The sequence below is a fragment of the Grammomys surdaster genome, unplaced genomic scaffold (assembly GCF_004785775.1).
Source record: "Grammomys surdaster isolate TR1022 unplaced genomic scaffold, NIH_TR_1.0 843, whole genome shotgun sequence".
In the NCBI taxonomy this organism is placed as follows: Eukaryota; Metazoa; Chordata; class Mammalia; order Rodentia; family Muridae; genus Grammomys; species Grammomys surdaster.
The window spans coordinates 4,759,467-4,830,135 of NW_021605262.1; the positions used below are offsets into that span (position 1 = coordinate 4,759,467).

Below are 70,669 nucleotides of genomic sequence, written 5' to 3' on the forward strand. Positions count from 1 at the left end.
CTTTATAGAGGTAGATAAGATATATCTCCACAGTGAACCCACTGAGTGGGTTGCCTTTTGGGAAAGATATTTTGATGGTGGAGCTGCTGCAGCTCATTAAGATCCCCTCTCTTCCAGGGTGGTATCTATGTCTTCACACTGCTGGACCACTTTGCAGCTGGCACATCTATCCTCTTTGGCGTGCTCATTGAAGCCATTGGGGTGGCCTGGTTCTATGGTAAGTCTTGGTGGTCAGACCCAGCACTGTGGCATCAGTGTGATAGCTTGGCTAGTGTCTTCTGGCTTGCTCTCTGGCAAAACCACTTTGAAAAGAGGCATTTGGAATCCAGAGGTTTAAGTTATGTCTTTCATGGCATCACAGGGTGGGTGACCAGGACCTGTCTACTGGGTGGAGAAGATCAGTCAAGTGACTGCCTGGGAAGCCAGGTTGTGGTCAGAGAGGCTGTGTTGGCAGGAGAACAAGGCTGATTGGGGTGCTAGACCCTTTACAGCCACTGGCAAAAGGTAACTGCCCCATCCAGCTAGCCAAGCACAGAATACATTCAGCTCTATCTGGACAGAGGACTGCCTACCTCTCATTTATAGGGACCTTAATCAGATAATTCAATTGGTCTGTGAGAGGGATGTCAAAGCATGACTGCTCCCCACAGGTGTTCCTCACATGTACCTTCTGGACAAGACCAGCCAAGCTGCTTGTGCATAAGTTAGAACCATAGGTCCTTCTGTGTGAATAGCCCATTAGCCATTTATGTGTCCCTGGGGGCATCTGAAGCTGATCACAGGCTTCCTAGGAGCTAACTGGAAGTGGGAGCTGAGCTACAGGGTCCTAGGGACCTCATGAGTTTGGCTGAGGTATGGAGCTCTAACCAGGAGACCACAATTGGAGCTCTAGTCAGAGACTTTTTCTGATGAGCCCACAAGCCAGAGACCAGGTCAGAAATGGGTGAAGGTATTGCTGAAAGAAAAAATTGCTAAGAAAAATTCCAGTTATTAAGTATCTAAAAATAGCTTTAAATTAAAATCTTTATCCCCTCTCTCCCTCTCCCTCTCCTTCTCTCTCTCCTTCTCCCTCTCCCCTCCCCTTCCCCCTCTCCCTCTCTCTCTCTCTCTCTCTCTCTCTCTCACACACACACACACACACACACACACACACAGAGAGAGAGAGAGAGAGAGAGAGAGAGAGAGAGAGAGAGAGAGAGAGAGAGAGAGAGGGGAATATTCAGCCTTTAAAAATGAAGAGATTTTTGAAACATGCTCCAAACATGGATGCATGTACTAACTGAAGCAAGCAAGTCCCCAGAGGACATATACTGTGATATCACCTATGTATGATCCCTCAAGGGTCCAAGTGCCAAGAGACAGAGAGTGGAATGCTAAGGGTTGGGTTTGGAACTGGAGTTGAATGGACAGAGTCTCAGTTGCTGAAGAGGAGAAAACCCTGGAGATGGAAGGTAGTGATGCAGCCCCCGGGATGACCCGCAAAATAGCAAGCTTTGTGTTAGATGTGCTTGACACAGTGTTTCACAGGTTGGAAATTACTGCTTGCAGAAGAAGGTAGGGGGGTGTGGGACCCAGAGAAGGAGTTGAAGCAGGGTAGGGTTGAAGATTGTTGGGCCCTCAACTCACCCAGCAGACCGCCAGCCTCTCTAAAGCATCATCAGAGCCAATCAGTGCATGGCTAAGTAGAACAGCGTTGTGGGCTCTCAGGGATGAGGGATGGGTCAAGAAGGGCTTACACATCCAGTTATATGACTGGTCCCACAGCCACCTCTCCCACTCCCCCAGGTGTCCAGCAATTCAGTGATGATATCAAGCAGATGACGGGGCAGCGACCGAACCTGTACTGGCGGCTATGCTGGAAGCTAGTCAGCCCCTGCTTCCTTCTGGTAAGGATTGTGGAGCCTAAAACCTTCTGACCCTGCCTGCCCTTGAATCTCTCCCAATGTCTTGTGACCACTGAGAAGGATTCCAGAGAGTTCGCCTGGCTCCATGCATTAGACATCAGTGACTTAGATCCAACTGGTGTGTGTAGCTACACAAGCCAGCCTACAGACCTCTGCATCCTGAGGGAAGCTCTTGCACTCGGTGATCATATGTAGAATACAGCCAGTATCAGTGGCCAGGGGGACCTACCTGGGAAACCATACAGCACTGGCCTCTCATCTCTGAATAAAACAGTTGATCCTTTTTTTTTTTTTAAGCTATCCATCTCTGACTTCTCCCTGTTGACAAGCTCGCTCCCCAACATGAAAGAGCTGACCTTGATCTTACGAGACTTTTGAACTTCATTATACATTTGCTTTGCAAAGTATTAGGTAAAACCTTGAAATTATGCTACCCAGTTCATTCCACCAACTTTACGGAAGCATGATTTATGCAATTTTAAGCCTAATTTTTAAACCCATCCCATAGGTAGCTAAAACCTTAGCAGAAAAGAAAAAGATGTTACTTCATGTTTCTCTGGGTCACCATCTGGCCACAGCAGACAAGTGAACACTGCAGGCATGTGATTATGTGACTTCTCCAGCAGATAACACTCCCAAACAAATTGACCAGATCGAAATCAATTTACATGTAAGAGTGCAGCTTTGGCAGGCACAGTGCTTTCTAAGAAATGTGTCATCTATTGAAACCAAAAACAAGTATGAGACAAGTATGTGTGTCCAAGAGTATTTTCCAAGATAATATATTTGGACAGTAAACTTTGCTGACCCTGAAAAATATATGCAACAGGTGAGGATTTACACCCGAAAATACATCCTAACCCACATCCACTAGACTTCCTACATTTAGGAAGGGCTGTCATGCTCAGATACAGAGAACATGTTTCATGCCAATCATGTGCAAAGTACACATAGTATGAAGCACATGTTTAGGTACACTGTACACATGCAAACATAGAGTGTAAATACATACTGCATGTATTGGTGTGCAGTACATGTAAGTACACTTCTGTGTAGGTATGAAACACATGTGTAGTTATACAACATGTGTGTAGATGTGCCATTGGTGCCTCAGAAAGATACTGTACTGCTCAGGCCAGGCCCAGGTGGTCTGGCTTGGGTTGGCACTTGTGTGGTTAGGAGACATTCTGTAAAAAAGCTTGCTGATTTTCTGGTCTGCCTTCATACGTACCAGAAAAAAAACTGTCTGACCTCTGTGCCTGTTTATTTCAGTATGTGGTCGTGGTCAGCATTGTGACCTTCAGGCCCCCACACTATGGAGCCTACATCTTCCCAGACTGGGCCAATGCCCTGGGCTGGATCATTGCCACATCCTCCATGGCCATGGTGCCCATTTATGCCACCTATAAGTTCTGCAGCCTGCCAGGGTCCTTCCGAGAGGTGGGTATTTCAAGGGGCTCATGATTCTAATGGTTCAGGTGGTATCTCCATCCCTGGACCACATCAGCCAGCAGGAGGCTGGAGCTGGGATCATGAGGGGATGATGGGATGATTCAATGGAAAGATGGGTTGCATATGTGTATGCCATGTTTGTGTTTTGTATGCTGGTGTGACCACACATGTCTGTGTGTATGTGTGTACATCACATCTGTGGCTATGAATGCCCATTTGTCTCTGTGTGCTCAGGCATGCCATTATCTGTATGAATTACCTCTCTGCATCTATGTGTCTGTGTGATGCCAGTCTATACTCAGATGTCCTGTTTGACCCCCTGGCTACACTTCCTGAAAGAGATAGGAACTTCTGTGAATGTGATTGTGAGTAGACCGATTCCCAGATGCAATCCCATACCCGAGTCCCAGGGGCTCCATTAAGCAGTTTTATTGGATTGTGCAGCAAATCCCATTGTACCTGTGGAGCCCAAGGACTCCACCTTGGAGCCACAGTGTCCCTTGGTGTTGGAGACTGCAGCAGGTTTCTCATCTCACGGGCTGTCACTCAGAGAACAGCTATATTCTGTTCCTCTGTCGGTCAGGCCAGACTGGGTCTAGAACAGACATCAGAGTGTGTGGCCAGGGCACAGCCCCTCTGCTGCCAAGCTCTTAGAAGGAATGGGGCTGCCATCATGTCCAAATGGGGATCAAAGACAACCCTGGAACCTGAAGTCTATTCTGGAGGCCAGGGTAACATCTGGGCTCCAAGAACAGATTAGTAGGAGGGAGCAACATTTCCTACAGGGGCCAAATGACAGGCCCTGAGGGGGCCTGCATGCAGCCACTGAGGGATAGAGACCTCAGCTAGCACTGCACACTGTACATCAGAGCATCACTGGTTTGCTCTCAGGTAAGAACCTGAGGCTATGGCTCCTGAGCCTGACTCCTCCTGGAGAGTTTTGTGTGTGTGTGTGTGTGTGTGTGTGTGTGTGTGTGTGTGTGCACGCGCATGCACGTGTGTGTGTGTGTGTATAATCATGGCTGATGGCTGGTTTGTGCAAACCCAAGCCCCATGCTATACCAACAACCCTGTTCTCTCTTAGAAACTAGCCTATGCCATCACACCTGAGAAAGACCACCAGCTAGTGGACAGAGGGGAGGTGCGCCAATTCACGGTGAGTCTGACATCCTGTGTAACCCTTCAGGAGGGGATTCAGAAGGGTTTGAATAGTATCCTCACCCTACAGCTGCTCTAACAGTCCCCAGAAGACCAAGAAGCTGTGTGCATAAAAGCATTCGTCACACAAGTAGATCATTGGTGCTGGCCCAAGCCACCCAGAAGCCCTAGATTGTGAGCAGGGCAGCCAGCAAGTAGAAAAGATCCATGGAGATGAACAGCCAAGGTGACATTGGCAGGGATGCCTGCATGAGGGAAAGAGCCCTGTTGGGGCAAATGTGAGAGTCCCTAGGATCAAAGCTCTCTATGACTGGAGAAAAGAAAAGTTTCATGAGGCAGAAGGACTGGTGAAGCTTCAGGAACATCCAGGTGGGCTGTGGTTCATAGGGGAAAGGCTTATGAAAGAAAGTTTGGAGCTGGTCAGATGTCCATCAGGGTCCCTGAGGGCGGAGAGACCCAGCTGAGTGAGTGTAGTCTAGCCTGGTCAGATGTCTATGGTGGAAGCAGTCAGGCTGAGGAGGCTCCAATGAGAATAGGGTCCCTCAGGCCCCCGGTCTCACTCTTTTCCTCTCTCCTTTGAGAGCCAGGTGAGTTCCTTTGTCACACAGGCAGGTGACAAGTGTGTGACACCTGTTGAAAGCCTTCTCCCCTCCCCCGACAATGCTTTTTTTTAGTCTGAGGATCCCCTTTGATGGTGAATGTAGCTACATCTGGTGTCTGTAGCTTGTGTGAAACCATCCCTTTCACCTTCTTAGTGGCCCTAAGACCTCAGAAGTATTTTTCACAGAAGTAGAAGATATATATATATAATCTCTTTCATGTTGCCTGTGTCTCTGAAAGCTCTCAGACACCTAGTCCTAAGGGCCCTTCACAGCTTTTAAAAATTAAAACACGGAATTTAAAAATTCTCCTCTGCAGTGGGCAGTGGTGGCACATACCTTTAATCCCAGCACTCAGGAGGCAGAAGCAAACAGATCTCTGTGAGTTCAAAGCCAACCCTGTCTACAGAGCTAGTTCTAGTAGGATGGCCAAGTCTACACAAAGAAACCTTTTCTCAAAACAAACAAAAACAAGTACAACTGGTCCTTTGCTCTACTGAATTGCCTCTGGGCTCTGGAGTATATGTCTGGGTCCTGTGGCACTCTTATCTACATTTAGAAATTTTTAAAATTTGGACTTGAGGGACACCACTGCACAGTGGCTCTGGTCCCTGTCTGTACACTACCTGCTCCCTCCCTGCATTCTTGCTATATATCTTTTGGCTGCTTTCTGATGCATCTCCCAGCCCATGCTTCTGTGCTTACTGAATCGATGGGAACTTCCTTTGCCTTTATTGATTCAGCCATTCGTGTTTAAAGTCAATCAATGTTTTTCTGTGAGCCTGTACGGAGAGTATTTACCACTTTTGCCTGTCACGGTTTCTTCTTCTAAGGTCCATTTTTAGTCTTTTTGTATCTTCTATGTCTTCTCTTAACTCTTTGAACAAACACAGTGAATTCATCTGAGAACCTTTCTGTCAGTTGGAAGTCAATATCAGGTGACCGGATTTGCTCACAGGGGCTTTGTTTTTAAATCTTGCCTTTTGTGTCTGATAAAGCCTAATCATAGCCAAAGCACATGGCTTTTTTTCCCTTATTGCATCCTGGATATTTTTTAACATCTGCAGGTGCATGTTGGAGTGTGAGGCAGTGCATGCCTGTATGTGTGCATGCCGGTGTGCATGCATATGTGCCTGTGTGTGTTTGTATGTGTGTGTGTGCACACGCGCGCGTGTGTGTGCCTGTGCCTGAGGAGGCTGGAAGAACACCCTAGGGTATTTTGAGTGTCATCCTCAGTAGTAGTTTTCACAGAAGTAGAATGCCATCTACTTCATTTGAGACAGGGTCTCTCATTAACCTGAAGCTCACCAAGTAGGCTAGGCTTGCTAATGCAAACCCTAGGGATCCATCTGGTTCTCCATCCCTAACATTAAGATTATATGCACAAGCCACCATGATTTCCACACAAATTTCCTGGTGTTGAACTCAGGTGTTCATGTTAGCAAAGCAACTACTTTACCAACCAGGCCCTCTCCTAGCCCCTATATATTGGATTTTTAAAATTGTTTTTATTTTAGACAGGGTTTCACTGTGTAACTCTGGCTGGTCTGGAACTTACTATGCAGACCAGGCTAGCCTCTAACTCACAGACACACCTGCTACAGCCTTCAGAGTGTTGGTATTTAAGGAATGTGTCACCACACCCGGCTGGATTTTTTTCAGTACCTTTAAATATTCTTGGAGCTCCTTGGATCTTTTTAGATCTGTTGGGTGGGTCCCAAGAGGCATCGCTTTAGATCTGCCTCTCTGTTGCAGTTTGAGTAAGGTGGGTTTCCAACAGGGCCAGGCACTGTCCCAGCCCACAGGCCCCTCGGTGCCACTTCCCATACCCTGTCTCTCACAAAGCTCTTCTGGGTATCACACATGGTGCTCAAGACTCAGCCCAACTCTTCGGCTGGTCTCTTCTGCTCCGGTCCTGCAAGCTAGAGCCACATGGGTCCTTGAATTCCAGGGAGTTCTCTGGGCCCTCAAAGCAGCAGGCCGTGTGGCTGCCTCATTCACTCTCCTTGGAGTATCACTGAACCATGACCACCTGATGTCCAGTGTCTTGCAAACGCCGTGGACACACATGGTGCTTAACTGGGGCTGTTTCAGATGGTAGAGTAAATTCAGCCTTGTTATTTCCCTTTGATCAGAAATATGAGTGTGGCTCTAGTCCATCCATTTTGCCTGCTCAGTAATAGTATATTATGTGAACAGCCCATAATTTACCCGTCTCCCTCACCATATCCACTCGTCTAATAGCTACATTTCGAGTCTCATCATGTCCACTGAAACATACATCTTTAGACCCACACTGTCACTTTTTCTAGCACCCCACACATATCTGTGTTATACTCTGCCAATTGCAATATCTCTGGTCCTGGACTCTGAACTCTAGGCTCTGGGTTCTAGGTTCCAGTTCTTGACAATCCTTGCTCAGAGCTCTGTGTTCCCAGTTTTTGAAATATAAGTTACCCTGCAGCCTTCTTTCTCTTGAAAGTATCACCTAATCATCAGTGTCTATTAGTGACAAGGACAGAACAGGTAGGGTTGTCCTCATAGCTGCTGTAATTGGATAGAATTCTAGGTTCTGTACCTTCTCTGTATACCTTCAACCAGAATTCTGCTTCTTCCCTGGGCCCCATGTCACACTTGGCCAGTGCCTGTGGCAGCCTTACGTACAGACTGACTGCCTTAGGCTATGCCCACCCTAAGCCCTGCTGTGGCATGTCTTAAAAAGCTTTTTCATATAAAGCCCCAAAGAGCCACTTGAGAGGAAACAAAGAGGGTCACGTGGAGGCAATGGCCATGGCCTCTCTTCTATCTCTGGTTCAGTGTTTGAACCAGACAATGGTATTGTGAGTATTGTTTTGAAAACGTTCAGCAGCACAGATCTCACCAGTCGGTGTCAACAAATGCCTCATGCTCAGAAATAAGCAAGCAAGCAGCAGAACAGCAGGCTGCTGCTTTCTATCCCTGAGCCACCCAGGTGCTGCTCCCTACTTGTTCCCGGATCACACCTGGGAATACAGGCTTCAGAGTCCAGCATTCCTGGGGAGGGACCCAAGAGAGTTTCAGCATACAGAACAGAAGGATGCTTCTGGACCACTCACAAATCAGTAGGAGGATAATATGGAGCCAGCCCTGGATCTAAAGATGTTCTGCATATCTCACCTCACCTACCGATCACAGATATGCTGGCCAGAAAGAACTCTGGCCTTCTAAGCAACTGGGCTCCACAAGGCTTGGCCTCAAACCCGTAGCAATCCTCCTGCTAGCCTCCTGAGCACTGTGATTACAGACATTAGTCACTCCAGCTAGTTTCCAGGTCCCTTCTTCATCAAGTAATTCAAGTACTTAAAAGTTTCCATTGGGTCATTAGCCCTTGGTGCCCCTCAAGAGTGGTATCTATCATTGGTAAGCTCCTTCATGGGCGAGGGGTACCACCTACTGAGTCGATCCTGATTTCATCATAGAATCAGTGGCCCATAAGCCAGGATTCTAAGTCTGCTTCTCACTTGTAAACAAATGATGATTTCTTTCCAGCTGCGCCACTGGCTGTTGGTGTAAAGTGGAAGGAGACAGCCCCCAGCTGGGCCACCTCACAACAGCAAGGACAGGGAGTTCACAAAAGGAAACCCACGCATCAAGAAAGAAAGGAGGGCCACTTCCACGCTTCCCCTTTGCCGTATGGAAAAATAATCGAAGCATGGTCTCTCTGACTGTTCACACCCAATCCAAGCCACAAAGAAGCCTCTGTCTGTGTGGCTGTAAAAACACACACCTCCACAGTGAGGTCAACCATGTCCCTGTCCCTTCTGAATGGGAAACCACTAGCTGGTATCCTGTCCCTGTAAGGCTGACTCCCCCATCTGTGGTCACCCTAGGAGAACAGGTCATACTGTTTCCTGCATTTTAGGAGAGGGACCTTGGTACCTGTATATATACACTGTGCCAGAATATATACTGTGCTTACGGTAGTTGCCTGGATATTTCTTTTGCTTAAATTTACAATGTATTTTGCTGTTGGTTAGAAAAGACAGTTAATTCATGCCATGTCCTTTCCTGGTGCTTGGCTCTGAGCAGACACCATGACCTTAGCATCTTGTTCACACATGACACATACCCAGGGTCTGTTCTGAGCCACGGAGGACAAGGGACTTAGTGCAGGTGACCAGAGATTATGCATTTTCCTTTATAGCTGAGATAAATAAAATTCGTGAAATAACGTTGGGAGACAAGCCCTACTCCTGGCCCCTGGAAGGCCTGGTCAGCTTACAGGCACTTTAGTATGGACTTGTAGGCCACAGACAAAGTGTACTCCTCATAGTCAGTGTGTCCTCACCTCCTGGACACCTGCTGAGCACAGTCTCAAGACAACCTGAAGATCATATTCTTGGCCTGGAACCCTGCCTGGTCTTTGGGGAAAGACACCCACTCTTGGGTTTGATTTCCCACTGGCTCCTGTCACATCCATGGACATTATCCATGTTATAAATGGCTTTTAAAAGCTATATTTATGTGTGAATCAAAATTATTCTCAAAATGCAAGGTTAGTTTGTTCAAATCCATTTGCTGAAGAGTAATTAGCATAAGAAGAAGATAGGCCAAGAATCACCTCCCCTTCCCCTCCCCCAGAGCTGGCTTTAGCCCCTGGAGAGAAAAGGGGATGTCATGATTTTCCTAGAGCTAATGAATAAGAACTTTGGCCTAGCCTGTGTCCCATAGAAATGGCACTATGTGTCTGTCTGAGAGAGACAACCTTAGTTATTCTCTGCAAGTAGACATTGGCACGAGGGTCTGGAATGAGCTACCAGGATGGAAATGCAGGCCTGTTGGCTTTGAGACTGTACTGTGGCTGAGAAGGATCAGGTTTACCACTCAGAGGAGTGTCTCCATGTAGAAATCCAGGTGTTGTCAGCATCTGTTTTTTTGTGTCTATAGCCAGTACCTTGTATGGGTCCTTACAAACAATAAAAGAAATATATGTTGGAATCAGGCTCATCCATGCTACCCTGTGTTTCTCGGCTCTGTTATCACGTACAACATCCAACTCACCAGCCCATACATACATGGGGAAAGGGGTGGGCCCAGCTCCCCTAGAGAGAACGCTTTCTTTCATCCCAGTACCTCTCAGCCTGTCCCCTACCTCACTCTACATCCCCCCATGCATCTCCACACCTGCTTCTCCTAGATGAAGTTCATTCTTAGAACTCCCTCACCAGTGTGCTAGATGCAGTACTGACCCTGCTCCAGGTCCATATGCCTGTGATGTGTATAGTACTCACTTTGTATTGCACTTTCTCATTTAAGTAGGGCCCAGTGCTCATCTTTCTCCAGCCATCCTCTTCCCAACAGCATCCTATATGCTCCCTCTGCATCCAGACTCAGACTCTCAGCCCAACCACCACCATAGCTGGCTAAGATCCTCTTCCAGAGACACACCCCACTTCTGAGTGGGACTCTAGGTTCTCTATTTTAATCTGTGACTGGGGGACATTTGGGATACCAAACCACACTTAAAGGAAATCTCCATGGATCTACTTATGCTTGGTTTAGTGCAGTGGTTCTCAACTTCCTAATGCTGAAACCCTTTAATACAGTTCCTCATGTTGTGGTAACCCCCAACCATAAAATTATTTCATTGCTACTTGTTATTGTTATGAATCATGATGTAAATATCTGATATTCAGCATATCTGATTTGCAACTTGTGAGAGGGTTGCCTGACCCGCAACATGGTTATGAGCCACAGATTGAGAACTACTGGTTTAGTGCAACATCCTTAGTGTCACCTGTGATAAGACATGTAGTCATCAACACCATAACAATACAACAGTGTCCCTATAATTCATGATAGAATGGGGACCGCCATCCACACGATGGCCACTGCCAGGTCTCAACAACCTCACTTTCCTCAGGTCTTGGCCCTCTGGAAAATGATTGGAGAATACACCTTGACCCCAAATCCACACAATGAGCAAAAGCCTCACTGCCAGAACCCACTGCCTGTGAGTTCCAGGATGCTGGCCATTGGAGCACTGTGCAGTGATATCCCTATGCATGGTGTGTACCATGTCCCTCATTCAGTATCCCAGCTGATTACAGCTACTGTCTAGTGCAAACCACTCTGCAGTTATACATACAGCTGTGCTTGCTCAGGGGTTTGGGAGGGGGGTGAACTAGCTAAAGGCTGTGGTTTGGGACATACACAAGGCTGGAGCTACCTGCCATTCCACCCTTCCCAGCCTCTAGCTTTTGACTGTTCACACTATGCCTTACACAGCACAATAGGAGGTGAAGGCATGAGGGCTAAATGGTAGTCAAAGCTCTCAAACTGAGTGCTATGGACAAGTACCTTGAGAAAACACAAGGAACCCAAAGTAGATGATGCCTCAGGTGAGATAACCACCACTCCTTGTCCCTAGAACCATTAGCTGCTCTCCCAAACTTTACAGGCATCCAAACCTAGGAAGAGCTATGCAGAACATCAGTGGCTGGAGACTTGCCTAGCGTTCACTACATGTGATTCAGAAAATGCCCTGGGGTGCAAGGGCATGGGAGGTGTAGTCCCTGAACATGTAAAGAGCTCTCTCAAGTCAATAAAATGATGGTTCTTTGACAAAAATCATGGATGGGTACTAAGTTATTCATCTTTTCTTACTGTAACACATACCTGAGAGACCCATAAAGAGAAAGGGTTATTTTTACTTGTGGCTTTGAAGATTCCAGTCCATGACTTGGTCCTCTTGGCTTGGGGCAGAGCAGCTTCAACCATCATGACAACAATGAGTAGCAAAATGGATCCTTCATGGGAAGGGGCATGAAAGAGAGGAAGAATAAGAGGTTATAGTACTACAGTCTCCTTCAAGAGCATTCCCCCACTGCATAACCACTAGGCTCTGCTTCCTAAAAAAAATCAACTACCTCCTAACAGTGCCAAACTAGAGACCAAGCTTTTAGCACAGAGGTACATTTGGGTATATTCCAGACCTGAAGTTTAGCAAATTTACTCCAAAGGAGCATGGCTAACTGGTCATAGTCTAGGGAAAGGGGCCTGGATTCATTCATTATCAAAGAACTATAAGGAAACTCTAAAAGTCTGACAGCATGTCTAGGTAGAACAAGAATAATGGTGTATTGTGAGTAAAAGCACAGACATCAGTATGGTGGCTCTGGAAGGGTGTGACATTCTAGTTGTAGGTGCTGTTGGAGCCTTTCCCCTTGTGTAGGATTTCTGTCACCATCAGCTCTGGGAGTCCCACCTACTGTGGCAATGCTACACTAGCCTACACTGTGAACTGTCCCCAGGGCCTGCTCCAGCCCATCACCAAACCAACATGACCTGACATCCCTTTGTGACCAGGATGAGTTGGACTTCACTTGAAACTGTGCTTACTCCCAACTCCTTCCCTTCCTTATCCTGTTTGCTTAACACCTTCTAATTTTCTCACAAGAGCTCCACCATAGAGTGAGGGCACAAGAATCCTGCCCAGGAATTCTCAGGAGTTCCAACCTCGCATGTGTGTCCATCCAAGCCTGCAGTCTACCTCAGTGTGTCCACCAAGAGTCACATGTCAAACCCAAGCCCCAAAGTCTCTCATTTTGTACCCAACAGAGATCATGTGCCCAACCTGAGCATATCTACAATGTACCAGAGTCCACACTAACACAAGAGACAGAGAGACAGAGACACAGAGAGACACAGAGACAAAGACAGAGAGACAGAGAGAGAGAAGGAGGGGGGAGGGGGAGGGGGAAGGAAGAAGGAAGAAGGAGGAAGAAGAAGGGAGAAGAAGAAGAAGAGGAAGAGGAAGAGGAAGAGGAAGAGGAAGAAGAAGAAGAAGAAGAAGAAGAAGAAGAAGAAGAAGAAGAAGAAGAAGAAGAAGAGGAAGAAGAAGAAGAGAGGAATATTCATAAAAGTCCAAATTGGGTACAGCTGATGCTGATATTAAGTAACACATTCCACATTGCTGCTTGGCTTAAGGAAGAATCCTTAGTTGGTGATACTGATCTATGGAGTAGAGCTATAGGATGAACTATAGGTTGAATGGCTCCAACATATCTGAAGACATCCTACTCCCTACTACCTATGAAGATGATTTTAAAAACTTTTTATAAATTTATTGTCTATGTGCCCATGTATTCAAAATAAACACACAAAACCATGCATGTTGATGTCAGAGAACAACCTGAAGGAAATTATTCTTTCCTTCTACCATAAGAGTCTGAAGGACAGAATTCAGACCATCAGGATTGGTGCCTCCACCTGCTTAGCCATCTTCCTGACCCCAAAGTGATTTAAGCAGAAGATAGATTTACCACAGACGTTGTTGTGGATGGTTCTAAAGCCAATGTGACTGGAGTCCTTATGAGGAAGGAGAAAGACTCCATGATAGAAACATATAAGGAAAGTATGTCATGGGACAAGACATGGAGGCAGAGATATGTGCATTGATATTTTATGTGCATTGGTGTTTTGCCTATATGTGTCTGTGTGAGGGTGTCAAATTCCCTGGAACTGGAGTTGCATACAGTTGAGAGCTGCCATGTGGATGCTAAGACTTGAACTCTGGTCCTCTGGAAGAGCAGCCAGTGCTCTTAACTGCTGAGCCATGTCTCCAGCCCCATGTTTCATGACTTTTAACTATTATATTTTTATTAATATCCTTTGAGATTCTCATATACACATATAATGTGTACAGATCGTATTCAACTCACACTCTTCTCAGATCAAACCCCAGTCCTCCATCCCTCTCAACTTCTTCTGTGTGTGTGTGTTGCCCATAAATTCATGTTTGTGGGGCCATCCACTGAAGTGTGGTGAACCTAACAGGGGCCATACCCTTAAAGAAAACTGACTTTTCCTCCCTCAAGAGATCAACTGCCAGTAGCTTCTCAGCTAGGAGTGGGATTTATGACCTCTTCACACACCCATGCTGGAATACTGACTTGATCTTGTGCAGGTAACTACACTGCTGTGGATGTATGAATGCAGTGGTCCTGGCAAGTGTAAAACATACTGTTGTGCTCTGATGTTTCCCAATCTCTGGCTGCTTTTCCATGCTAGTCCCTGGGCCTTAGTAGGGGGCATAAAGTAGATGTCACATTCATGGCTGAACATCCTGCAGATACTTATTCTCTGCATTTTGAAAAATTCTGAGTTTCTACATTAACAGCTATAAACTGCACAAATGAACCATTCTAATGTTTAAAGGCTATAGTTCTTTGTTTAGAGGTGAAACTCCACAAAATTACCCCCTTGCATGTTAGAATGTCCATTTGATAATGCTGCTGTTCCAGCCTTGTTTATGCAGCCATTTCTATGAGAGATTTTTTTCCCAGAAGACTTTCTTGAATTCTGGCTTTTGGAGTCTTTCTGCCCCATCTTCCCTGTTCCCTGAGCCACAGCCAACTGCGATGTAGATGTATCCATTGGGGCTCCCCACCACCTGTTGATCTCTGCATTGTGTTCAGTTGTCGTTTTCTGTCATGGCCTCCACTTGCTGTAAAGAGAAGCTTCTTTGATGAGGGCTGGTAGCTACATTTACCTATAGTTAAAAGGATCAAATTTAGAATGTAATAAGGAATTGTGCTGGTCTAGCAAAATGGCAGTCATAGTGGATTATTTTCTAAAGTCCATGACTTCACTATCACAGGGAGGCTGGCTAGGTTTCCAGTGCTAGACATGATTTCCTTCTACTGAATAGACCTAATATCCAATTAGACAGCTGTTGGCTGCCACCAACATGTGAGTGCCACCTCTTTTTTGTAACTGTTTTATTTATTCTTTTACATCATAATATGATTACATCATTTCCCTTCTCCCTTCCAGTCTTCCTATGCATTCCTCTTTGCTCTCAAGAGTGACGCTTCTTGTACCTTTATTCCTATCTTGCTATGTCATGGTTCATAGGTGTTACAGGTAGAGCTGTTTAATTGTTTGTTTCCCTCCTAGGCATCTTGTATAGTCTTTTCTGGAACCATGAAAGCTAAAACTGCAGGAAAGAACTTTTTCCAGTCAGATCCAACTTGAGTCTTCTGAGTCACAATTCCCAAGTGTGTAATGTCTTCAGCAATAGGAGCCTCCTACCCTCAACCCCTAAGAAGCAACCAAGGGCTACATCAATATTCTATATTGTTTGGGGAGTCCATGGATTATCCTAACCAATCCTTCAAATGGAGATTTCTCATGCCTGGCACTGGGGTTTTTGTTAGTTTGTAGTTCTTGTGGGGAGCATTGTCAATCCACGTGGCTTAACTTCCTTTAGAGTGTGTGTGTGTGTGTGTGTGTGTGTGTGTGTGTGTGTGTGTGTGTGATTTTAGGTAAATATATAATAATATGATTCCTTTACTCCTCCCAGTTGGGACTCTTCCCTATTATTCCATTTCCCATGTCATATCATTTGTACTCTTCAACTCTCCTCCTAAGGCCTGCCATCTATGTTTTATGAAACTCCTGACTGCTTGGAGAAGGGACCTCTTTTTTTGGTTGTCCAATGCAGAGTGGTCAGCTGTGAAACCATATAGGCACATGAAACAAAATCAGGCTCAGTAGGGTGTGTGCGTGTGCGTGTCTGTGTCTGTGTGTCTGTGTATAACACAAATCTGACCAGTGAAAAATAGTCTATCAACTTCACAGTGCAGGTCATGGGAAGGTTACTGGGAGGGGCTGGAGAGAGTAGAGCATGGGAAATGATGCAATTCTCTTTCAATTAAAGTGTTTAAAAAGAAAAAAAAATGAGAAAGAAACTAAAAACAAGTCTAAGGGCTGCACTGTTCCATAGGCACAGAAATAGGAATTATTTAGAAGGAAATTGGATACTATGTCCATTTAGCAAAATAATATTTACTAGATTCACCCCTGGGGCCTATCAACTCTGAAAACATAGGTTGTTAGCCAGATTTAAAATATCAGGCATGCACTTCATCCTGTGGAGTGGGCCTTACATCCAGTCAGAGAGTGATTGGTTAGTACCATAACACTGTGGGGCTGCTGCATACATGCATGTCTTGTCACTCTGTATCACAGCACTGTGACACTGTTGCATTCATGGGCATCCCTTGTCACTCTGTACTACAACACTGTGACACTGTTGCATTCATGGGCATCTCTTGTTACTCTGATCAACATTGTAGCTCAGGAGGTTCACAGCTCTGTAAGACTAGTGACTTTTCTTTCCCAGCAGCCTTCATAGCACCTTCCAGTACTGTGAAACCTAATCAGTAGAAGTTCCCCGGTCAGGATCAATTTGATTTTTCCATGACTTGTGACTAGTATGCATAGTGTCTTTAGCAGTAAGGTCTTACAGGTTCTGATGGGTAGACAAGAGAGTGGCAATAGCCTGTACTGTTTTGGGGAGTTCCAGAACATTCAAACCCAAGTTGAGGGGAAGAAGACCACAGCTGGCACTGGGCTTTTGTTAGCAGCCTATCAGTATGATACCATATATCTTTTAGTAGTAAATCATTTTACACTCAATTGATGTACTCATGGTATAGTTCAATTTTTTTCTTAATTTTGTTAAATTTATTTATTTATTTATTTTATTTATTTATATCCCAAATGCTGCCCCCTCCTGGTCACCCCTTGCAGAGTTCTTCCCCCATACCCTCTCTCCTTTACCTCTGATAGAGTAGCCCTCCTGGGTATCCCCCCACCTGGGTGCATCAAGTCTCTGCAGGATTAGGCACATTCTGTCCTACTAAAGCCAGACAAGGCAGCCCTCTGCTATATATGTGCTGGAGGGCTCAGATAAGCTCATATATGCTCTTTGATTGGTGGCTCAGTCTCTGGGAGCTCCCAGGGGTCCAGGTTAGTTGACAGTCTTTCTGTAGGGTTGTCATCTTCTTGAAAGCCTTCAATACTTCCCCATAACTCTTCCCCAATCTCTGCCCAATGTTTGTCTTTGGGTATCTGCATCTGTCTCAGTCAGCTGCTGGGTAAAGCCTCTCAGAGGACAGCCATACCAAGCTCCTGTCTGCAAGCACAACACAGCATCATTAGTAGGTTGAGAGACTGGCGCCTGTCTGTGGGATGGGTCTCAAAACAGGCTGGTCACTGGTTAACCATTCCTTCATCTCTGTTCAGTCTTTGTCCCTGTATTTCTTAAACAGGGCCAATTTTGTTAATATTTCTAACATACATAATTCTTCTGGGAGCTTTTCCAAATTTTTCAAGTCTTCAAGATCTCCATGTTAAATAGACATGTATTGGTAGAAGAACCATCGCAGAAGCCCCCAGAAAGCCCCAGGGTGTGGGTTTACAAGTGCTGAAGAAATCAAGTCACCAGAGCGAGAATCTGGAGTCTGAGCCTACAAAGCTATATGGTAATTACTCAGCTTCACACTCCTTGCTTTATGCTACCCACTTGGTTCCTCCATTTGAAAAAATGTTTCTTTCAATACCACCCACCACTTTCTAACCTCTTCCTCAGCCAAGGTTCCTTTGGTTACCACTCCTAAAAGTTATACTGAGCCAGAATTCTAGGATTTGACCCATGGTCCATACTCCTTGAACCCACCATTCCCCTCAGGCTCTCTAGCAGGTGTCATTTTCCATAATGCTCGACTTTCCTCTTCCAAGTTTGGCTGGGAGCAGATGCTGACCTGTTTTCCTTCATTTACAATGGCATCTTCAATAGTCCTGTCACACAATAGATAGTGACACTGAATATGTTCATATATGTACAGGGGAATGTATAAGTGGGTGAGTGGCTAGATGGCTAGATGGATGGATGTGTGGGCAGGTAGGTAGATGGATTGGGGAATGAGATGGTCTGATGAGTAGATAGAAAATAGATAGGTGGGTGAGTAGATATGTGGATGGGTGGGTAGATTGGTGAGTGGAGGGATCATGGATAGATGAGTTGGGTTGATAGGTGGGTGGGTGTATAGATGGATGGGTGTGTAGATTGACGGGTATATGAATAGACCAGTGTATGGATGGGTGGGTTAATGAATAGGTGTTCTTATATTATACCCACAAGTCTGGTCTAATCCATTTCTCCTGTAGGACTGAACATGTGGATGCTATATTTGTCATTTGTTCTCTAAAGAGAGCCTGGACTGTTGTGTTAATTTTGAAATATATTGAGTAGAATTTTCTTCTTGCAGTAACTGGATGCTGGAGCTGAGCTCTCAGAGGGGAGGGCCACTGTACTGCTTTTTTATGCTTAGTAGCCTTACCACCCCCTCTGCTCTTTACCATTGGATTTGAGCTCTTTGCTGACTGACCTTTAGACACAAAGTCTGAGTATTCAAGCCCAGAAAAGCCACGTGATTCCTCTGAGAGAAGCATTTTAATAAAGGCTCTGCAACAGTGAAATACCTGGCTTAAAGGGTAAACAGATTCCTGTTTGGCTTTTTTCCCTGTGATCCTTCTTCAGTCTCTGTAGATTTGTCTGACTGGCCCTGCCCAAAGGTCACAGCATCTACCTACTCCCTGATTACTGACTGAAGAAAAATGGTTCCATCTTTGAAAAAATGGGTAATTATCAAGTCTTGTTTGTGTTCTTGGTCCTTTGGAGAACATAGCATACCTGACCTCAGTTGGGCCCATTTGCTTTCCCTCTTCCCAGGTCACAATCACAGCCAATCTGACACTGCAGCTATGATACCCAACTGATTCTTGGTGTTGGGGGTTTAAAGACCTCAGACTCTCCCAGAAGACCCTACACCAAGTTACCAGGGAGCCAGAAAAATAGAAATAAAATAGACCCCCTGCCTTCTGTAGCTTATTTCTTATTGGCCAGGGGTGGGTAGGGCCAAGGCCCAACCTGTAACTTCCTGCTGTGACGCAGGTCACACAGAAAACAGTTCAGAGATCATTACTCAAGATGCAAATGTCAGCTCATGTTGATGATGGGTCCTCCTGTGAACCTTTTGAGGGGCAGGGTGATGAAGAGAGAGACTGCCTAAGAAATTTACAATGCCAAAATAAGACTCAAAGCTCAGATGCCCTCACCCAGATGGAGTGACCAGCTATCTCAGTCTTCCCAGGCTTCAGGAGTCACTTGCATCCTTAGCACCAATGCTCTGAGTTCAGAAGTACTGAGGTCTCAGAGAGGGGAACTTTTATAAAAGCCATGGAGCCCTAAGTTGGCAGAGTCAGGCTGTAGATCTCCTGGGTATCCCAGCATTCAGTAAGCAGTATGAACAAAACTTTCAGAAGCTGTACCTTCCACCAAGCCTTCTGCCAGAAGAAGAATCCCCTCTTCCCAAGGCTCAGGGATTGTTGCAGAACAAGGAGCAGAAACAGTTTAAGAGTCAGAGGCAGTGCATGACTACACAGAAGACACAGCAAGACACCTGCACATATGAAGCCACAGTGGTTGTGATAGTGTATGTAGGACCTGAGCAAGCCCAAGCCAGAACAAATCCAGGTATTAAAAGGGGATATGGGCATGCCATCCTTGTAAGGCACTAGCCTAGGTGATCCTCAATGTGTTACTAACATCTGGAGCTATTGACAATTGTTAGCTGCTGAGAGAAGAAGAGAGAGTTTTCTTTAAGAGTGTTCTACTCCTGATAGGTTGACCACACTCCAGAGGAAAGATATGTATCCAAGAATATTTGGGAAGCACGAGTTGGTCTTGATGGTTATTTTGAAACAAACACAAATTTGGGTGGATGAAAAGAGTTGGGGTAGGGCTGAATATGATCAAAACACATTGTATGAAATCTCCAAAAAACTAATAAATAAAAAACAAAGACACAGCATATATATCCCACAGAATCTCATATCAAGTTCAGGCCCACCTCCATGTCTGACTGAAGCAGAAAGCATGCTTCTGCTCTTTCTTCTCTGGCCTCAAAGAGTTAAAATAATAGGGGATAAATTACCATGTTCTGAGAAAGTATACTCCAAGCACCTGGGTGGGCACAGCATGTCCTGGAAAGGCCATCCCTTAGGCTAGCCCTGGAGGTCCCCCAACACTGGTGTCAGACACCAGTGGAGAAATGGTATGCAAGAAAAGAATCTCCAAACTGCACTTGCTTAAAAGTGCTATTCTCCTGAGTGAATGCAAAAAAAATTCCACTCATAACTAAACTTCATACACAGAATCAATGTTGAATGTATCAAACGCCAAGGGTGTTTGTCTAGAATTTAAATAATTTTACTTATTCCAGGAGCTAAGCTCCCTTTTCCTTGGAGTTATTTGCCATATAGACGAAGGCTTCCATCAGACAGGACATTTTATTTGATTACATTTGGGTGATGTACATATTTACACAGCATCAGTGAGGCAGAAATGCCCTTTTAAAATCATGCTTTTGGCCTCAATGGGCCCGTCAGCTGTACACTGCATCAACCAAGTCCTGCAGGTCTACGGTTAAGCCCATGTCTGGCTCTGGGCTTGAGGTTGACATTTGGACTGTGGTCATCAGCCCCTGGGTATGCAGATATCCTGGAAGCTTTGTGGACTCAGAGAGATGAGATCTAAAATCTTTAAAAGTTCTATCATTCCAAAAGTACTCTTTAAAGCTCCGTGGACGAGGGGGGAAAATCAACCACCTGTGATCTATGACCAAGGGCAGCAAACAGCACCTTGCTCTAGACCAATCCCACTCTTTGGTTCCCCTGCACGGTTCTTCTTGGAATGTACAGGAAGGGAACAAGTAGTACTTGGGGATATACAGTTCAAGTGTTCCTTTCTCCCTAAACAAAGTTCCAAACTGCTGAGCATCCGTTCACAGGAGCCTGGGATGCAGCCTGGTTGGTTGTCGAAAGGACTGGAGGCATTAAATGGTGCAAGTGCTTACGTGGGGGCATGGAGTGTCCTGAATCCGAGTGACCCTAGACTACTGCTGGTTGTCAGTTCTCACAGACTGGCTGGTGACCCTGCAGCCTCATTGGAGGCTGGGGAAAGGCTGAGACTATCTTGACTTCTGATGTAGCACTGGTGGGAGGAGCTGCTGGAACCCATGCTTGTGTGTAAATGCCAATGCAGGCTAGGTACCAGAGGGTCAGAAAAGCCACTGCCCTTTTGTCTGGCTCTGCCCAGACACACTAGGCTCCAGAAGCCACTTCTGCTATCTTTGTTCTCAAACAGTAAGGGTAGATCAGTGTGGACGCCAAGAGAATCATCAGAAATAATACACTAGAGAAGTCAGCCTGGCCATTTGTCACCTAGAGGGACCAACCCTGGACTCAGAGGCATGTCCACACAGCAGACCAGATGCAGCAGCAAGCCTTGGGAGCCCAGAGAGTGGGACTATTAGGAGGTGTGGCCTGTTGGAGATGTGTCACTGTGGGTGTGGGCTATAAGCCCCTCATCCTTGCTGCCTGGAAGCCAGTCGTCCACTAGCAGCCTTCAGATGGAGGACTCTCAGCTCCTTCTGCACCATGCCTGCCTGGATGCTGCCATGTTCCTGCCTTGATGACAATGAACTGAACCTCTGAACCTATAAACCAACCCCAATTAAATGTTGTTCTTAAAAGAGTTGTCTTGGTCATGGTGTCTGTTCACAGCAGTAAAAGCCTGAGACAAGAGGGAATGTCTGCCTAGTCTCTTTCTGACAAGACCCTCATAAAACTCATCATACTGCATTTTCTCACATACAAACTCTTTCAGATTGGCTGCCAGGAGGCTCAGAAGTATTTCGGTTCTATAACTGAGTGGGGTTAAACCTCTGTTGTTATGCTTTGAATGAAAAATGCACACAACATGTTCCTATAATGGAGCAATTGCTCCCCAGACAGTAGCACTGTTTGGGGAGGTAGTGGAACCTTCAGGATGTAGAGGCCTTTAGGAGGAAGTGGGTCACAGGAAGACCCTGTGTGGTCACAGGCCTTGCTATGGTTCAGGCTCCATCCCCACCACCTCTGTTTCTTAGCCTCCTAAGGAAGCAGCCTCATGTTCCTGCCACCATAACTATGAGCCACTCCAACCACCATGCTTTCTCCACTGTTATGCGTACCCTCAAACCATGATCCAAAATAAATCCTTTCTAAATTGTTTCTTGTCAGGTATTTGGTCATAACAATGAAAAAGTAAATTAATGCACCTGGAAAAAAAATCTACTGTCACATTCAGGACAGGGTTGCAGGCAGAGTTGTCAGGCACTCCCACCTCGAGCTCAAATATTTTCATATTGTGCCTGCATTGCAACCCTCTTCAACCTACAGAACAGTCAAGGTCGGCTCAGCTGAGCTACTAGACTCTTACTCTGTAAGATGGAGAGGTCACAGCCATTGCATAGCATCCTACAGTGCAGGACAGAAAGCTATAGGTCTCCAGCCGCAGCAGCACTACTGCACTGTCCAGCAAGTTGCTAATGTGTGCGCAAGGCATGCATGTAAGTGTGTGTATGTGTGGGAGTGGTGTGGAGTGAATTTGTGTGTGCTTGTATATAGGGATGCATGTACATGGGTAAATCCATGTGTGCTCATATCTGAGTGTGTTTGTGCTCTGATAAAGTACTCACAGGAGCCTGGAGCACTCACCTGTGTTCTGTTTCTGTCAGCCACACATGGGTGAAAATCACAAGTTGGCCAGGGAGGGAAACATGAGAAGTACACTGCCTTTCTTGTGAAGTCTGGAGAAAAGCAGGTTCTAGAGAGGAGGTGTCTGTGTAGCCACTCAGCCAGAGAGTTTAATACTAAGAAGAAAAATCCACAGAATGAATAGAAGGAGCCACAGAAAGCTGTGGCTGAAGCTCAGCAGGAAGCAGGCCCTCAAGGGCTCCAGAGCTGCTCAGCATTCATCCCCAGACTTCCCCACAGCATCAGGACCTTGTGGCTGGCTGAGGATCAGCCCTGCCAAGACTTTCTGCACTGGCAGCATCTGGAGAGCTAGCTAAGCATTTGCGCCTTGGTCTCATTCAGCCTTTCCTGGGGCTGCAGTGTCACTGGTGTTGGTGGGGGAAAGGGTGGCCTGTCAATGGTACCTGATCCTGTTTTACCCCACCCAGGTCTCCTCAAAGTCCACCCAAACCTCTGCCTGTGAGGTTTAAAGTAGATATCATCATCACTACATCTTCTTCTTGAGACACAGATAGAGTTTGGTACCCTCTTGAGTCCCTGGACTCTCTGCCTAGACTGAGCCCCTCTTTGCCTCACCTGGGCACCTCTGGCTGGGCTGTCACCCACATAAATGCCCAGGGAATACTTAACTTGCTTGTGTGTGGCCAATCATTGGGCACCCTGCACCAAGCCAGGACCTATAGGAACCCTTACTTCTCTGCAGCCCTGCCATCTTTCTCCTCCTTTTAAGAGCATCTCCACCACTTGCAAAGGAGAGAATATCATGAGAAAGAACAAAACAGAGATCCTCTGCCTAAAGGAATAGGTGCTGGTTGCTGCAAGGGACTTGGTATTCTGTCTGGAGGGACACAGAAATGCACCAGACCCTCAAAAGAAACATGGTTTGTATTAACCAGCCCCCAAGTTGCTCTGAAGAGTCAGTGACCTTCTCTGAGTGCACTTGTGGAGGTAGAGTTCTAGCAGATGAAAGACAGGAGGAGCTGTGCACTGCCCTCATTTGTGAAGCTGATCTACACAGAGATGAGACCTAGCAATTCTGAAATCACTGTGTGTGTTCCAGAACTGAGGAGCAAACAAACATATTATGGGTAATCAGAACAAGTAACATAATTTGTGGGGACTAATGCAAAAGGTGAATTCAGAACCCTTACCCAGAATGCATTTAGAGCTCAGGAGCTAGGGGGAGGTCACGCCTTGTCACTTCGGTGCTTGAGAAGTCAGCCTTGGTAACATAGACCCTGGCTCAAAACAACTGGGCTGTGGATAGAACTCAGGGGTCGAGCACTTGTCTAGCAGGTCCTGGACAATACACACACACACACACACACACACACACACACACAAATGTCACAACAAGACCACAGCATCAATCATGTCCTCTTATCTGTGCTGAGACCTCACATAGCCAGAAACTGTCATATGGACAGCAAGGGTTGCTCTGGAAAGACCAGCTGTGTGTGAATGACCATGATTGGGACCATGATGGAGAGAAGGAGCAGGTTGAGCTGTAGAATTGTACATAAGTGACACACAGACACACAGCCAGCTGTCACATATGGATGGAACACAGCAAAGATGTTGGCACCACAACATGTATCTCACCTACATCCCCCAAAAAACTGACACAGGAATACCCAGTGCCCCTGAGTACTCCCACAGCCCAAGTCTTTTTGACACCTTTTTCCAGACAGGGACATTGTGGTGACCCTAGAGCACCAGTTCCTCACAAGTAAAGTAGGGCTCCAAAGTGATATGCCAAGAGGGCAGAGCCTACCTGAAAAGCCTGAAAGTCTAGACCCCAGAGCGATGGGAATCAGGAACGGTCATTCATGAAACAGCACAGTAATGTGGCCAGAGCCATCAAAGAACATTAAATGCTCAGAAATAAGATAAGTAGTGGCCTGTCACTTAGCACCAAGTCTCACCCCAAAGAAAGAACAAGTGGTGTCTGCACCATGGAGAGGCCTGAGCACCGCTTCACACGCTCCAGCTCAACAATACACAGTAGACAAGATGGCAGCCCAGTGTCTTCATGTCCACTGACAATCACCCATCCTGGAGCCATATCCCCTGCTAAGGTCACTGAAGGGAGGAGAAGTTGAGGTGCAGTTGAGAGGTCCTGGATTGGACACTGGGCCAGATGTGTACATGAAGTCTGCAGTTCATGGCACCATACTGGAATCAGCATCCTAACTGTGAACCCTGTACTGAGCTTATGTGAGCTGTTGGCCTTGGGGTAAGTGATATGGAATGTGCTAGAATCCTCTGAAATGTATTGAAAACTTTGGTCAAGTATTTTATAATAACTAGTTAAGAAATACTCCTTAAAGTAGATCTAGCCAAGATACCCAATGTGTGAGCGGTGTTCCAAAATCATTTGAGATCTGCCCCTGCCCCGTGGTATGATTATATTATGACCATCTGACAGACTGGGGAACTTGTGTCCCACAAATTCAAGTCCTCCAAAGACCTTAGAATGATACATGGCTTAGAAATGAGATCTTTGCAGATGTGCTAGTTAAGATGAGATGTGTCAGACTGAGATGGAACCTAAATCTAAGAACTCTCGTCTTCATAAAAAGAGATCTCAAGAGATCATGTAGAATACAGCAGGTATTGGATGATGTGCCCATGAGCCAAGGAACCCAATCTCTTTTCAGCAGCCTAAAAACCCCAGAAAGCTGGGAAAGAGTCAATTCTCAGAGATGTGGGAGCTAAAGACACTATGATCTCAGGTTTATAGCTCCCAAAGTGGAAAAGCCTTGTTCTTATTACTTTGGTCCAAGCAACCTGTTCCTATTGCGATATGCGTGGGTCTCTCACAGAGTTTGCCTTGCCTTCCAACCTTGCAATTACTCTGCTACTCTTCAGGGATCCACATCCACTCAATGCGGTAGGAATGACAAAGCAGGATTCAGGTCCTACACAATACCCTGTGTGGCCTGGCACTCACCAGCTGCACCCATAGAAAGCCAGGAGGCTGTGATCTGCATTCCTTCTGAATTTCTTTCCTTCACTGGACCAGAATAGGCATCCAGCCCTTGCCCTACTGACCCAAGAGATGTCTGCTTTTGATTTGCTTATGGTGACTTAATTTGTGTACATTTTAACATTAATTTTCTAAAAATAAACATGTTTCTGGACAAGTCTGGGTTCACAGAAAAACTGAGAAGGTAAAGACTTCCCACATTCCCCTCTCCCCTAGAGTCCGATCCTTTTCCATTACTGCCCCACACAGCAGCACATCTGTCCAGCTAGATTCTCTTTCCTTTCTTATGCCCTTGATGTTGTGTAGAAAATGCACCTGTGAAGCCTGGGTTTTTTTCCTTCATATTATCTTCCAGAAACTTTGTCATTATTCATTTTAGATTTTGGTCTCATGTGCCTGAAGTTAATTTGTGTTTTTATATGTAGCCATCTGCTGCTCCCTGCTTTTTATTAAAAGGCCCATCTTTCTTCCAGTGATCTGTCTTTCAAGTGAAAGGTAAGTTGACTATACTCACATGGTCCAAGTTTTGAATTCTCTCCACTCTGTTGATCTATCTGCCTGCTCCTTCACTGGTACCAAAGCTTCTTGCCTTCTGCAGCTGTCCAACAGGTCATGAAATGGTTCATCCTGTCAATTTAATTAAGAAGCACCTAGGATATTAGTGACACATGGCTGGATGTGAGGGGGACACATTTCCTGACACAGTTAGACCATGAGGGAACTGACCTGTTCAGCATGCTAACCCTTCAATAGGTTGGCAATGTGATGATACCACTGGGTGATAATGAAAGGTAGGTAGGGCTGTCATGGAGAAAGTGGGTCACTGAGAGGGCCCTTAGCTTGTATCTTGCTATGATTCCTTCTTTTTCCTTTTTCTGCTTCCTAACTATAGATATAAACTGCTCCCCCACCACCATGACTGACAGAAACTGTACAAAATGAACAATTCCTCCTTTTCAGGTATTCTCAGGTACTTTGGTAAAGTAAGGAATGCAGTACTGAAGTCAGTCATGTCAGCCTCCTACCTTGTTCTACTTGTCCTGGCTCTGCACTGGCCATTCTAGACCTTTAGAGGCAGTCTGTGGATATAGCTCTGTTTGCTGAGATATATTTGGGTGAACTGATTTTAAAATGGTGGAATGTCTCAGCGTTTTGTTATTCTGCTTCTATGGCTCCCTTCCCACAAGGCACATGCACTGTAATTCTCAGACAAGTCCATGTTTTCCTTTCCATGATTAGATCCTTGGCACTTTAGAGTCTTTCTGGGATTGAGCATGGGCACTGAGCAGGAAGTAATGGTTCAGATCTTTTTCTAAGGGCTTGTACACGTGCCCTAAGAAAATTACTATTCAAGAATTCGTCTTTCCCCATCTTCACTGTATTTTAAATCAGACATTATCAGAGTAATTTGGACAAGTGTAGCACTCCTGGGAGTTCTGGTATTCTGACATCACACAGAGAACCACCAGCCCTCTTGGAACACAAGCCATGAGTCCATGGCTAATGCAGATAACCCACAAGTGAGCACAGGAAACAATGACTAAATACTGGGACATTCTAAACAAACCCGAGCTGCCCTCATTGTGTTTCGTGACAAATTCCTGGAAAAGTCAACGTATAGTGGAACCATTAGAATAATGAGTCTCTGTATGCAGGCTAATACTCAGCTCAGGTTTCTCAGTGCCTGGAAAATCTTGGAAAAATGTCCTGAGACCGATCCCACATATGTCTTTTAGGCAGTCCAACATCCTATACTGGAAGGCCAGCCCATTCATCGGACAGCCTCTGAAAGCCCCTTAGAAGTTTCTAGTTTCCTCAGAAGTCCTTCAGTGGAGTCTGGCCTGGGGTGGAGCGACCTGTCAGCTGTTTTCACCACTAGACAGTAGACTCATGGCTGCCTCTATCTGTGGGTGAAGCTCATGGGTTCACAGGCTGTCTTGTGTCTGAACTGCTATTGATTTTCTTTTTATTATGAAGAGCCAGGTCAGTCACTGTGTTCATGGAAGCCTACCTGGTAAAAACCAATGTTAGCATTTGTAACTGAGATAGAAATGCAGAGAAAGTCGGGGGGGTTGGGGAAAGGATGTCTCCAACATGTCATCATCCACACCATGACGATGAGAACTGGTATATAACAAGAAGAGTGAGGTAATTCACCACAGAAACAAAGGAAACTGATTTTTTTTCTTTTGTGAATGGGAAAACCTGCAGAGTACATCTCACCTGAAATGTGTGTGTGTTTCTCACTTAAGCAATCCCCCAGGGCTCACTCTGTGGGCACTAACTGGGTATCTTACCTTTTAATCTACTTCTGACATCAAAGACTTGGTTCAGTATAGAGCCTCCAGGATCAGGGCTCAGCATCATAAAGATCCCCATGTCACCTTCCAGTCGTACGTAGATTCCAATCCCCAGGGTTCACACTTCTATCCGTATTGGCTACGACTTTCCATCTCCCAACATTGGGTTCAGTGACTTTCCAAGGTGCCTCAAAGAACTCAAGATCTTTTTCCTACATGTCCTGATTTATTATGAGGAATATACAGACAGTTGCAGATGTCCATTGGCTGAGTCAAGGTTGCAATCCCAGGGCAACTGAACATCCCCATGGTTAAGGAATATAGATCTTCTCCACTGGTTTTATTGCTGTTACTTAAATAATTGTGTCCTCTCAAATGGAAGCCAGACAATGCCTGTGGTTTAGTTATTGTTCTTGTTGTTATAAAAATACCCTGAGAAAGCAACTTAAAAGAGTTGACTCTGGCTTACAGTTAAAGGATCCAGTCCATCATAATGGGAAGTCCTGGTAACAGAAGAATACAGCAGTTGGTCAAGTTGCATTAGCAGTCAGGAAGACTGAATACCAGTCAGGGGGAGATGAATACCATGGTCAGCTTACTTTTTTCTTTTTATAAAGTCCAGGCCACAGGGCTAAAGAATAGTGTCATCCTCATTTAGGGTAGATCGTCCTAATTCAACTAACCCAATGAAGATGACCCCCTTAAAGGGATGCCTCAAATATCTAGAGGAAATACTCCTTTCTTGGCTCAGTTTCCTCTTCTATGAAATATGACTTTTTGATCCTCACTTGGGAACACTGCATGAACTGACTGAATTATGGGAACTGGTTCCAGCAAGAAGCTGTCACATAAACTTATCTTTTTTTTTTTTACCCACTTGACATTGATTCTTGATGGGTTCCACCAGTGTGTAGTGAAGTGTTCTCTCTGATGTGCCTGCATCTGCATCTATGTCTTAGGAACCCATTATCTTCTGTGTTTGTGGTAGTTTTTCCTGATTTAGGAAGGGCTCTGTGCCCTAGCACTAGGTCTTGAGGTAGTAGATCCAGAGCTGTCATTATTACACTTGTCAAGGGGGCAATTACAGGGACGATCCAGTGCTTAACAAAGGCATTAGCTTGGAGCTTGACGGCCTGATGAGACAACAGATGCAGCCTCATGTCTGCCACAGAAAGAACCATTTCCATGAGCTTGTTGGCTGTCAGAAGCTGTTTAGCTCCCCATGAGCTCCAGAGAATATAATCTATTATTTGCTCAAAACCAGATTTCTTGAGGTAACTATAAACCCCAGACTTGAATCACACTGACAGCTCTGTGGGAAGCTGGCCTGGCTCTGTGTACGATAATGACAGGGCTGTGTTTTACAGCTGACACTGGCAACCCCATTGATTTTCCTTCAGTAGAATTGGACCATCAATGAGGGTAATGACCCTAGAGGACCAGCAATGTCCACACTACATCAGTTTGCATCGGTGGAATCAAGAAATCCAAATCTTCATGTCTAGAGGCCTGTTTCTACTGCCCACCACCTTCACCCTCCCCCTCTAACTCAAGTGCCCCACAACTCCATTAAGAGGATAGAGGCTTCTGCCCTATAGCATTGGGGGTGATCAGCCCCAGGACTAGGCAGAGAACTGACGAGTCCTGAGCCCCAAACAGAAGACTATAATTAAACATGACCGAATGCACCTGGCAGCCTGGAGTCTGAAATGGAAGCCCTGAGTGAACATGAAGCAGGGGTTTCATGCCTTCGTCGCCTAAATAGCTGACATTTAGTCCCAGTCCTGAGTCAATGGAGACAAATCAGGCCATGTGCACCATGCAATGCCCAGAGCCTGCCCTACCACCTATTCTCCTGTATCTTTTCTCCCTTACCCAAGACTGAAGGGACAGTGCATCATGGGAAAGCCATATCTGCTCCTTTGTGTTCTGACCATGGCCCAGGATTTTACAAAGGGACAAAGTGTCTTGAATTTGCACTTCCCCAATCATCCTGCATTAATTATCACTGTGTCACTGCCAGAGCTCACAGTGAACACAAACAAAAAGGTTCAGGTAATTTTTTTTCTCCTGAACCTGTTTTCTGGAATGTTCTAAGGGACCTCAAATAATAGTAATGAGAAGACATTTAAAAGCTAATATATCACCTGCTAACATGGATATGACACACACTCACATACACATACGTGTGTGAGGGGAGGGAAGGAGAGAGCTATGATTGCTGAGGACTTACCTCAGATCGTCTGTAAGAACAGTACATGCTCTTATATATCCATGATATGTAGCACCTTCTCTGTGAGAATGCAAAAAAATAAATCATGTGATTTGGTTTCACGACAAAGTAAACTTAGAGGTCATCAGAGAACCATAAATAAGCAGGAGGCCTCAGCTGCCTCCTAAAGATGGCAGTTGGTATCTGCTTGTCTGGATGCTCTCTGTTCATCTGCAGGTTGAAATCTGTCAGGCAGTGTATTACATGACCGAGACCACATATCAGAAAAGGAGGAAGCTTGAGGCACAGGAAATACATTAGGTAAGGCTTTGTGTTCTGAACCGACAGAATGAGGAAATTGGAGAGGGAGCAATACTAGATACCACGTGATTGTCCCTCCATGAAGAACTCAATGAGAAATTCTGGGATAATAAAAATGTGATTGGGGGAGGGGAGCTGGAGAGATGGTAAAGAGCACTGACTGCTATTCTAGAGGTCCAGAGATCAATTCCCAGCAACCACATGATGGCTCACAACCATCTGTAATAGGATCCAATGCCCTCTTCTGGTGTATCTGAAGAGAGCAAGAGTGTACTCACATACATAAAATAAATAAGTCCTTTTTTATTTAAAAAAATGCAATTAGGAATATAAAAACTACTGCTTTGCATGAAATTGGCATGCCAGCCATTTTGTCTTGGCTGATCTCTGGCTTCTGCAAAATCAAAAATAAATCAATTTTACTACTTTGACTCACCAGTACTCCTTTTAAAATATTCCCTCTCTCCCCCCCTCTGCCCCTCCTCCCCTCCTCTCTTTCTGGGTGTGGGTGTACATGTGTGGTCAGTGTTCATGAAGCTAAAGTCAGTGCTGGAAAGGATGATTATCCCTAATGTCTAAACAGACACCACTACCTAGACTTCAATTATACCTAGTTGTCCAAGATTTCTGAGACTGGATGGACTGACTGGATGGGCTATGAGAGCAGGAATCCAGCAAAGGTAGAACACTAGTTTCTGGGATTTGAAAAAGAAGTTTCTACCCTGTGAAGAATGTTGAAAGACAAACTGTAAATCCAAGGGGCCCTGCTGGAACTGGTGCTTGACAAAGAGTGCCAACTTGGAATGTTATCACATGCTGACCTAGCTCAGAAGCCAAGTTTTAGTTGGAGCTCCCTCCTGTGCAGGACCCAAACAGGGCAGATGCGTGTGTGTGTGTGTGTGTGTGTGTGTGTGTGTGTGTGTGTTTGCGTGTGCTCGCATGCATGCATGCATGCATAGATACTTGTCCAGGTCCCAAGAGAGATCCACAATAGCAAGTCTCTCAGGAAATCTGTGCAGTTGTACAGGCTCTTTCTTAGTGAGACTCCAAATGGCAAATGCCCCACTCTTGAAGCCAGCAAGGATGACAGCAGAAATGGAGAGTGACCAAGGTGTCACCAAGCCCATTTCAGCTATAACAATGGACCTGGGACCTTGACAAAAAAATAGGCATTTGAGGAATAGTGGGAATCCCCCACGTTCCTGGGTTCTGAAACCACTTCTGAGGACTCCCTGCATCCTAGCATTGTCAAGAGCCTCACTCCATCAGTCTACTGAATATCACAGGTTCATCCACCGGGTGACAAGAATAGAAAGAGTAACCTATGAGCAAGACAATTTTCCAAAGAGCTTGAAGGCTTTGTGTGCATTAGGTTTACATCACTGAGATCAACTGGAGGGAAGGCCAGAGACATAGATAGGACTGTCAGATATCACTGCGAGGCTGACAAAATCATAGGAATAAGCGACCCTGAAGAGGAGATTCATTTGACAAAGGGGTCTCAGATGGATCCAATGATTCTGCTCCAGCCCCATAGGAGTTTGTGACCAAGTACCATCCCTGTCTTTGTAACCACAAATCCTGCTTCAACCTGTTCAGACCTAGCCAGTTTCCCTGTGATTCCTCCCAAGCCCTGTGCTAGCAGGTTTGGTGTCAGTCTGACACAAGTTAACAGTCTTTTGGGAAGAGGAAAACTCAATTGAGAAAATGTCCCCGCCAGAGTGGCCTGTGGAAAAGTCTGTGGTACATCTTCTTGATTGATGATTAATGTGGCAGTGCCACCCCTGGGCTGGTGCTTTCATAAAACAGGCTGAGCAAGCCATGGGAGTAAGCTAGTAAGCAGCATTCCTCCATGGCTTCTGCTTCGGATCCTTCCTTGATATCCTTCAGTGATGTGGAAGTATAAGCATAATAAACCCTTTCCTCTCCAAATTTCTTTCAGTCATGGTGTTCATCACAGCAATAGAAACCCTAAGATACCCTTAGGCTGAAACGGGTGCTCTGTTTCTGAATCCTTCAATTTAATAGCACCATTTTTACGAAATGCCCAATCACACTCCTGATTGTATGTGTGAGAAACATGAGAATGGCAGTAACCGAGCATGCTTATGGGAACAATGAGCTCCAAAACTTCAAGGGACAGTTTATGAGGCATAGAGTAAGGAACTGGTCACTACTGAAAAGCACCAATTGCAACAAGCTTCTGACAACAGGAGGGATAATTTTTGCTCCTTCCTTGATCTCTGCTGGCCACCGTTCTGGGCCCTGTCACAACACAGGCCATTTCACTCTAGAAATGTGTATACCATAAACCAAGAAATATTTAAGACTAAAATGAAGCTCAGAGGAACCAATCCCTGATACTATTCATGATACTCCATTATGCTGGCAGACAGGAGCCTAGCATAACAGTCCTCTTAAGAGGCTCTACCCAGCAGGTGACTGAAACAGATACAGAGACCCAGGGCCAAACATTAGACAGAGCTCAAGGAGTCTTGAGGACAAGTTGGAGCAAAGATTAAAGGACCTGGAGGGGACAGGAATCCACAAGAAGATGAACAGAGTCAACTAACCTGGGCCCTTGGGGGCTCCCAAAGACTAAACCACCAATCAAAGAGCATTCATGGGCTGGACTTACAACCCACACTCCACATCCACACATATGTAACAGATGTGCAGCTTGGTCTTCATTCAAGTTCCCCCAACAAATGGACCAGGGCCTATCCCTGTGTTGCCTACCTGTGGATCCTGTTCCTCTGAGCTGCCTTGTCTGTCCTCAGTATTGAGAGAATGTGGCCAGTCCTGCAGTTACTTGATGTGCCAGGGGTGGGTTGGTACCCAGGGGGGCTTCCCATTCACAGAGGAGAGGGGAGGGAAGGGGAGGGGAAGAGAGTGGGAGCTGGCATGGGGATCTAAAGTGAATAGATAATGGACCCGGATGGTTTTATCTGAGTGGCCTCTCCCACCCCCTTCTCAGATGAGAAGGGGAGAGGGTGTTGGCGGAGGAGATAGGAGAGTGGGGGCTGACAACGGGATGTAAATTGAATAAGTTCATGAGTCCAAATAGTTTTATCTGATGGGTAACGCGTGCAAGTCCGGGAAAAGGTCTCCTTGAGACATAACCTACCTCTGCATATGTTAGACAGGACCAAAATTTGTATTTTTATTATCCCAAAGAAACTCATTCTTCTGACAAAAGGGGCAACTGACCTGTGAAAAGTCTTTTTGACCTTTTCTGGCCATCTTGAACTGCACGTTATCAACACAGTAACCTCACACCCGAGAAACCAGTATTTGAGTTTCCTGAGTCTCCTCCGTGTTTTCCTAACTTTTGAACGCTCCCCTAGACGTTGAAGAGCTAGGAGGCCAGCATTACGGTCCCCGTCATCATCCCTGGGGCGCCACAGTCAACCCGCAGTAAAGCTGCAGGGGGCCCAGAATAAAGAGAGCAACCCACAGGAAAGAATCTTTCCAAGAACCCAGCGTAACCAAGGTCGGTGGCCCACCTGGGCTCCCCGAGGCATGCCGGGAGGACGGCGCAAGAGGCTGATGTCACGCACGCGCGCCAAGCGTGCGGTCGCGCGTGCGTGGCTGAGCGCCTGGCTCCCAGAGGGCCGCGCGCGCCCACTTCCGCCGGTGGCTCGGTTCCCGGAAGCGGCGGCCGGCAAATCCGACGAATCCCGCGGCGCCGGGTGTGGGTATCGGGAGCATGCGGGGCGGCCGGCGGCCCGCGCGAGGCGCGTTGGTTTCCCCGCGGCGGCGGCGGCGGCGCGCGGCGGCTCTCCCGTGAGCGGCGGGCGGCGGCGCTCGGCCCGCAGGTTGCGGCGCCATGTGGAGCGGCCGCAGCTCTTTTACCAGCTTGGTGGTGGGCGTGTTCGTGGTGTACGTGGTGCATACCTGCTGGGTCATGTACGGTATCGTCTATACCCGTCCGTGCTCGGGTGACGCCAACTGCATCCAGCCCTATCTGGCCCGTCGGCCCAAACTGCAGGTGAGCGTCGGGGAGCCCTAAGAAGGCGTCCCCTGGCCAGATGCTACCACTCCTACTGACACTGGTCAGAGACGGGTTTCGGGCTACCAGCGTTGCCCCTTATCACTGATGTCACTGTCCAGTGTTTTGATTAGGTGGCAGTGAGAGCTGGAGTTGGGACGTCTCTGTTCTCTGTTGCCCTCTTGTTATTCCTTGGTGCCCTGCTCTGCCCCAATTATAACTGAGATCGAGTTGCCCTACACGTGTGAACTAACGGGACCCCAGTGGAAGCTACCAGATCTCCAGCCATACCCGAATAAGGCCGCTAGCTTTGCCCTGTCATCACCTGTGCTACTTCCTGGTTCTGGTGGGAATTCAGGACAGGTCAACTCTACAGTTAGGTTTCTTGTTCACAGCAGTGTCACACAAGGCCATTTTGCCCAAGCTCACCCTCTGAGAGGTAGCCCTTAGATTGCTACCCTCTCACAATAGTTACATGTTTTCTGTCAGGACCTTTTGGCTTTTCATTCTTGCTCACTCTTTCCAGCTGAGTGTTTACACCACCACACGGTCCAGCCTTGGTGCAGAGAACAATGTGGACCTGGTCTTGAACGTGGAAGACTTTGATGTGGAGTCCAAATTTGAAAGGTGTGGATGTGGGACAGATTGCCAGAGATGGGTTCCAGGATGTCATGAATAGCATTGTGTATAGAGTGAGAACATCCTATAGAAGCACCCCTGTCTAGGGTCTGTGTAAACAGTCAAGTTCAAAGTAACAGGTGCTGAGTTTGAGGTTTCACTTAGAAAGTAGCCTTTACAGCCGTCTGATGTCAGTGTGGTTTACCACTGCTCATGTAGACTCCCAAGGAGTGATACATTGATCTACCTAGTAGGAGTAGTTCACCTGTTACTTATAAGTAAGTGACCTTTGTCATTAGAATATAGATCTCAATGCGCAACTATGTACAGTAACTTTTGAGAATTAACATGGTTTAGCGTTTGACGTATGATTTTAACTTGTAGAAGTTCAAATAAAATTTGTAAAATTACTCATCAAATCAAGGTCCTGTTCTGCCCAACAAGCATCGAGCTCACTAGTCAGCCAGTCTTAAGCTCCCACCCATTGTCCAGGCCTATTAGCCTGTGGCCCTAGGGTAGTTATTAACTGCCGATGCCTATCTTGAAATGGAACTTGGATCTCCAGGTGCCATTCACTAGTTTTATAGGGGTACATCCTGCCTCCTGTTCATTGACCCGTGCCAGGTGAGATAGTGAAACATTCATTTTGGAGCCTGGAGGAGGTTGAAGAAGCATGAGCCGGTCCTGAGCTCCACTTCTGTTCGCAAACACCACGGTGGAGCAGTGTGTAGAGCCACTTCCCTGGTGGAGACACCTCTTTTTAGAAGCTTTAGAGGAGTCCACACCCTGTGTGCTTCCATAGCAGTTCCCACTGTGCCTTTTAAAGCAAGTTGTCCCTTCTGAAGCTCTAACAGAGGTGGGAAGTGCTGTAACTTTCATACTGCTTGGGACACAGTAGTGTTCTGACGTCAGTAAAGTCACAGGCAGGTGGGTTTCATTTTTAGCAGTTCTGAACTAAAATTAGATCGTGTAAATCTAAAGAGATGATTAGCTGACGTGTGTACAAACAATGTAAGACAGTATGGTGGTGCATATCTTTAATCCCAGCTACTTGGGAAGCAGGAAGAACTTGAGTTTGAGGACTGTCTGAGCTACATAATATACGTGGAACCTAACATATGCATGTGTAAAATGACTCTTCTGTTTTAGGACAGTTAATGTTTCTGTACCAAAGAAAACAAGAAACAATGGGACGCTGTACGCATATATTTTCCTACATCATGCTGGGATTCTGCCCTGGCAAGATGGGAAACAGGTACACGTGGTCAGTACTCTGACTACCTACATGGTCCCCAAACCAGAAGAAATTAATTTGCTCACTGGGGAGTCTGCTACACAGGTAAGGTTCTTAACAGATCACTGTAGCAAGCTTGTCTGCTTGTTCACAGTTTGTGTGCATGTCTTATAATGGCAGCTTAAAGGAATTTGAATTAATTATCTTTCATTTGAATTGTATCCCATGGATTTGTAGATACAGTACATCAGGTTAGTGATGAGTGGTGATTCATAGCACTCTAGCAGACTCCCTCTCTGGCTCAAGGCCTTCTGCATCTTTGGGTGAGTGTGTATGCCTTCTTGGAAGGGCAGTTATTCTTCAGAGTTCACCTGTACTTTCAGGTGAGAGTCATCATGTATACACAGGCACATGCATGTACACACAGTGTAGGACTGCATGCCTGGGCATCTGTGCTTGTAATTCAAAATTATAGGAAGGATATAAGTACTATTTATATTTTCTTCACCTGTAAAAAACTATATGCAAAGGAAATTTTACTCACAAAAGTGGTTGTTCAGCCAAGCAAGATGGTTCACTCCTGATATCCTAGTACTTGAGGCTGAGACGGGAAGGTTGCCCTAGGTTCCAGACCAGTCTGGACTGTAGACTAAGACTGTTGGAGGCAAGGAAATCATTCATGGGCCCATGGCAGAAGGCAGATCTTCACTGTCTGGGTCCATATTGAGTAGAAGCTAAAACAAGTCACAAAATAAGAACGATGGCAGCTTTGCCAGAAGCAGCCATAGTCTAGGAGTGGGAGTGTATTTTAAAATTCTCTTCCTATTTGTGGTCCCCCACTGTCTCCTTGTGGGCAGGTGGAGAGGGCTTCATAATGGTAGTGTTGGGGGCCAGCTGGTATCTTTTTTGTGATGGGTATAAAGCTTCTGGAACCATTAAATGCAGGCTGTGGTCGTTGTTGCTGGGGATGTGAAGTGCTGTGTGAGAGCCATTGTTCAGGAGGAAGTAGGGTAGTGCTGCTTCCTAGCCAAGTCGTCCTGGTTTGAGATAAAACTGATTTACCCATCGTTTTCTCTCTGGATCTAGTTTTATCTAGATCAGATCCCTGATCCTGTCCATCTCTCTCCAAGACTGCACTGTACTCACTCACACCTGCTTTAGTGTTGTCTCTTGATAGTCTTTCCCTAGCTGACAGGGATGCAGGCCTCCTGTTAGGTCCCTAGTCGCTGATCTCTCAGTGCTGCTCCCTCATGGTCTCATAGAACCAGGTGGGAGGAAGTGCTCTAAGACTGGTAGCCCAAGGTCACTAGAACAGCCAGGTAGGCCTCCTTTCCCACTTTTGCCTGTCTAGAGAGCCAGTGGCTTCTCAGATGGAGGCCAAGACCACTCTGTTGCCACAGTCTGGTCTTAAGTAGTATAGCCTCAATTTCTACCTATAGCAGCAGATAGAAGCAGAGAAGAAGCCATCGAATGCCCTAGATGAACCCGTCTCTCACTGGCGACCGAGGCTGACCCTGAATGTGATGGTGGATGACTTTGTCTTTGATGGTTCCTCGCTGCCTGCAGATGTGCATCGGTACATGAAGATGTAAGTCTCACATGGAACCCAGGGAGGGAAGCCGCTCTTAGAACTGAACTGATGGCAGAGCAGGCTTCAGTTTGGTGAGCCCAAACAGAGTATGCCGTACCTGAGTTCTTGACCCTGCCTGTGTTGTGAGCTGCCCTGCCACAGAACCCGCTAAGCTCTTTGCTTAACCACCAGGAGGGTATGATGATCAAGGTGGCTGACAGGATTGAGAGACAGAGTGAAATTCCAGCTGGTACATCTTGCTCTTTCGTCTAGGAAAGTATCCCACCTGCACTGAAACAAAAAGCTGGCTTTGTCCTGTCCTCATGCTCCCTGGGCCATGAAATGTGGGATTCTGTCACTGGGTTCACTTAAAGATTTCCTTTCTAGGCTGTGTGACCTGAACATTGCTTGCCACCCTTAGTTATGTGTGCCTGTGACGGTGCTCACGAGGCCCAGGGCCGAGGCCAGTCGGTGTGCCCTGTCATTAGTTACATGTACGTGTGATGGTGCTCACAAAGCCCAGTGCCGAGCGAGACCCATCAGTATGCCCTCATGGTGTCACGTGGCTTCTGGGAGTGGCTAGCTGCGAGTCACTTCTATTCACAACAGATCATTTCTCTGGCACTGTCAAAAATTTCGTATTTTCTTTTTTAAGATTTAAATCTTTATGTGTATATGGTGCTAGGGAACCAAATCAGGACATTGTACCTGTTAAACAAGAACTCCCCTACCACTGAACTAAATCCTCAACCCTAAATTTTTTTTACATAAATTCTGATTTGTATACATGCTTCAAATTTTAAGCATTTGGTACAGAAAGGGCCAGCTCTGACCTGTCTCCAGCCTTCCTCTCAGGTAGCTACAGTGTATGGGTAGCTTCCTTTCGAGGCTACCCTGTGTCCTACCATTCACTTAGAAGAAGGTGTGTGGGTCTTCCTAATTGTGGCTATAACTGTTGTCATGGGATGCTACCATCTCTTGCTTCTGTTTGGAAAGTTCTGAGATTCCAGTAGCCAAGATGTAGCCAACAGTGATGCTGAGTGGGATACTCCTAATTTCTCAACGTATTTAGTGATGCCAGGGGATAAATCTGACACTGATTGTAGGCTGTTGTGTTTCAAACCCCCAGGATTCAACTCGGGAAGACAGTGCACTACCTCCCCATCCTGTTCATTGACCAGCTGAGCAACCGGGTGAAAGACCTGATGGTGAGCTGTGCTCTCGGTGCCTTGCTCTGGGTACAGCATAGAGCTTCCTTCAGAGTGGAGAGTGACGCCGCTTAGCACATGGTGGACCCACATAGAGGTCTCAGTACCTGGTTGGGCTCTAGTACTTGTGAAAGCTGCTTGTGGGGTCCCCTCCTAGTGATAGACTCATAGGGTATCCATCAGGATCTTAGGTGGTACTCCCGCAGAGCTCCAACAGAAAGGCTGCATGCCTGCTCCTAGTATGTGAGGCTTGTGATGCTTCATAGTTTCTTGCACAGATCTTGTCCTGAGGGATAGGCCTGCTGTGGAACCAAAGATTCATATCTGAACCAACCCTGGGAGGGAGCCACAACTCTTAGTATAGCCATGAGCAATGCCAATATCCTGTGGAGGTGAAATGGCTACTCTGATGCTCTTGTTATAGGCAACAAAGATGCTATTTTTCCAAAGAGAACAACAGTATTTTGAGAGTAGTAGAAATGTGGCTGAATTTTGGCTTTGCATTATAAGGAGAATAACAGTGGTTAACACTACATCAAGTACCATGCTAAATACCTCATGTTCATTGTAGTAGTTGCTGCCAGGAGCTGTGTCAGTGTTCTTTTCAGTGGAAATAAGTTGGGATAGGAAAGGAGAGCTTTGACTGGGGTCCCAGGTGAGCAAAGATTATAAGTGAGCACCTGTGTGCGTCTCCCACTGTCATTTGTTAGTGTTCCCTAACAGCCAGCCTACATCTCCTCTTGAACAGAATCAAGGCTTAGAGAGCAGGGAGGTTAATGTAGGATTCCCCTCAGAGCCTGCCTGGGCTTATTCTGGCTGTGGCTCAGTATGGCAAGCCCCCACAGTCCCTAATACAGGGTCCTCTACTTTCCTTGGGTATCACCTGCACCTGGATGACCTGTGGGTTAGGGACAGGGCAGTCTGCAGTAAGGAGGTCTGACTGACTCCTTCCCCCTTCTCTGACTTAATTTCTCCTTGTTTAAAGCTCACAACACTGGGTTCTGTGAAATGTACAAACTGTACTTTGTAAACCTGAGGCTGTCTAAACATACTGCAAGACTACATAGTACTGACTTCTTGTAAGCAATTGGGAAATTGCGTCCAGTGACTGTATTTTTGTGCCTAGGTATCCATATGTAGATAGAGGCAGAGGCTATAGGCCAACATCTGCAGATTGTGTGTTCTAGTGGTCCTTGTTGGAATCCTTACATGCTACAGTACCTGAAGCAGGCTTCTGAAGCGGGCTTCTGTGTTGGAAGAGCCCCAGCACCTAGCTACCAAGTCCTAAGCCTGGTGGCTGCTTAACCCTGACACATTTCAGATTGCTAGCTCCATTGTGAGTGACCATCATGCCTTTGACACCAACAGTGTTCGTGGCAGGAGGTTGGGGCAGGAAGATTAGATGGGTGATATGTATCAGCTTCTGACATGTGCACAATCAACATGACCATATTCACCTGCTATAGAGTGTGACTTGAAGTGCTGTCTCTTCATGGTTCACCTGAGAACATTTAGGCATCCCGTGCTTGTGCTCAGTCTCCCACTCTTTTTGGACAGGGCTATGGCACCTCAGCCAGGCATTCTTACCTTCTCTTGGCTCAGCTAGTAAGCTGTGCAGTTTCTAGCCAATGCTAGTTGTGAGCCTGTCTTCCAGTTCTCAGGGTTTGTGCAGCTTGAAAAATGCTGGAGACACAGGAACAGGGTGCTGCTTAGTTGGAAGTAATACATTGGGATGTAGCTGGTGAACCGGTGAATGCTCAGCAATGTCAGTGGGTGGTTCAGACTGGAGACAGTAGCCGGCAGGCAGAACGCCATCCTGTGGGAAAGGCTCGGTCTGAACACAAAAAAGCCTAGGAAGAAGAATGACCTTGCATCAGACCTTGAATCCCGCAAGGCCCACTGGGGTGGTAAGGAGCTGCCAAGGTTATTCAGGGACCTGTCAGGGTATCAAGGTCTACTGGGATCTGGTGCATGGCTGCAGGGTGTTGCACTGAGTCCTGGCCTTGTTTGATGGCCCTCCCTCACCTATGGATTTCTTGGTGGCAGGTGATAAACCGATCTACCACTGAGCTGCCACTCACAGTGTCCTACGACAAGATCTCACTGGGGCGGCTGCGCTTCTGGATCCACATGCAGGATGCCGTGTACTCCCTGCAGCAGTTCGGTGGGTGCCCCAGGGCCCTAGGCCAGGGTGGAATGGGGTGTTTGGTGAATCCAAGCCATGCTGTGGCTCCTTGTTCAGCAGCTGACACAGACCCACACTGCTGTACTTCCTGCTAGGGGTCACTTGTGGGGTCACCTTTGCCTGTGTGGTCAAGAAGCATGCAAGACTTCAGCTCCTTTATCCTTAGAATGTGAGTTAGGAGTTAGCTGAGACTGGCTCTGGTCAGAACCCAGTATTTAAATGCTACAGTTTCTGTTGACTTTTACTCCAGACAAGATGTACATTTTCTACAGTCGGGAGAATATTCGTGACATTATAGATAAGACTAAAATGGCTCTTCTTGAATTATAATGTGTTTTCCTTACAGGGTTTTCAGAAAAAGATGCAGATGAATTGAAGGGAATTTTCGTAGACACCAACTTATATCTCTTAGCGTTGACCTTCTTTGTTGCAGCCTTTCACGTGAGCTGTCCCCTGGGTTCTTGTCACAGGGAATAGGGACAGACATTGGGGTGGTTCATTGGGCACTGGCACATATAGTTGAGGTCAGTTGACCTAGTTCCTGGGTTCTGCACAGCCTCTGGCCCCTGTTGTTCCTTGTCTAGGTGCCAATACCTCTAGAACTGTGTTGCCCAGCTAGGAAAGTTTGTGGTCCTACCTGTGTGTATCGTGTGTCATATGTAGTGCACAGAGGAACTAGAGAGCTCTCTGACAGTGTGTTGGGTACAGTCAGGGTGCAAAGTAGGGAGGCATGGGGTATAGTGGACCTTCTGGGTACTAGTTACTCCAAAGCAAATGTAGCTTTATAAGGCCACTGTCTACAAGGGTGACTGTAAGTGGTCACAGTGAGAAACTGAACTGTTACAAGTAATGGGTGAGACCTAGGTTGGGGTACCTGGTTGTCCACAACCCAAGATATACTCTACCTGGGATTTGAGTGTATGTTTGAAAAATGTCCCACTAATGTCTCCCTCTGAGTTCTACAATTCTGGCCTCTGAAATGTGTAACGGTGGGTTCGGTAGACAGTGAACACGTCTTGCTAAACCCGAGCAAGGTTTGGGCTTAGTGTACTTGTAGATTGCCTGCTTAGTCGGTAAAAGTGCTGTAACTAGACTGCAAGCTGCTGTCCTGTCTGTTCCTTACAGCTTCTTTTTGATTTCCTGGCATTTAAAAATGACATCAGTTTCTGGAAGAAAAAGAAGAGCATGATTGGAATGTCTACCAAAGCAGGTAGGGCCCAGGGACAGTCTACCTGCCCAGGGGCTCACTGTGACACTGGCAGCTCGTGTCTGCTCCCCAACAGTCCTGGATTTGTGCTTGGCTATGAGATGCTTCTGAAGTTGAGCAGCATAGCCCCAGGTCCTGTCTCAGTAGTCTCAGCAGTCAGTGAGCATCTCTGAATCCCACTGAGGCTATAGGCCACGGGCACAGGCCTTCTGTATGAGGGTGTGGAGCTGGACTGCCTATAGAGGCTCATAGATTCCAATACAGCACCAGACCTTCTGTCAACCAGCTCCCTCCTGATTGACAGGACTCTGGCTGCTGGCTTTAGAGTCAGTCTTCAAAATAAATTACCAGTACTTGGATCAGTGTCCTCATCAATGAGACCTGAATTTGCAGAATCATTTCACTGACTAAGATCCAGTATGATGGTTTTGCTGTATAAAAGAAGGGGCAGTGGCTGCTAGGTAGAGTTGTCATGATGGTAGCAGGCTTTGAGGTAAATACAGGTGCAAGTGTAAGGGATAGAATTGAGAGGCTGCTCCAGCAAGAGCTAGATCTGACTGGCAGGATCTGACTCAGTGAGTGTAAAACACAAGGCTTTCAGGGAAGCCGTTCAATGTCTCATCAGGCACCTGTGGAGAAGCTTCCTGCTGAGTCTGGTAACTGTAGCCCTGACTCTACTGTGTCTGCAGAGCACATCCTGTGAGCAAAAGCACAGCTTTATAAAAGAAACCAACCTAGAATGGTACAAAACAAGAGAGTATAGAATATGGAAGCACTCAGCCTGGGCAGCCAGCCAGTATCTGTGCCTATTAGTGTCTTGACTGTCACTCAGATCTGGTACCCGCTTAGACCATGCCCTCTACTCTCTGCTCTACCCTGGCTTCTGGTAATTAAAGTGCTTTGAAGAGTTGCAGGGTATCCCTTTTGTCTCCCCTGGTGCTAGGCATAAAACCCAGGGACTGTATGCTCTTAGGTACAGGCTCTTCTGCTAAGCTCCACCTCTAGCACAGCTGTTTGTGGCCAACTGGAGAGAGGGGGAGGGGAGGGGAGATAGGCTTATAGGTGGTTGGAGGTGTGTGCAAGGGATAGATGCAGTTTGCCCTCACCTCCTTGTGTGTTCATGTCCCCAGTGCTCTGGCGTTGCTTCAGCACTGTGGTCATCTTCCTCTTCCTGCTGGATGAACAGACAAGCCTGCTGGTGCTGATCCCTGCAGGTGTTGGAGCTGCCATTGAGGTGAGTCCTGGGCACCATGCTTGGTCAGAAGGACTGGGATTTCTGTGAGGTCTGTGAACTTCAACACTTGCTCAGCTGCTGTGAGTGGTGAAACAGACTGTCTGAGGACCTACATACTTTGAGAAACAGGCTTAGAGGGGCAGCTGCTGCGTAAGGCGGTATCTAAGGGTACATCTTGGAGCAGCAGATCATGTTAGACCCGTATTAACAAGTTTGATAAGCTCTAAGTGAAACAGAAGAATGATATGACACTGAACCAGCTTCTGGTTTGATAGGAAGTTGGAACAGTCATGTGGATAGTAAGTAATTAATGCCACTTGACACCTTGTGACCCTGTGCTGCTGTGAGGTGCTTATAGAAAGGAGCCATCAGCTCCAGCTGTAGATGTAGTGGAGGATGGCCTTATCGGGCATCAGTGAGAGAGGAGGTCCTTGGTCCCGTGGAGGCTAGATGCCCCAGTGTGGGGGAATTCGAGGACAGGGAGGTGGGAGTGGGTGGATGGGGGCACACCCTTATAGAAGCAAGAGGAGGGGGGATGGGATGGGGGTTTCGGGGGGGGAATGGGGAAAGGGGATAACATCTGAAATGTAAATAAATAAAATATCCAATAACAGAAAGAAAGAAGGGAGAGAGGGAGGAAGGGAAGGAGGGAGGGAAGGAAGGAAGGAAGGAAAGAAGGAAGGAAGGAAGGAAGGAAGGAAGGAAGGAAGGAAGGAAGGAAGGAAGGAAGGAAGGAGCCATATGGGATCCAGTCTGGAAGGAAGGCAACAAGCAGGCCAGATCCAGAGGTCTAGTTCTCAGAGTTGGTTCTGTTGAGTACCTACTCTTGTAAATGCTTGTTAAGATATGGTTTTCACAGTAAGGTGCCTGTCACAGTGACAGCATGAAAACCCATCTCGGAGGCAGTATTCTAGACCTGACCTTAGTAAATGCTGCTGGCACCAAGTTACAGTGAGGATGTTGAGCAGGCCATGAATCCTAGTGAGTCTAGGGAAAGACTTGGGGCCCAGGATGAAAACTGGCTAGATTTAGGGTAGGTGTGAGTACTGGTTTCCTTGTGTTTTCCAGTGACTGCACATTCCACCTAGTGGATAGCCATGAGTATATGTGGTGCAGAGCCCTCCCAGTCCACAGATGGCCCTGAGAGGTGGAGGAAAGAGGAACAGTGACTAATGGCCCAGGGGTGAGAGTGCCAGTCTTCCTTATCCAGCATCTCAGAATTAAATGTACATTTCCTTGTCTCCCTTCAGCTTTGGAAAGTGAAGAAGGCATTGAAAATGACAGTAGCCTGGAGGGGCTTGAGACCTGTGTTTCAGGTGAGACCTCTAGTGACTATTCCAGATACACCTCTTCCTGAGCAGACTGGCCAGGCCGTCATTTTGTAGTCCCCTTCAAGTTAGCGCTGAACCTTCTGGACATACTTTATCCTGTCTTTGCTACCTGTTACAGAGCTTCCCAGCACACAAGCACATGCATGCAAGAGTGTCCCCACGGGACAGGGAGCGTCCTCACACAGTGGGATTTTGCAGTTCTTAGCTGTAGGACTTCACTAATAGAGCTCCCATCAGCTTTCTAATCAGTTGCTAAGTCTTTCTTCACCTGATTCATCAGAAGACTGGGCTGCCTTTGTGATGGTGGAACGGGCAGGAGTGGCCAGTGCCTAGGCCAGAGGCTGGGTACAGCCAGTATTGGCACTGGGGTAGTGCAATGGCCTACACTGTTTATGGCTTCAGTGCCAGCTTTGCTGTGGTGATAGTCTCCTGAGTCAACTGACGTTATATTAATCTTACAACAGTTTGGCACCCATAGTGAATCTGAGAGGAAGACTGAGAAGTATGATGCTCAGGTAAGCAATTGGGGACCCTGTGACACCATAAGGTACTAGGTTCTTGTAGTAATTTGGGGGAACTTGTCCTGGGAATGCAGTGGAACCAACATGAAGAGCAGTCTCAAGAGTGAGCATGTGGGTGTATCCTCTTCTCAGGGAAGGAACAAGCTCATAGGCCACTGGCTCCCAGTTTGTCACCTGGACAACTCCTGCTGCTTAGGAGATCATTTCTCCTAGCCAGCTGTCTTTTCTGTGCATCATACACAGAAAGCCCTCTAGCAACTAGACCCTAGTAGCTTCCCACTGCTGCTAGAGAGTGGGACATGTTGGGTTTAATAGGATGTCTCTGCAGGATGGTTTTGGTGTTTCAGTTCAAAGCTCAGATATTTGCATTTTAGATTTTAGTGAGATGATAACAAATACCAAACCAGAGTAAATACAGGGCCTGTGGTGCAGGTGCAGCCTGGGTCTATGACTACAGGCTTCCTTGGTTTCTCCTGCCTGAATCTGCCATTCTGATGCAGGCAGCATGTCTGATGCATCACAGTCATTGCTGCCCATGGTGTGCATTCAGTGTCTCGCTTTGGGGTCTTGGCAGAATTCCATGGCCAATAGACACAGTTGTGCTATTACCTGAAATGTTATTGGGGTCCCACCTTTTTTGTTTGCTCTTGTCGTAAGTTATATATGAAGCATCTGCTGAGGTGTTTGGTGGTTAGGGTATTTAACTGGAAGCTGCCTTTCCTCGCAGGCCATGAAGTACTTGTCTTACCTGCTCTACCCTCTCTGTGTGGGGGGCGCTGTCTACTCCCTCCTGAATATCAAGTATAAGAGGTGGGTGCTGCAGCGTTCACACCCTCAAGTCTCTCAGCTGAAAGCCTAGTTTGGTTTCTGAACACAGGGCATCTGTACCTGGTAACCCACCCCCAACCCCAACCCCCTAACCCTTGGGCTGCCAGGAACTCGGGACCTTCTCAGATAAAGGCCAGGATCTGCTATTGCTCTGAAAGTCAGTACTAGGCCTTTATCTCCTTTGGATTGTGAAGAGGACAGGAACCATGACATGCCCTTATACATCTCAAGAAATCAAAGGCTATAGGGACCACATGGTAGACAGAGGAATACACATCTTCAGTCTGGGAAGTGCAAGCTTTCCCATACTTCATCACTGACTTTTGAGTACAGAGATTAGACAGTTGAAAGAGGAAAAAGCTAACACTAAGCTGCTGTTGTGCTCATTGGTTTCAGCTGGACAAGAAGAGTCAGAAGGACTAGGAAAAGACAGGTATCCTGTGTCAGGTGGAGAGATATGGGCAGTGTGTTTCTAGGGTCAGGCTGATATTAGGATGGGTGAGCAGCATGAGCCAGATAGGATCCCAGGATTGAATACTGTACATTGGTTCATATCTCACTGAAGTACAACGCATGTACAGATTGAAATCTGTACATGAGTCTGCTTCCCTTGAGAGCTGTCTGCAGGCTGCCTTGGCATCCCAACTACCCTGGATGTCAAAATAGTTTTTCAGGGGGGTACTTTTCTTTTGTTTTAACATTCAGCAACATGCCCATGGCTTCTCTGAGGCTCACAACTCCTTTACTTCTATTTCAGTTGGTACTCCTGGCTCATCAACAGCTTTGTGAATGGTAAGTCCATGTGTTGCCTTGGTGTTAATATTTACAGTGGGTGCTGCCTTTCCTGTTCTCTCCATCACTTGTGGGACAGGTTTCTAGGATTAAAGACTAGTCAGTCCCTTACCTGTAGAACACATACAGTGCCCAGCACTGTGGTGCCTGAGCTTGAGTAAATACTCCAGTGGATAGTCTGTTTACTTTCCTAAAAACAGGCAACACTAGCCTTCAGATCCCATCTGACATTTCATCCATAGAATTTCCCAGAGTATGCTGTTACCTTTTGTGGACATGCTGGGAGGCTAGTCGATGCCCTGCTGCTCTGTGTGTCGTTCACAGCACATGGTCTCTATATACTGGATGTGTCCCATGGCTAAGTGTCACTGAGTTGTATTCCCATGCTTTGGGGTGTACTGATGAGCAGTAGGTTAGACAGCTTCACAATGAGCAGGTAGATCTGGGTGGCCATGCTTCCAGGGATGAGTCCCAGATTGAATCCTGGCACCTTCCCCAATGCACCTCTGATGACCCTGTTGCCCAGGACTTGCTTGATCCTGGGGACAACAGTCAACAGCAGTCAATAAAAAGTGTGCTGCTTTTCTGAGATGTCCTTGGCTCTTGGTGAGTTTATTAGCCAGCAAGCTGCATGTGACAAGGCCAGCAGAGATCTTTTGGAAGCTGGGTGTCCTGGTGTTCATAGCCCCAGCAGAATGTATGTTTGGTTCTTTTTCATGGATGTTTTCTGTTCCCACAGGTGTCTATGCCTTTGGCTTCCTCTTCATGTTGCCCCAGCTTTTTGTCAATTACAAGGTAAGGCCAAGGAGTCTCTGCTAAGGCAATACCCCTATCTTCTCTCTGTTGCCTCTGGCTGACCTATGGCATCTTCCTTGTTTCAGATGAAGTCAGTGGCACATCTGCCTTGGAAGGCCTTTACCTATAAGGTAAGCCACAGGTCTATACCAAGAGTGGCTGGAAGATTCTTTGCGGGGTACATTCATATGAGCTCACATATGTACACAGACACACAGTAGTTTTGGCCCTGTCTGCTTTGTTGAAAAACTAAGACATCTTTTCAGACTCTGAAGAACCACAAACCATGCAGGATGAAGGTTCTCATAGTCACGGTAAGGGAGAATTTAGAGTGAAAAGCCATGTTACTTTTGTTGGCAACATTATCAAATGCAAATGTTTTGGCTTAGTAATTGAGTGTTTGAAACAAGAGCCCTGTGTCTTCCCAGCAGTGCCCAGAGCCCTTCCTAAAGGGTTGGAGAGGCTGAGCTAGTCAGAAGCAATTTCAGTTCTCTAAGGAGCCAGCCCTAGTGCTGCTCTGTTCATCTTTCCCAGCTAACTCCTTGGCTTCAAGCACAGAAAGCTGCAGATCCTTCATGTGGGTCTGGGAACCTGCTGTCCTGCTGGTGCTGCTCTGATATCTCTGTACTAGATCTTCACTCACTTGCTGTGAGCTTTACAGTTCTAGGTCCCACCATATGCTGAGGGGCAGCTCACTGACTTGGGTTATAAAACAGAGGACCCCAGCTCTGTGGTAGTTTCACTGCTCCATCTTGCTTTGCAGGCTTTTAACACCTTCATCGATGATGTCTTTGCCTTCATCATCACCATGCCCACATCCCACCGGCTGGCCTGTTTCAGAGATGATGTGGTCTTCCTGGTCTACCTTTACCAGCGGTGGTGAGTGTGTATTTGCAGCACCTCCTCAGTGTAGAGCCCTGAACCTGTGTGTCTTTTCGGGCAGATTTGGCAGGTGGTGACTTTTCTCTGTTGCCCAAAATAGGTTCCAGTTGTGTCTTGTGATAACACGGTGCAGGATTGTTCCCTGCACAGTTGTTTTGACAGTCTAGCAAATAGTCCTCAGGCACGGGTCTCCAGTATGAGGTAGTGGTGGGGTGATGGTCTTCTCTTAGGCTGCATACCCTGCAGGTGAAGGTCAGTGGTTCCCTCTCCTGGGCCTGGATTCTACATAGCAGCAGTAGGTAGTAGCAACCAGGGTCTTAGACCAACACACAGCCAAGGAAAAGCCTCTAGGACATAGAATAAAATGCAGATGCTTACCTGCCTTCCCTTCCCCTCTGGGCTGGCATCTGGCCTTTCTATCAGCCCCTGCCTGTGGGCTGTGTCTAGGGTAGGGCCAGGTTTGGGGATTTCCTAAAACACACCTTAAAACTGATAGAGGTTCAGGCTACCCATCTCCTCTGACCTCAGAACTTGAGTCTATGTTGAGGAAATCTTTATGGAATGTTGCCGCCTCACCTTCCATCCTCCAGTAGTTGGCAGTAAAGGTTGCCCCACTCCCACCTCCTAATCTCCATATGGTGACAGCTTCTTTCTCTAACTTCCTAAGCTGTGCCCATCCAATGCAAGATGAGCCTGTCTTCCCAAAGCTACTTCAGTTGCCTGCAGATGTTCTTGGGCTAGCACTGTTTGTCATAACACAGTACCATATCCACATGCTGAATGAGGTCTGGTTCCTAGGTTTTCATATCCATACTTGGTTCCCTGACACACATGAAGGTAGCAATAAGCTTGTGGGGAACCCTGGCTTACCTGGTACAGGGATGTTCTTAGGAGTCCCATATCAAGCCAGGAGGACCCTTGAAAAGATTCCACATATTTATGCAGAGACCCAGCCCCAGGGCTTTTGGTGAAAGTGAGGTTGTTTAAAGCTGAGGTCTGGTTGTTTGTGGGCCACTGCATCTCTCCTTCCCTTGGTGTCTTCCTAGAAGCAGGGTATGTTGCTAGAGTGAGAAAGGAGGTCTCAGGATTGAAGAGTAGAGCCACTGGGGCAGAGCACTTAAAGCCTTGGAAGCGTCTAGAACTACTGTTTTTTGTGACGGTGCCTGGAACTTTTCACAGTTTTCCACATGGAGACCTCTCCAGGCCCCACCCTGCTGCAGGGCTGCTGTCCTTCTCTGCTTAGCCCAGCTTTCATTTCCTGACCCTGCAGAATGGGGCACAGGAGAGATGGGAGGCAGCTCCGGGACCTAGGAAGGTGCCAGATGTTGAGGTGGCCCAGATACTGGAGGATGTTTTCAGAGGAGCTGTGTTCTCTCGAGGACATAAGGACTTGCCTTGCTAATCGTTATCCATCCCTACCGTTGCAGGCTTTACCCTGTGGATAAGAGCAGGGTCAATGAATTTGGGGAGTCTTATGAGGAGCAGCCCAAGCGGAAGCCCCACCCAGACTGAGCATCTCAGCCCAGGCTCCCAGGCGGCCTGCACAGCACAGTTGGGCCATGAGTATTCCTGGGGGCTTGGGAGAATTCCTAGATACCACATCTTCTGCGTTGCCAAATCCCTCTGAGCATTTCTCAGTATCCCTGAGCACCCTCTCTTCCTGTGTTGGGAAGGAACCATAGCACTTAACCATACACCCACATGAACTTGAGTCTAGGTGATGGTGCTAGTGGGCAGTCATCGAGGGTAGCTCTCAGTGCATGAATGTCCCATGGCAGCCAGTGGACACACCTAAGCACGCAAGGGTAGGGAGCATGATGGATTTCCATGTCAGCTTGTCCACGTGCTCCTTATGTGGATTTCACACACATACAAGTCATTCTGTACCAACTCTGGGATCAAATGGCTCCTTTTCCCTTTTGTTTAAAATTTGATTGTTTAAAGCTTAATGTATGTATGTTTCTATTTTAAAATAAATTTCTTTGGCTGTGACATTTTTCTTAACCCCTAATAATATAGAAAATATTGGGGATGTTATACATTAAACCTGTTAAACCTCAGAGATCAATGCAAAAGATAGGTTTGTTTCTGCATTAAAAGGAGCAAATGCCCAGTGTATTTCCCTGATATGGAGCCACAAATGTCTTAGGAGCTCATGTTGTTTAATGGCTGGTCATAGATGCCAGCATTCAAGTTGGTTATATTTTTAGGAGAAATGCTGTGGAGAGGAGTAGGCTGCAAAGAAGTGCTTCCAAAGGAAAGGGATGTGGTGGGAACAGCTGAAGTATGCTTTGGTAACATGGGCCTTGGCCTCCCCGAAGGTTTGTGAGGAGTTGAAAATGGTTTCTTTTGCTCCTCTACAGCATTCTTCTTCCTCCTGGTGCCAGGCTCTTCTCTGAGAGTTAGTCACTTGGAAGGCTGCTCTAAGTGGGACACATTCATCCTTATCTGTACCTTCCTGGATGAGATAAGATTCTGGGGTAGTAAACTGAAATCCAAGTCTCAGTATCAACCTGATTCAGTGATTCAAAAGACAAATATTGGCTTCAGATAGTCCCTTTAGTATTACCAATTAAAATGCTAATGCAGATATGCAGTCTCAGATATGTATAGTGGGTGACACATCCCCAAGTATCTTTAAAGATATCCCCAATACAGTTGTGCAAGGCACATGGCATCCAGAGGTTTATTACACCTGGGTCCTGGGGTAGGAAGTAGGTTTGGAGAGTACATGTCAAAAGCAGTGGGATTTGCTTAGGGTGGGTAGCCCAGGCATGGGGGTTGGGGGGCGCAACTTCCCGCACCTGTGCCTGTGTTAGCATATCCAGTTCTGAACACTGAGGGAATCGAGGTCTCTACACACCAGTATTAGAACATTCTCCTTTCCAAAAGGAACAATGAGAGACAGCCCTGACTCCAGCACCTGCTTCAGCATGGTAACCTCTGAGAGACACAACCATGGAAGGACCTTGGGATGCTACACAAAGTCAGCTTACACTCCATGGCTTAAACAAGTGTAAGATGGGTCTCCATAGATCAACTCTGAGGACAGATCTGGGCATGGGGACACTGAGGAACTTTCTTACCTTTTTAATTTCTCAAGCTATAACTTATATTTCATGGCATATGGCCCAGTGGCCCACCCTCATCCTTCCCTCTTGCCCTTCTACTCCCCTTGATAGAAGGATCTCGTGATACTGTCTCACATCCCACACACACACACACCCATTGGCATGCACAAACCAAACTGACCCTTGAAGACAGTCTCAGAAGTTCCCACTTGGACTGTGGTGAGATAAGGAATTTCTCCACATATCTTTCATTCGTGGACTGAGGAGCCAATGAGTGCTCACCTCAGTAGTACAAGTTTTCTAAAAGGACTGTGTTTACATTTTCACAGAATGAGGGCTATGGTAAAGAGGTCTAGTTCAGACTTCACTGTGACTGACCACATGTACCTTTTGTGCCCTCTTTGGATGGTCCCTGAGATGCTTGTTTTAACTTTTTTTGTTTTTCCCATGTGTGTATTTGCAGTGCTATTATTGTTGGGTATGGCACACACCTGTAGTACCGACACTCAGGAAGTCGAGGCAGGATCACCTGGGCTCAGGAGTTCTAGGCTAGCCTATGAAACAGAGCTGAGCTTCCAGCAAAACAGTTAGAGCCAAATTGACGCTCTGAAGAAGAGAGAACGTAGACAGGGTACTGAACAAATGATGTTTGGGGAAACCTCAAACATGATGAAAATTAGAAGAGGTGTAGATCCAGAGAACTCTGAGGGAAAATAAAACAAAACTCCAAGTCACAATGGTACTCATCAGACTGCTGAGACGCACCCACAGAAAAATCTTAAAATAGCCTAAAGCGATTCGTGACACATAAAGCACAGAGAAAATGAAGCCAAGGCTGGCTTGTGGGAACAACTTGAGATGACCGAAACCACTGCAGTGAGTGCATTCTGCTAAGTTAGAATTTGCTAGCCAGTATAAATACAGTTCAGATCCTAAAGGGGTTTCACAAAGTTCACCGACACAAAACAGTAACAGGAGCGGCTGAGGGGGACACACTGATAGGAATTCAGAGAAGTGGGGAGTGCTCCTATGGGGACATTACAAAATGTACTTTCATGTTGCTTAAATCATTTTAATTGGCAACCACATCGAGCTAAATAAACAATGCTCTGAGGTTCATTACATTTGGAAATTATGTCTACACTAGCAGAGGAGGCGGCAATAGCATCCCAATTGCTAGTTTCTTACAGAGTCATGAGTCACAATGGCAGAGACAGGTTCTGAGAATGTGTCCTTATGTAAACAGTATGCTGTACAAGCTGAGTTGGCCGCAGTATCACTAGGCAGTGTCGTCCCATAAGACTACTATCACATATGTGGTCCAGTGATGACCAAAGCATCTTTTAGCATTTTGCAAATGAAGCTCAAGTCACATATGACTAAACTGACCCAGTACAAATCAAAGGTACACTGGAGTAGTTTAAAAGATACATACTGTAAACCCTAAAATTTCTAAACCAAACACATGTATTTTTCAATAAGCCATCATAGAAGAAAAAGTACTCAACCCAAGGCGTACATAACTATAATCCCAGCCTTTGAAAAGCAGGATCTGGAATTCAAGGCTAGCCTCATCTATTTGTGAGGTTAAGGCCTGTTTGGGCTACCTGAAAGCTTGTTTCAAAAAAAGCAAACAGGTGAAAACAAACACAAGAGAAGACAAATGTAAAATGAAGGAAGGGTAGATGGGTCAAGTAGAAAAGAGTAAACAAGTCAAGACATCCTGCTAGTTATATTAAATGTAAATGGTTTGCACACTTCCAATTAAAGGTAAGGATTGTCAGACTGAATTAAACCCAATTGTGTACTGGCTTTAAGAAACCTGTTTTTAATATAAAGGCAAGACTAGGTGAGAGATGGCATTCATATTCAGCAAAACAAAGCTAGGCTGAACCTACTGATATCAGGGAACATGGGTTTTAAGAGAAAAACATTACTAGGGAGTAAAGTATGTCTTCTCATCAGTTTGTCATAGGAACACGGTAGTCATGTTTATATGCCCAGCCTCAGAGCTTCAAACAAGTAATCAGAGATTGGCCTAGAAAGAGAAAGTCAAACCTATATCCATCCAATGACAGAGTCTCATAGCACTGACAGCATGAGCTTCCAGAAGGTCTGTAAGGATACAAGAGGCATGCAGAACACACTTCCCACACCACCAAGTTAACATTCACAAGGCTCTACCCCTACAGACATTAGCAAAACAGATTTCTAAAGGACACATGGGGCATTTACCAGGAAAGACCATATTCCTGGCAGTAAGACTTTGAAATAACCCATGGATCAAAAAAAAAAAAGAAAGCATGGTGACATATGCTTGTTATCACACCACTTGAGAGGCTAAGACTAGAGGATCACGATAAATTTGAGGCCATCTTGGGCTACATTAGACCCTGTCTTTTAAAAGGGGGGGAGGGGAATCTAGAAAATATTTTCACCTGAATTGAAAACAAAGTACCAAAATGTATACCTGTGTGCTAAACTGAAAGTATGGCAGTCTGGTAATAGAAAAAAATTGCTGTGTCTATTATACTTCAGAAACTGAAAATGGTTTAAATGTCCAAGGTGTGCCTCTCTTAGACTAAAAAAGGAAAAGGAAATGAATCTTGAAGTTAGTTGGATATAATAAAATCAGAGAAGAATTCAAATAAACAACAGAAAACCCACACTGAGAGCCAGGACCTCCAAAGCTGGTTCTTAAAAAACCAAAGAAACTGCTACAACACCAAGTGGGTGGGTGAAGCAGAGACACCAGGTCACCAGGTTCTACACATTTGGAAGTAACAGGAATGTATTATGGGTGGCTTTGTGCCAGTCTATCTGACAGTTTAAGCAAAATACAAATTCTTTGACCTCAGACTTGGGTACTTTTGACCATCTCTTGCCCTTTGAAACATTGGGTCTGCTGTAAAAAAACAAAAAACAAAAAAAACAAAAAAACAAAAAAAACCTCACAAGAAGAAAAGCCCAGAGATGGTTCTTACTTCAGAAGTGCCTCAATGTCAGAAATCTAATACTACTTAACTCTGAGACCTGTCCCCAGTAAATAAGCATTTCCCTCGCTCCACTCCTGAGAGCCTGGCTTTCCTGGGCACATGAAGAGGAGGGTGGCCCTCTGGCCATGGCTTTCCATGGATGTGTGTCCCTCAGTGGTCCCATCATCATGAGTCCCTGAAGTCTGGGGGAGTCACCCTTGGTGAAAAGTCTGTCTTCTCTTCCCATCAAGTTTAGGCTTTTCTTCATTGTGTAGTTCTTTTTATTTCTTTTGGTAAGTAATACATTAATAATGCATGCATGTCTATTCAACAATGGAAAAATTGTCGCCTGTTTTCCACATGTGTGCTTTCCTGGATGACCTTATCTTTTCAATGTGTGCTGTGTCTAACTTCTTCCATTTACTTCCATAAAGATAAACTTTACTTGATATTTGGTCCATTTATTAAACATTTTGTTCCTTTGACTTATATGGGGGGGAGGACTGTTTGTTTTGGGGTTTTTTGTTTTGTTTTGGGTTTTTTTGTTTGTTTGTTTGTTTTTGAGACAGGGTTTCTCTTTGTAGCCCTGGCTGTCCTGGAACTCACCACTCTGACCAGGCTAGCCTCAAACTCAGAAATCCGCCTGCTTCTGCCTCCCAAATGCTGGTATTAAAGGCGTGTGCCACCATTGCCCCGCGTTTTTTGTTTTTTTGAGATAGGGTTTCTCTATGTAACAGAGCATTGGCTGTCCTGGACTCACTTTAAAAGCCAGGCTGGCCTCAAACTCACAGAGATCTGCCTACCTCTCCCTCCTGAGTGCTGGGACTAAAGGCATGCGCCACCATGTCTGGTGCAATTTATATGTGTGTTTTATCTCTATTTGCTTCTCTAGTCTTCTGACTGGTTCTTCAGTTAGATTCTGCCTTCCAGCTTTTGCATTCTAAACATAGCTCGTGTCATGTAATGAATCAGTTTCAGTAGCTGTGGAGCTTCTACATCTAACAACACTGTGGATACATTTTTCTTGTTTCTTCCCACACTCATTCTTATACTTTCTGTTTGGACTTTTTAAATTTTGTTCTGTTTTTTTTTTTTAATTGAGATAGTCCTACTTGGTAGCTCAGAATCACTTTGAACTTGTGTCAATCCTGTTTGGGCCTCCTGAGTTCTATGTGTTTAGAGGTTTTTTGTTTTTTTTTCTTCATATTTTGTTAAACTATGAATTCTAAGACTTAAAATGTGAAATGTTTGTTGTTATAGTCTTGGGAGGACTTGAGGACTTGGCAGGAACCAGCACTGCTTCCAGAATTGTGTATGCATACACACACACTCACACACACAGAGACACACAGAGACACAGACACACATGCCCACAGACACACTCACACACATATACATACACACACAGAAACACATACACACACACACACACACACACACACACACACACCCTACTATGGTGAGGCAGAAGCCACATTGTGAGAATCAGAAACCTAAAGTAAAAGACTGGAAGATAACAAGCAGACTGTTGTGGGTATATTAAACAGGATGTTAAGTCCTCCCATACATCTTTCAAAGATCTTTCCAGCTGCTATTAAATTGTGGTATGAAAGAAAACAGTTAAAAAACCTCCTGCAGTATAAGAGAAGAGGTGGTAGTGGCTAGCTGCAGCATGCAGAAGGACTCAAGGCCATCTCACAGTAGATTAGGTAGGCCTTCCTCTGCTCTTGAGCAATGGAAGAGTTGCCTCGTTAAGGAGGGGATCAGGCACCTTCTTTAAGGACTGAAAAGCTGAACAGTCTTTTCTCAAGTCAGAAGCCAGTGACTTCATCTTACACCACCTCTCTCCCTTCCCTTGCTACTCAAGATTACAACCAGCTCACATTGGATCTGATGATTTGCCCAGTTTGGAAGAAACATCTCTTCTGAAGGGCTTCACAGATACCCCATCTTCCGAGAAAGGACCACGTAGGCTGGCCAGTCCTGTGCTTACAAAGGGAACAATTAAGAAACTTAATTCCATAAGCAAATACAACCTTTCCAAGACCCAAGTGGATGATTTTATCTTACAGTTTTCTTATACCTCATCAAATAACTTCCAAGGGCTCAAAAATCCAAAGATGTAAAAAAGGAACTGAGCTCTATTTGCCAAGCCGTGAGGATTAAATAATGACATTCAAAGAGATTTTTGTGCCCTAAGTACTTTTTATTGGTTTTCATAGATGGTTTAATGTGCAAGATGAAGCAAACAGAGATGGGAGTGGTATCAGCATGGATTAAGGTGGCAGTTGTGAGGGAGGGGTACTGAAAGAACAGGACAAGGTAACCTATCTAAGGAGAGACCAACTTGGTCAGTGCCAGAACTCCTAAGCCCAGAACTAGTATATACTCCTTAGGTGCTGTTTGGGAAGTCAGAGTCACCAGCCTTGGGACCTATAAAAGTACATGATGGCATTCACTCACATATTTCCTGAGCTGTTTGATATTGATGAAGCAGCGGGTAAGAAATTGCTGTGACAGCGACAAACTATGTAAATGAGAATTATTGTTTTCATGTTTTCCATCTTGACCACAAAGAAGTAAACAAATTGCAGTGATCTCCAAACATGGCAAGCTACAGCAGTACAACAGCATCATCCAGAACCTTGCCCTGGTTCTGGATGGGGGGAATCCAGCAAGAGTCACTTGTTGCTAGCATGTTGGGGTAGCAGATTGGAGCATGACAAGTCCCCGAGGATTTCCTACACAGACACTGCTTCCTATATGGGTAGGGATACTTGGTGTCCTCTCGTCTACCTCTTTCCCTGCAGAGTTCATAACCTCTACCACTGTCTGTCTCTGGGTTAGCTCCTGGGGTGCAGCCCCTCCTAAAAGAGTCTCTACCTGGCCTCATGTCTCTAAGAACAGCTTTCTAAAGCAGGCCTGTTGCAAGAAGTCTCTCTTTTACTGGTTTCCTCATGGACAACTTTCTGCTTCAGTTTTTTTCTAGTCTGTTTTTATTTGATTCTGACACTTGAACCCAGGACCTCATGTGTAGTCAGCAAGTGCCACCCTCTCCTCTCCTATTGTTTGTTTTTTGAGGCAGCGTCTCCCTTTGCTCAAGTGGACCTTAATCTCAGCATGTAGCTGGCCTGGTTTTGAATGCCTTCTCATCCTGCCTCTACATCCCAAGAGTCGGGATTACAAGTGTGCACCACCATGGCCAGCTATATTTTTATTTTTGAGACTGTTTTTTATGCTGGTTTCTTTGGGAAACTACACTAAGGTAGCTTCATTGTTGCATAAATTTCTCAGTTCAGGCCCATGTCTTCTAAGTAGCAGAACTAAGTAAATCTCAAACATACCCCTCGAAAAGACTGATGCCCACTAAACGGACTTCTAAAATAGCTCCTGTAATCCTGAGCATTTACAAGGCAGCAGACCTCCTATAAGGGAGTAAATACAAAAAAGCGCCTGTTCAAATGCTAGGTCGGTAGATAGAAGCAATTTCCTCAGAAAGCTGAAGGCACCAAAGGTTATATTTGTTAGCATTTCAGTATTTGCCAAATTCAGCTACTGTGGAGACTACAGATTCCCTATTTCCCAGAGATTCAAAATTCAACGGCCCCTCTCTAACTATGGTTCAGGGTCGTGTCACCACATTATGTCCCACCAACAACAACCCCCACCTCCTGGCCTCATGCGTGCAAGTACTATCACACCTGCCAGCCGAGGGAGACTGCCATCCTAAGGTTGAGGTCGCTGCTTTGGCTGTGTGCACACTCAAACGCCCTCACCCAGTGGTCCTGGCCTTGCTATGATGCGCGAGTTGTCATGATTCTCTGGACCCTGGGGGTGAAGGCCGCTGGGACAAAGAAAAGCTAACGCAGGGCTTTACCTAGCCTCTTTCCTTTGGTGGCGGGTGTTAACGGAACATATTTGGGGTCTGAGCGTACGGTAGCACCACAATAAAGCCTTAAGAACCTGTACAGTAGAATTCCGACTGTAAGCATGTAGCATGGTTGGGAAGAACTGTGATTGTCACCACCCCATCCACTCACTGTCCGTATCGACCACAGCAGGCAGCAGCGGCCAGCTCAGGAACAGGCAAAGCCATAGGTCCCTTCGCCTACCTAATCTTCAATACGTCTCGCCCCAGTTTAGACCACCTGGGGGCCTCCAGCTCGGGGTGAAAAGGGATCTCGAGAAGCATTCTGTAGAGAGTAACCCTGCATGACTGCGTCTCCCTTTGTTACTCCTACACTTCCGGCAACCACTGAACTTGGCTGGGGAACACACGTGGTCAATAGTCCCCAGATGTGGGACCATCAACGGAAAAGTGATACAGCTGCGAGCCCGCCCCTTCCGCTATAACGCCTGGTCCGCCTGGATCCCGCCTCTTCCTCCGTTCCGGGGTTTATCTTTTTCCGCCAGGGCTCTCAATGGCCGGGATCCTGGCTATTTTCTAATCACTCCCCTGCATCTTGGTTCCCGCACGTGGGAGGCCCATCCCAACCCGCGGGCACGATGACCCGCGCTCCTCGTTGCCCAGCGGTGCGCTCTCTGCTGCGCAGCCGATACCGGGAGGTGTGGCCGCTGGCGACCTTTGTGCGGCGCCTGGGCCCTGAGGGCCGGCGGCTTTTGCAACCCGGGGACCCAAAGGTCTTCCGCACGTTGGTTGCCCAATGCCTAGTGTGCGTGCCCTGGGGCTCACAGCCTCCACCTACTGACCTTTCCTTCCACCAGGTGGGCATCCGGACGGGATTCCCATGGGTCGGGGGTGGAAAGCCGGGAGGATGAGGGATAGCGTGTCTAGCTCATGTGTCAAGACCCTCTTCTCCTTACCAGGTGTCATCCCTGAAAGAGCTGGTAGCCAGGGTTGTGCAGAGACTCTGCGAGCGCAACGAAAGGAACGTGCTGGCTTTTGGCTTTGCTCTACTTAACGGGGCCAGAGGAGGGCCTCCCATGGCCTTCACTACTAGTGTGCGTAGCTACTTGCCCAACACGGTTACCGAGACCCTGCGTGTCAGTGGTGCATGGATGCTGCTGTTGAGCCGAGTGGGCGACGACCTGCTGGTCTATCTGCTGGCGCACTGTGCACTCTACCTGCTGGTGCCCCCAAGCTGTGCCTATCAGGTGTGTGGGTCACCCCTGTATCAAATTTGTGCCACCAGGGATACCTGGCCCTCTGTGTCTGCTAGTTACAGACCCACTCGAGCTGTGGGCGGGAATTTCACTAACCTTGGGTCCGCACACCAGATCAAAAATAGTAGTCACCAGGAAGCACCGAAACCCCTGGCCTCGCCATCACGAGGTAAGAAGAGGCATCTGAGTCTCACCGGTACAAGTGCGCCTTCAGCTAAGAAGGCCAGATGTGATCCTACCCTGAGAGTGGAGGAGGGACCCCTTAAGCAGGTGGTACCAACCCCATCAGGCAAAACATGGGTGCCAAATCCTGCCGAGTCCCCCAAGGTGCCTACTGCAGAGAAAAATTTGTCTTCTAAAGGAAAGGCATCTGTCCTGAGTCTCTCTGAGTCGGTGTACTGTAAACACAAGGCCAGCCCCACATCCCTACTGTCACCACCACCCCAAAATGCCTTTCAGCTCAGGCCATTTACTGAGACCAGACATTTCCTTTACTCCAGGGGAGGTGGCCAAGAGGGGCTAAACCCTTCATTCCTACTCAACAACCTCCAGCCTAGCTTGACTGGGGCCAAGAGACTGGTAGAGATCATCTTTCTGGGCTCAAGGCCTAGGACATCAGGACCACTCTGCAGGACACACCGCCTACCGAGTCGATACTGGCAGATGCGGCCCCTATTCCAACAGCTGCTTGCGAACCACTCGGAGTGCCAATATGTCAGACTCCTCAGGTCGCATTGCAGGTTTCGAACGGCAAACCAACAGGTGACAGACGCCTTGAACACTGACCCACAGCACCTCATGAATTTGCTCCGCCTACACAGCAGTCCCTGGCAGGTTTATGGTTTTCTTCGGGCCTGTCTCCGAAAGGTGGTGCCTGCTGGTCTCTGGGGTACCAGGCACAATGAGCGCCGCTTCTTTAAGAATGTAAAGAAGTTCATCTCGTTGGGGAAGTATGCCAAGCTATCGCTGCAGGAACTGATGTGGAAGATGAAAGTAGAGGATTGCCTCTGGCTCCGCAGCAGCCCAGGTGAGCATGGCTGGTCTCCAGCTGAAAGCACCATCCAGACCTTAAGCACGATGACCCGCCCAGAAAAGGGAGACAATGGGTAGCAGTATCCCAGGTCCCCAGTGCTGTGGTGGCTTTATTCAGTCAATGGCTGGACGAGTTCCATCAGATGGTCTCTGACACCAAGCTCCCTGCAGCTCACCTTTTGAAAACTAAGATTATTGTCTAAGACTTGGGCAGGTTCTCAGTGCTGGGGACATCGTGGTGAACAGATAAGCAGACAGGGAGCATAGTGGATAGGAGTTCTGGCACAGTGCACCAGAAACGTTTGGAAACTCTGTTGTTTGCCGAAGAATGATACCCTAAACTCAAATAGTGTGCAGGAGCAAGGAGCGTTTTATTCTGCAGAAATCGAGTGGGGAGGGGAGTCTCTCATTCCAAGAGAGAAACCAAATGAGCTTGCAGTCTAAATTTAAAGGGGATTCTGGGGTAGGTGACCTTTTTATCCCATCTCTAGGGGCATTCCATTACTGGGGCATGGGACCTGGAAACTGTTACTGGGGAAGTCTGGAAACTTGCTGACCCATTGTCCTTCCTTTGGGCCAGGTGGCTGGGCAGCTTCTAATGACAGGATAATTTCTGACTAGCTGTCTAAAACCTGGGGTTTTTTTCTAGTAACTTACTTGCCTGGACTTGCTCAGTTCTTAGGCCTGGTCTCCTAGACTGCCAGTTTGAAGCCTATAAGGAATCAAGCCTGTCTCACTACTACAGGTTATCCATAATCCCCCTGTGGAACGGTGCCTCACTGTTAGCAATGGCAGGCCAACACGGGAACCCGTTGTCCTTGTGGGAAGTGGGGTGCCTGAGTTTCAGAGGTTCTTCTGGTTCTCCTTGTGTGTAGATGTGTGCTTACGCTGTAATGTTGCAGCTACTTGGTCCACAGAGGGTAGGGTGAACGGACGAGAGATAAATGAAAAGACTGTTTCCTACAGTCAGGATCCCTGTCCCATCACAGGTATGAGAAGGGACTGTGGAGTGGAGCCTGGTGTGTAAAAGGAGGACTGTTTGTGTTACTTGGGGAGGCTGCAGAGCCTGGACTCCCATTCCCTCCTTGCCTGGTTTTCTGAGTTTAATGTTGGGATTGGCCCACAGTAGTTACTACTTGGCTCCTTCTCTTTCAGCCAACCCTCCTGTTACAACCTGTGCATGTATGGAAGGGACCAAACTCCTATCCTGCTCTCCCTTCTCCCAAACTCCTAGGATATTAACAACTTATGGGGGAAAGATGGTAGAGCCATGTTTACCCACCATGGATGATCTTGGAAAGCTCTGAAGTAAGCCTTTAAAAGTACATGTCTGACAGGTATGGTGGCAGACACCTTTAATCCTAGCACTCAGAGGCAGAGGCAGGTGGATCTCTGAGTTCAGGGACAGCCTGGCCTACAAAGCGAGCCCAGGACAGCCCAGGGCTCTGCTACACAGAGAAACTCTGTCTCAAAAACAAACAAACAAAAAGCATACCTGCCTTGGAGGTGACTAGACACACTTTTAATCCTAGCACTCTGGTGGCAAAGGCAAGAGAATCTCTAAAGAGTTTGGGGCTAGCCTAGTCTACAGAGTGAATTCTAAGACAACCAGGGCTACACTCAGAAACCTTATCTTGAAACAGACAGAACCTCCTGACTCTCCAGCTGTAGCACAGAGCCTGCTTGGCCAATGCAAGTCATCCCACCTGCTGAACACTGACATCTCATTCCAGAGTCTCTCTGGCTCCCTTACCCACAGCTGTCAGTATTTGTTGCTCAGGGTTACTGAGACACTCCTGGAGGAAAAAAGAGATACTTTGCAGCCCCTCAGCATCCTGTCTCCTCAGACTAGTAGCAGCTCTCCTTATTCTGGACACAGGCTCCTTCCTGCTTATACTGGACTTTGCCAGATCCGACCAGTTTACATCCTATTTTATGATTGGCTTTCTAGACTTGTTTGAACACGTCTCTTTGCTGCTCTAAGAACCCCTTTGACCTTCAGTTTATCTGTGGAAACTTAAGCATGCTCTCTGTTAGTTTTCTTTAGAACTTTATTCCTGTCTCTTCAGGTTCATTCTGGCTCCCCACCACCACCACCCCAACATCATAGGTATTTGGTTACACATTTCCTTCTGGATACTACTGCCTTAGCTACACCTAGTGCTTCTGTATGTGGCCATTCTGATATCAGTTGATATATATATATATCCATACCAAAAAACAGATAGAAGATAGACAGATAGATAGATAGATATTCTAGAAATTTTTTAATTCCAAGTGTGTGAAATATTTTGAATTTCCCTTTGAAATTGATTCTGAATTCTGTGTAGTAGTCTGTAATACCAATTATTTAAAGGTACTGGAAACTTGCACGTCTACACAGGCAGTTTTCCTAAATATTCTGCTGTATTTCTGAATCCTGAAATTTTTGTGTCCACTATGTCAAGTATATACAGGAAAAGTCCACATCCCCTCCGGTCATGAAGTAGGGAGAGGGCTACCTTCGTTTCTCACTGGACAGCCGGGCTTATTGCTTCTTACTCTGGTGATGACATGCAACGTTGTTAAGTGTGTGTACTAGTTACAAATTTTTATTTATTTTATGTTTATTTATTTGAGACAAGGTCTTACTATTCAGTCCTAACTCTCCTGTGACTTGTTTATAGACAAGGCTGACCTTGAACTCACTGAGATCTGGCTGCCCCTGCCTCCCGGAGTGCTTGGATTAAAGGTGTGAGCCACCACACCCAGCTGGAATTTTTATCTTTCTGATAGAGAGAATCTTTGATCACCAGGATACTAATTACATCTCTAGTAATTTTTTGAATGTTTTTTGGATTGTTGTTGTTTTTTGGTTTTGTTTTTTTTGGGGGGGGTGTTTATTTGTTGTTTGTTTGTTTGTTTGTTTGTTTGTTTTTGAGACAGGTTCTCACTAAATTGCTCAGACTGCCCTCAAATTTGTAACCCTCTTTACTCTCAGCTTCTGGGGAAGCTGGGATTAAAGGTGTGTAAACCTGCAAGAGCTTCCCGTCTACTCAAACTGACTGAACCAAGCTTGCTTTGCTATTTCCCTGCCATGTCTTTTTTTTTTCCTTTAAGTTTTCCTTTTAAGATTTTCACATTCTTAGAATTTAGATGTGTCTTTTCACAGCATGCAGGTGAATTTTTTTTATATATTGTCTTGCCAGTTTGACAGTTGTCACTTAGCTGAGAAGCTTAGCTTCTCTCTCTCTCTCTCTCTCTCTCACTCTCACTCTCCTTCTCCCTCTCCCTCTCCCTCCTTCCCTTCTTTTCTCCCTCCCTAAGAATGTCTGAATGCACTGCTTCTGTTATTTCCAGTTTGCTTTCTATAGTTTTAAGTGTATGTGTTTTGCTTGCCTGTATACCTGCGCACCACTTGCATGCTTGGTAGCTACAGAAGCCGGAAGAGAGCTCGGATCTCCCTGAACTGGCGTTACAGATGTTTGAGAGCCGCCGTGTGGATGCTGGGAATGGAACCCCAGTCCTCTGAGAAAAGCAGCCAGTATCTTAACAGCTGAGCCATCTCTTTAGCTGGTTTGCCTCTTTACTCTTGCTGGGCCCATGGTGCCTTGCTATCTGAGTAACTGTAAAGTGCATTTCCTTGATGCGCTTGTTTTCATTCTGTCTTTACCTTCTAGCACTAAGAACTTATGTGCGCTGTTCTCTGTCAGCCGTCAACTGACATTTGAGCCTTAACGTACTTGGAACTCTGATCAGCTTCTCCACTAGCTCCTGTTCCTCTGCTGATTTAGGTCTGCCTTTGGCCTCTCTGTTCCCAAATTAAACATCATTCTTTTTTTTTTTTTTTTAAGGTCACCGCTTGTTTAGTTTTAACTGTCCACACCATTTTTTCCATACAGTGACTTATTTTTAATGATCATTTTATGCGTATGAATGTTTTGCCTGAATGTATGTATATACACTATGACAGGCCTGGCGCTGGAGCTGACCAGACTGGGACTAGAGTTCCAGGAGGTTGTGAGCTACCACCTGGACCTCTGCAACAGCAGCCAGTGTTCTTAACCACTGAGCCAGCTCTCCAGCCCTGTTTCCTTCTTTCTTTGTTTATTCTGTCTTCTAGCTTCCTTCTGGGATTCCCCTTCTCCTTCACAAGTTTCCTTCATGTTCATCATTGCTGGTAAACCCACATTTACCTGGATAAAGAGGCCCCTGTAGTATCTGGAAATACACAGAGTATATATATACAGCTGTTATGGTGCATGGAACTCACATACCCAGCATGGCAGTAAGAGCAGCCTGTTCTCTACTTTGTCCTAGACATCTCTGAACTGAACTGCTCAGTGGCAATGGGTGTATGTGGTCAGTGACCTGGTAGTATAGCACCAGCTCCCACTGAGGTTTCCTGTGAATGTGTGTGGAGGTCTGGGATTGATACCCGGTATCTTTTTTAATCACCTGGGGCTTGCTGATTCAGCCAGAGTCCATCTGTCTTAGCCACCGTTGTATTGGAATTACAGGCACATGTCACCACTCCTGGCTTTTAAACACCAGTCCTGACAATTGAACTCGATTTTCATGCCCCTCCAGCAAGCACTTTATCAACTGAGCCATGTCTCTATCCCCTATCTGAAGTTATAATTCACTTTAGAGTTGGTAGATGCTAGGGTTTGCTAAGTCAATCTAGCTCAAAAGAATCACAAGATAGTCGCAATGGTGCTAGGTCAGATTCAGAGATTGGTAGTGAATGGCTGCTACTGGGGGATGAAGGATGCCTCAAGAACATTTCTCTGTTAGTCGGCAGCATTTCCTCTGTAGTCAGTAGGCCTGCAGGATCCCCACCACAGACATGGCTTTGTTGGGGAACTTTAGTTTATAGCACAAAGGAAGCACACACACAAAGGTTTAACGAGTTTATTAATACATTTTATTAGAGCCCAGCATGTCCAGAACAACACCCTGTGGACTCATTTTGGGACCCATGGCTTCCATGCTGGACATTGTGAGTCTGAGTTGAGTCATGGACATTGAGTATCTGCTACTTTCAGGGAAGGACTGTGTCCCTGCTGCAGAGCACCGTCTGAGGGAGAGGATCCTGGCTATGTTCCTGTTCTGGCTGATGGACACATATGTGGTACAGCTGCTTAGGTCATTCTTTTACATCACAGAGACCACATTCCAGAAGAACAGGCTCTTCTTCTACCGTAAGAGTGTGTGGAGCAAGCTGCAGGGGATTGGAGTCAGGTACCACACAGCATCTCTCAGATGTCAGTGTCTCCTGTTTGCTTACACAGAGGCTCTGATGCCCACAGTGTGTGGCACCTGCTAGCCTGTGCATGGACCTTGAGGGCATGGACTCCCTGTAGCCATCGACTGAAGACCCTGCTTTCTTGTCTATGAAATCATAAGTTGGGTCTGTCCCATCTATAGGATCCCTACAGCAGGAGAGCTTTTTATCAAACAGGAGCAGAGCTGATGAACTCCACCTCATATTTACCCCTGAAGGAAGTGTCTCCTAAGTGGGAAACCACAAGGGTCCACCCTGAGAAGTGGTAGGGCTCTGAGTAGCTGAGGTTCTGTGAGCTGGAGTTTGCTTTCTCAGCAGAAGTAACAAAAGCCAAGCTGAGGGGACAGAGGAGCGGCTGGGCAAGGCTTGCAGAGAGCAGACTACCGTGTTAACTTTCTTTTTCTGTTTGTTTGTTGTTTGGGTTTTGTTTTTCTTTCAAGACAGCATTTCTTTGTATGGTCCTAGCTTTCCTGAAACTAGTTCCATAGACCGAGCTGGCTTCAAACTCACAAAGATCCACCTGCCTCTGTCTCCAGAGTGCTGGGATTAAAGGTGTGCACTGCCACCACCAGCTCCATGTTAGCTTTCTTGAGGACCAGCCTTAGCTGTGTATCACACATCACCCACCCATTGTGCTTGCAGGAATCCTTAGCAACTAGCACAGGACTTCCTGGGGGCAGGCAGGGACACTTCTTGCTTTCATACCTGTGTCTAAGCCAGTATATCCATAAGAGTCAGCAGATTGCTTCAAAAGTATCCTGGCCTGTGGGACCCCCAAGAAGGGAACACCAAGGGCAGACTATGGAACCAGATGTCCCAGGTGCCAACACAGGCTATGTGTCATGTACCCTGTCCAGACAGTTCTATGGGGTGTCTGGTTGATGTGGGTTGCTGTGGTCCTAGATGTAACCCCATAGCATGGTCGGGTGTCAAGTACTCCAAGTTCCCAATACTCTGAAGGGATGTATCTCATGAACTTCCTGCATGCTCATGTCGTAACTCCACAGTGCTCCCTATAACAGGCAACACCTTGAGAGAGTGCAGCTACGGGAGCTGTCACAAGAGGAGGTCAGGCAGTACCAGGACACCTGGCCAGCCATGCCCATCTGCAGACTGCGCTTCATCCCCAAGCCCAACGGTCTCCGGCCCATTGTGAACATGAGCTACAGCATGGGCACCAGAACTTTTGTCAAAAAGAAGCAGGTAACTGAACTTGGCCCCTGTACTGATCTATACTCTGACTTAAGTAAGGGCTCATGAAGTTCTGAGATAGACTAAGTAACTTGTTGTTCCTTAGTCTAAAAATTTGGCATATAGAAAGGTCTTAGAGATGGTCTCAAGAGCCAGAGGGCTTGGGACACAAGCCCTGGAGATCCCTCAGGGATCCTGCCAGGTAAGGTAGGTACTATATGTCCTCTATGCTAGGGGGCAAAGTAACCAGAGGGCAGCTGCCACCCGTCCCCACGTCTGGATGTCAGTAACAGCTCTGACCCTTACCAGTGCCTGTGTAGTCATTAGTAATGCTGCAGAGGACAACATGAAGCTATTGATGCCTCAGCTCAATTGGAGGACCTCTGTGAGTGAAGGTGAACTTGACTCTATCCCAGTGGGCATGTTTCTAGAAGGCAGTGCCCCTGGGGGTGGGTGAGAACAGGTTGAGGCAGGTTGGACGAGGGTCCCAAATACAATCAATTGACTTAGTGAGATAGGTCTTCTAAGACTCTGGCTCTGAGATATAGGAGTCTATTTTGAGAAATCAGGGTGGTCAGGGAGCAGTCTGCTAGGTCCTTTTCTAATGTGTCTTCTATGGTCCTGGCTCAGGCCCAGCATTTTAGCCAGCGTCTCAAGACTCTCTTCAGCATGCTCAACTATGAACGGACAAAACATCCTGACCTTATGGGGGCTTCTGTACTGGGTATGAATGACATTTACAGGACCTGGCGGACCTTCGTGCTGCGTGTGCGTGCTCTGGACCAGACACCCAAGATGTACTTTGTTAAGGTGATCATTTGGACTCCTGTCTTTCACATTTGCTCTCATGGTCTGGGCTTTAGGGATCTCCTTGGAGTAGCCAACACTGGGTGAACCTGTTGCAGCCCTGAGCTGGTGATTGGGAGTGTTGGCCTGCTACCCTGTATGGGCCAAAAATGTTATGGCCTCCAGTTCTCTCAGGATTAGGAAGACTTCATTTTTTTAAGAGGGGAGGGGTGATAACTAGCTCCCAGGACAGTCTTGAGCCTATATGGGTTCCCTGGGCAGTACATTCCAACCTCTCTGGGCTCTGCTCTGTAGGAGATCCCTTTGGATGCTGGGTCTTATTCAGAAAAGTAGCCAAGCCTAACTACCACCAGGGCTTGGATGCTTCAGTATCTATGTTAGCCAGGGGTCCTTGTAGGCCTTGAAGTTCTTCAAGGATAATGTAGGCTTTCCTTGTCCTAGGGCCTTAATCTAGAACAATGGGATAGAGAGAGGACTATAGGCCTACTATACCCCAGGGTCCTTTGTCTGGAACAGGAAATTTGTGGGATGGGAATGTGCAGTACTATAGTAGAGAAGCATGGGGTATCCTCCTGCATCTCTCTATCTCCTGCAGGTTTGCTATGGGCATTTTGGAACCCAGGCACCAAGGACAGAGCCAGCAGGACACCTGACCCTGCTTAGTAGTACTTACATATATTCTACAGGCGGACGTGACTGGGGCATATGATACCATCCCTCAGGACAAGCTCTTGGAAGTTGTTGCCAATATGATCAGGCACTCAGAGAGCATGTACTGTAGCCGCCAGTATGCAGTGGTCCGGAGAGATAGCCAAGGCCAAGTACACAAGTCCTTTAGGAGACAGGTAAGACCATAGTGGACTCTTGTCAGCACTGTGAGCATGTTAGTGGCACAGGCCTGTTCACATCATGAATATCTAGTATCTCTCAGTGACACAGGTGTGGCTGTGATAGGTCCACATTTGTGGCATGTCCATGGTGGCACGGGTGTCCATGGTGCCAGGGATCATTTGCCTGACCCTGCCTGCCTCCATCTTTGCAAACTCCCAATGGAGCTTCCCTTTCCAGGAGATACCTGCCACTATCCTCCCTCAGTCTCTACGGCAACTTAAGATCTATGCATCCAATGGCCTCTTCAGTAAGCGGGTGGGGTCTGCAGGTTTAAAGGTGGCAGAGTTTGCACTTAGGCCTGGGAGAGGCACAAAGTGACTTTGCTTCTCCCTGAGGTAGGACATACAAGGCTCATAGGCAAACCTTATACATGTGTGACTATGTTCAGTGGCCATATGCCTTCTGTGCCGTATCCATAATCACTACACCCAGGAGATCCCTTCCCTGCTTGAACTAGAGCATCCACCATGAGCCTGTGGAGAAGCTAGAAGACAACATGGCAGGAGTTAGTTTTCTCCATCTACCATGTGGATTCTGGGAATTGAACTAAGTCATTAGGCTTGGCCATGGATGTCTTTACTTGTTGAGCCTTTGATGCTTCCAGCCCCAGGTAAACAGCTGAAGTTACATGTTTCTCTCTAAGAGCCCTCTGTAGTGCCGTGCACATTCTGGCACGTTGCCAGCTCACTATCATCCTGGTCAAAGTCTTCACTTATCTATTATAATTTATGACAACCTCTTGGTTATTTAAAAGCATGCTACTTAGTTATTTTGAAAGTGCAGGCATTTTCTGTATATCTTGCTTCTCTTTTCTAGGTTAATTCTTGTACTTTAACTACTCTGGGTGACTTGACGTCTGACACGACAGCAATGCCACACGGCACATGGGATTTTTGTTCATTTTGTGCTATCACGTGTTAATGGCACATACGTTTCATTACGATAGCTTCATAAGTGTGTATAATGCATTTTGACCATATTCACACATGCATGGGAGATTTTAAAGTTCAAGGCCAATGTGCGATCTCAACCTATGAGAGAATGAAGCAGAAGGATTATAAGTTCGAGGACAGCCAGGGCCACTTAGAGACTGCAGTGTTCACCTCCGGATGCCTCTTACCTGGCATGCTTGGGCTTGTTCCCATGAGGTATCAGTAGATGGTGCTGTATTCCTTCTGGTGATATCCTGTCTTGCAGACACACAGGTCTTGGTGACCACTTTGATAAAATGTCAGGCCTCCTAGAGAGTCTGTTGCAGGAGATGAAGGAGGCATTTCTTCCCTACCCCTGTCAGCTCTTTCTCCTGGCCACACTTTGTCTCTGTGGAGAAATCAGGGTGCTGCTTGTGTTGCCTGGTATGAGGGAAGCTGACTGTGGTGAAGGCTGCTATTTCTGTGGTGCCTCCTGGTGGGGTGCTGGAGTCTCTCTTTCCCACACAAGACTGCAATGGAGTGGTCCCACGTTGTTCTGTAGTTGGGCTGTGCCTGTCCTGGCCAGAAAACCATGTGTCCC

General features: G+C 46.6%; 3 protein-coding genes across 7 annotated transcripts in view; all 3 read left to right on the forward strand.

The window, feature by feature from the left end:
- Positions 1-8,734, forward strand: part of Slc6a3 (solute carrier family 6 member 3) — a 37,581-nt gene extending 28,847 nt beyond the window's left edge. Inside the window, exons 10-14 of the mRNA XM_028782746.1 lie at positions 118-217; positions 1,786-1,886; positions 3,177-3,344; positions 4,441-4,512; positions 8,642-8,734. Coding sequence (XP_028638579.1) covers positions 118-217; positions 1,786-1,886; positions 3,177-3,344; positions 4,441-4,512; positions 8,642-8,665 — 465 coding nt within the window. The 3' untranslated portion in view covers positions 8,666-8,734. The remainder of the gene's footprint in view (positions 1-117; positions 218-1,785; positions 1,887-3,176; positions 3,345-4,440; positions 4,513-8,641) is intronic.
- A 25,269-nt stretch (positions 8,735-34,003) lies between these two features.
- Positions 34,004-50,792, forward strand: Clptm1l (CLPTM1 like). 2 transcript variants are annotated; one of them, XM_028782738.1, is made up of 17 exons: positions 34,004-34,395; positions 34,922-35,022; positions 36,163-36,352; positions 37,687-37,835; positions 38,947-39,025; positions 41,072-41,189; positions 41,557-41,651; positions 42,336-42,420; positions 43,548-43,651; positions 44,902-44,967; positions 45,447-45,497; positions 46,231-46,313; positions 47,089-47,123; positions 47,863-47,918; positions 48,005-48,049; positions 48,682-48,797; positions 50,228-50,792. In XM_028782738.1, exons 1-17 carry the CDS (start codon positions 34,234-34,236, stop codon positions 50,310-50,312), a joined length of 1,620 nt encoding a protein of 539 aa, XP_028638571.1. In that variant the 5' UTR covers positions 34,004-34,233; the 3' UTR covers positions 50,313-50,792. The 2 variants fall into 2 exon arrangements, with proteins under 2 accessions (XP_028638571.1, XP_028638572.1); XM_028782739.1 differs by having other exon boundaries at positions 34,205-34,395; positions 37,690-37,835.
- An 8,490-nt stretch (positions 50,793-59,282) lies between these two features.
- Tert (telomerase reverse transcriptase) overlaps positions 59,283-70,669 on the forward strand; it is a 21,032-nt gene continuing 9,645 nt past the window's right edge. For 3 of the 4 annotated variants that reach the window (XR_003713280.1, XM_028782722.1, XM_028782723.1), the window contains exons 1-6: positions 59,283-59,571; positions 59,674-60,997; positions 66,030-66,225; positions 67,291-67,471; positions 68,090-68,269; positions 68,953-69,111. Coding sequence is in view for 3 of the 4 variants with exons in the window: in XM_028782722.1 (XP_028638555.1) it covers positions 59,353-59,571; positions 59,674-60,997; positions 66,030-66,225; positions 67,291-67,471; positions 68,090-68,269; positions 68,953-69,111 (2,259 nt within the window). In the remaining variant the exon portion in view is untranslated. Of the gene's footprint in view, positions 59,572-59,673; positions 60,998-66,029; positions 66,226-67,290; positions 67,472-68,089; positions 68,270-68,952; positions 69,112-70,669 lie in introns of those variants that run through there. The other variant, XM_028782724.1, reaches the window with a different exon arrangement.

Bases quoted from the DNA above. Each gene is read 5' to 3' on its own strand.
- Clptm1l (XM_028782738.1), top strand. From the start codon at position 34,234: ATGTGGAGCGGCCGCAGCTCTTTTACCAGCTTGGTGGTGGGCGTGTTC. The intron at 37,836-38,946 runs GTAAGTCTCACA...TCAAACCCCCAG, and splicing joins GTGCATCGGTACATGAAGAT to GATTCAACTCGGGAAGACAG. The intron at 48,050-48,681 runs GTAAGCCACAGG...CTTGCTTTGCAG, and splicing joins GGAAGGCCTTTACCTATAAG to GCTTTTAACACCTTCATCGA.